This window comes from Lissotriton helveticus, chromosome 12, assembly GCF_964261635.1.
Source record: "Lissotriton helveticus chromosome 12, aLisHel1.1, whole genome shotgun sequence".
Classification (NCBI taxonomy): Eukaryota; Metazoa; Chordata; class Amphibia; order Caudata; family Salamandridae; genus Lissotriton; species Lissotriton helveticus.
This window is the reverse complement of record NC_136073.1, coordinates 430,644,325-430,716,413: the sequence shown is the minus strand read 5'-3', so window position 1 is coordinate 430,716,413 and position 72,089 is coordinate 430,644,325.

Genomic DNA, 72,089 nt, shown 5'->3' with positions numbered 1-72,089 from the left:
ATGGCATGTGCTGGTAAGCTGGACTAATTCTATCCCCTCCTCGTTGCCAAAATTCTGTAGTGACGAGGTTCACAGCCAGGATGTCGTTTTATGTAGATTTATTGAGTTTAGTCACATGTAGTTGAGTTGTAGAGATGCAGTCTTGCTGCTGCTCAGCCCATACTCCAACTGACACACTCAGGCATCCAGGCACCTAAACATTCCATTCAAGACTCTCACACCAATGTTCCATGCATCTCATTCACATTTGCTGAGCAACTAGGGAGTAGGTAATCAGATACATACAACACAGGTTACTACAGTTATCGTCATAATAATTGTTGTAAAACGCTCTGATCCCTTCGGGTCTGGCCAGCGCTATATAAAACTCTTAAATAAAATAAACACATTATCACTTCTTCTTCCTGCTGTATTGTGGTTCCTGCGAGCAGTTTGACCGCTATACTGGTGTAATCTTTTCACAGTTTAAGTTTTTACATTTTACCACACCAGATAACTAAATCCCAAGGCACACACAGGCATCCAACTTATTTCTCTCATTGTTTCTTTGTTCTACTCGAGTGTCTAAATAGTTTCCCTAACTTAAATCCTGCTCTAAACCTATTTTAAAAAATAACATACGTATTTCATCAGACTTCAAAGACGAATTCTTAGGCACATGGTTTATAATTTAAAAAGATGGTTCTGTTTCCCTTTAATCATTTCTGTAGTTTTCATATTCATACTTGTTAATAGCTGCATTGCCTAAGATTTTTATATAACCTGACAGTGATGACATTAGCATTCAAAGGAACAGAAAGCTCAAACAGCTTTCTAGATGTTTGCAGAGTTATGTATGCAGCAATCCCTTATTGGATGTGAGCTGTGATATGCCTTGATTGCTTTTCACAAGTGTGTGTCATTACACATCTTGAAATCTAACTGAAGGTAAAAACATCGCCTTATAAGCGACTAGCTATTCGCCAAACAATTTTATAATCACTAATTTCGATTTATTTAGCCCTGTTACTGACATGTATATCCAAATTGCATGTTATTCTCCTAAAACGTATAGTTGGTAGGTGTTGTATCGCACCTGATAGCTGTATAATTTAAAGAGAGAGGCCCTTATTATGAGTGGTCTGCTAATTGATGTGATATTTATCGCATAAAATAAAATTATAACATCCAACTCTGCTGTGTCGGAATTTATCGATGCGGTGACACCACCCAACTATGCATTTTTGGCACAGATTTTGGTGCATTATTCTGGGCCTTACTACACCAAAATCTGCAAACTCTATTAAATGCAGGCCATTTTTCCAGCGAAAAATATTTGAACTTTTGGCCTGCCTAGAATTTATCAAAAACGTATAGTTGTGACATAACGTGTGGCAACAGGAGTTACATAACATATGGCATATAGCAATTATCTGGGCCTATAACTAGAGTTGATAAAAGTGAAGGTACATGTCACAACCGTGGACTCGAAAGGAAATGTATTTCTTCTTGAGTGGCTGCTGTAAAAAAAAACACTCTCCTAGCAGGGCAGTTCAGTTCTACAGGTTTAAACAAGTGTATGGGGGAAAGAGGCTTTAGGTCCCTTAAGCTGGGGTGTATCTTAGTAAGAATGAGTGGGAAGGAGGGGCGGTCTGTGATTTTCAGACAGTCACCATGGTATCCATACTAATATAATAAAGAGAGAGACCAAACCTTTGAGGCGGGTAAGCTCCGGAACCACTGCGCCAACCGGAACACCGCATACAGCATTGGAAAGGGGAGGCAAAGCAGATGGACATAGGCTATACTCCAGCGCAAAATGTAGTTTGAAAGGGACAAAATAAGTTGTGGGACAAAGTAGTCCGTTGGAAGTAGCACCAGCTCTGAGGTGGGCATGTGCGTTCAGCATTGTGGTGGGCGTGTGCGAGAATACAGTTCTAGAGTACGCCGCCTGCAGCGCGTGCGTTCAGCATTGTGGTGGGCGTGGGCGTTTATGGCGTGAGAATAGCGTCCTATCACATAAATGACATTCACGCGGTGTTGGCGCCGTCATCCAAGGGACTTGACAGCAGCCACACACGCTGAACGTTGGTGACCTTCATCATCGGATGCAGAGGCAGAAATGTGGGACATGCACAGCATCGCGGTGCCGCTTTTGAATTCGGGACACGCAGGTTTTGAAGGATGCAGAGGTAGGAATTTGGGTCACGCACAGCTTCGCGGTGCCACTTTTGAATTCGGGACACGCAGGATTTGAAGGATGCAGAGGTAGGAATTTGGGTCATGCACAGCATTGCGGTGCTGCTTTTGAATTCGGTACACGCAGGTTGTGAAATAAACTATCCTTACCTATTCAAACCATTGCACACATTCTATTTTATACCCGGACAACGTCGGGACGGGCCGCTAGTATATATATATATATATATATATATATATATATATATATATATATATATATATATATATATATATATATATATATATATATATATATATATACAAAAGAACCCTCCTTCAAAGAAAAAGGCAGAGGCCTCAGTAGGGGAACAGCATGGAGCTCTTTTATTGTAGATTTAAGGCAGGTACGGCGGGCGTATGCATTTCGGCCGTGTGGCCTCTTCAGCGCCCAGTGTGATACGGAGGATGAGTTCAAGTGCTGCCAAAGGATACTGCCACAGTCCAATCCGTTCAAATAGGCTCCACCCCGAAACAGGAGATTGATATCACCTGCTCTGGCTGTCGGCAGGCGGAGCAAACTACAAATCCCAACATGCAATAGTTTGTTATTGTTGGCCACAAAGTTGCGGAAACTGTGGATCCCTCGGGCGGCTCCTGCCCATCAATTCTTGCTGCCCTCCACAACAGCACAGCTCCTCGAGTCCCCAAACTACACCCCCACCGCCATCAGGAGTGATGTCCACGGCGGCAAGTGCAGCAGTGTGCCGAGCCACGGAGTTCAGTGACTCCGACCCAGTTTCCTGATGGAGTGGTGAGCCTGGTCTTTCCGTTACCACGGAACAAACGAATGCTTCTGCCACGGCAGAAACTGCGCCAACAATGACCAGGCCAGCTTCAGTGTAGGGACCTATAGGGGATATATATATGTGTGTGTGTGTGTGCCCGAGACCTTTAAACTGGTCATTTTTATGTTACTTTAGGCAAGTACGTTTTATGTTCCGCAAGAACATCTCAGACTGGAATTGCTGTAAATAGGAGTGTATTGTGTGTGTGTGACCCGGATAAAACCAAATTACAAAAAAAAGAATGTGACAAGGAGGTGGAGTAGTGGGGTATTGCAACATGTTATTGGAATATTACTTGACAGTACACTGAGTGCATATTTACACTTTGAGATGCACATATGTTCAATGATTTGCCCACAATCACAAGAAGTACTGAAGCTGGGATTAGAACCAAGGTCTGAAGCTTCCAAGGGCTAAATGAGTTAATGTTAATGTTAATTCATTTTTATATAGCGCCAAATCACCGGCAGGTCTCTAAGCGCTTTTGAGGAAGATGCCCGAGGCCTGTGGTGGAACATAGCCGTTTTGCAGGGAGGGGTAGTTTAAACAATACCTAAAGCTCCCTGAAAAGGAGAGTTTTTAGATGTTTCCTAAAAGGTAGGAGCGCGGGTTCTCTCCAAAGGTGGTCAGGCAGCTGGTTCCAAAGTTGTGGGAGTAGGACCAAGAATGCTCTGCCCCCTTTAGATACAGTATTGCAGGGTGGAGTGGTCAGGCGACAGGCCTGCGATGACCGTGATGTACGGTTTGGGACATAGATCTCAAGGCGATCTTTAATGTAGGCAGGGGCATTTCCATAAATTGCCTTATGGGTAATGCAGAGCCCCTTAAACTTCACTTGCTGCTTAATAGGGAGCCAATGCAGCGAGTGCAGAAGAGGGGGGCGTGAGAGCTCCTGGGGAGCCTGAATATCAGCCTGGCTGCATCGTTCAATATCAGTTGCAACTTGTGCATTAGTTTCTGTGGGAGGCCGATATAGAGGGCATTCCCATAATCTAGTCTGGAGACAATTGTGGCTGACACGATCGTCTGTAATGGTGTCCTAGAGAGGATAGGGACCAATTTCTGCAGCTTTTGCATGAGACCTATACAGGTACCAACCACTGAGTTAACTTGGTTGGCCATGGAGAGCTCAGAGTCTATTTTAAGTCCAGGCTTTAAGTTACAGCGGATACTGGAGTGGGCATGTTGCCCAGCTCTTGGGGTCAGAAAAGATAATTCCAGGGATTATTTTTTGTAGCAATGACCAGGACATCTGTTTTATCTGGATTAATTTTTAATGAATTAGTTGTCATCTAGTTTACTATGAACCTAAGAATGTTTTGGGCCAGCTCTTGGGTATGTGTGGAAATGTTGATCCGTAGGATAAGGTGGGTGTCATCCACATAGTTAAAGAATTTGCAGTCCATGTGGGCTAGGGCCGCCACCAAGGGCTGTAGATATATATTGAATAGGAGTGGGGAGAGTGCAGAGCCTTGGGGGACACCGCAGGTGAGAAAGCCCTTGTCTGATACCTGCTCCCCCAACTGGCCCCTTTGGGACCATTCTGACAGGAAGGATTCCAGCCACTGTTGTGTCAACCCGTGTATGCCCAAGTTCGTAATATGGGCCAACAGTTGTTTGTTGCTAACCGTATCAAACGCCGCTGATAGATCTAATAGGATCAGGTTGCTGTTTTTTTTTTGTCAACCATAAATCTGAGTTTATCAAGAACGGACAGCATCACCAGCTCAGTGCTATGATGGGCTCTAAACCCTGCATGTCGGGCTTGGAGTGCTGGTGTTCCTCCAGGAAGGTCTAGAATGTTTTGAGAACACGCTGTTCCAAAATCTTCGCTAAGAATGGAAGCTGGGAAATGGGCCTATAGTTCTTCAGATCTGTGGGGTCTGCACCTGGTTTCTTCAACAGGGGGTGACTCTGCCCTCTTTCAGGTTGGACGGTAGGTAGCCAGTTTCTAGGGAAAGATTCAGTAGAGTGAAGATCCGACTTTCCAGCCCGGGTAGGGCCATATGGTAGATACTTGGGGAACAAGGGTCTGCAGGTGAACCAGATTTGGTACGGTTCATCAATAAATGTGGGATTCTTGTAAAGCGCACTGTTACTCTACCCGAGTGTCCTGGCGCTGTAGACCGCTGGGGAACCCGTCCTGGTTTTCCCTGTGAGATGGTCCCTTTCTGGGTATCTCCAGGGTGAAACCAGGCATCCCCGGCGTCTGTGGGGGGCCGTTGTAGAGATGAGGCAAGCTTAATGCCCGGAGTTACCGAGTGTGTTCCCTGGTTAGAGTAGGCACTGAGGCGAGAATTATCGAGTCCGCTGACCCTGGTCCAAGACCCTGCCGCGTCGGGAATTGAACCCTGGTCCCGGGCCGTTCTCTGCTTACAGGTCTGCCGCCTCTAACCAGTGAGCCACACCACTCCACAATGACATTAAAGAGGCAGAATCTAAGTTAGGAAAGTTGGTGAGCTGCTTTGAAGGCCGGGGGGGGACCTGAGGCTGCACCTGGGAACCTTGGATGGTCGGTGTGTGATTGATCTCCACAAGAATATCCCAGATATTTTGGAGAGAATTTTTTTTTGAAATGTATTCCAATTTACGATGCCGGTTGCAGATTTTGATTTCAATTCCAATTTTTGGTGGAGTTCATTCAGTATTCTAAAAGTCTCCTTCTGCTTATTTACCGCGTCTGTAATTCTTGTCTCATAATATTCAGCTTTCCTGGTTGTGATGGCTTTTTTGTAGGAGGTGAGTGAGTTTTTATAGGCTACCAGCTCAGCTGGGTCGTAGGCCTTACGTCACCGCCTCTCAAATTGGCGAAGGCTTTACTTCTTTTCTCCCAGGGTCTCGTTAAACCAGGAGGCCCCCTTGCCCTTATCTCTAATTCTGTTCCTGCGCTCTGGGGCTACTTGATCCAAAGCATTACGCAGAGAATCCACAAGGGCTTCACTCTCCTGATCGAGGTTCCCTTGTTTACATGTAAGAGTAGGGAGTCTAGATAGAATGTCCACTAATTTGTCTGGATCAATTTTGTTCCAGAATCCCTACTTTTTCCATTCTGGGGGGTGGGGGGGGGGGGGGGGGTGGTGCCAGTGGGATGTCCAGCGGAACCAAGCAGCTGACTAGCGAATGGTCAGACCAGGCGCAAGGGCTAATGTCTAGTAGTTTTGCCCACGGTTGCGAGGTCCAAATAAGGTCTAGAGTGTGTACTTTAATATGAGTAGGGCCATCAACCAATTGATGAAACCCCATTGAAATCATTGCTGATTCAAATTGGCTAGCTGGTGATTCTCTTGGTGTTTCATCCCAGTGGTAATTGAAGTCACCCATCACTAGGAGTCGTTTGTACCTTGAGCAGAGGTCAGTAATGGTCTCTAAAAAGAGATTATTGAAATTGGGAGTACATTTAGGTATAGGACTATCAAGAGCAGTTTCTAAAATGAAGAACATTTTAACTTAAGAAATGGCAGCAACAGTCTGGCTCCCCTCAGCCCCCCACCCACCCTCCTAATGACAGGAAAGAGTGTCTACCAACATTGTCTCCCTAGTGTGGGGGGCATTTTGCACTTTTCACTGCCCCTCACCACTAGGGATTTCCCTGCGGTAAAGGACAGTAAAAATCAGCCATTCGATCGCCCACTCTAAATCTGATGGGTGGCCAAATGGCACAATCTCTAACAGCCCTTACTCTGTCAGGCCATCAGAGGAGTATGTCAGCAACAGAGACAGAGTAGCCTATGCCACTGACATAATTAATGCCCACCTGTCTCTAAATCAGGCAGGTAAGCCATCAGTCAGGAGGAGATGGTAATCCATTGCTGTTTCAACAGAGTACCGTCTCCACCAAAGTCTAAATCAGTCCCTAAGTCTTGTTGCACTAAACCAGTAACTTTAAGATGAAGGGAAAATTATATGAGTGAAGAATGACTAAATGGGCTTTGTTGTCGATGATCAAATCCTCCCCCGTCCAGGGACTAGAAACTTATGGTTAGTTAGCCTCTTAGGCCTTTGTTATTAAAAAAAAGAAATAGAACTTCCACCAAAGAAAGTGGGAAGACATACAACAGGCTGTAAAGGAAAAACAGAGTCAAGAATTCTGGAAATTAGTAGAGTGTGGCTACAGAGCGTTAGATCCCGATGTAAATTTGAAATTGCAGGGGTGACACAGGTGTCATATTTCCAGGCATTATATACATCAGGCTCCATGGTCGACCCCATAATTATTCTGGACCTGTTGTGCCGTTTTCTATTCAAACCATGCAGTTACACAAAGATTGAGGACACTTTAGTTTACATGGAGCAGGGGGAAAGTGCCAGGCCCCGATAACATTCTGGGGAATAGAACAGGTAACCCATGTTCTGGTTGTGTTTTAAATGAAAAACTGTCAATGCAATACTTACATGTGGCAATACACCAGCGTCATGGAAGACAGCAGAAATGAATAAATGAGACCATGGGAATAATTGCCCTATATCACTTCTCAATTGCCTTAGGAACATTTTGTGGGAGACTGGTACTACAGAGGCTACAAGAGTGGGCAGGTGGACACAGGATTTCAACTAAAGCAAAAGCAGGGTTATGTAAAGAGAGGGGGACTCTAGATCAAGCAGCCATTGTATAGTCCATTATTATGAAAGATGTCCACCTCAAAAATGAGACCATTTATTTATTATGATCTAAAAAGTTCTTTTGATGTTGTAGACAGACTGTGATTGGTAAACATCATGAAACAATAAGACTCCAGTCTGAGTGAGCTTGTCTGACTATTGCATTTAAATATTGTGGCTTGTGTCTGTTATGGCCAGGACAGGAATTTGACAAAGGATTTTGGCACTTTAACGGAAGTCTGCCAAGATTGCACTTTAGCCCCTGTTCTTTTGAATGTTTTTAGAAATAGCCTGGATGCTGTTTTAAAAGGGATTGAGTGTCATGTTCCCTGCTTGAGATTCAACCATGCTCCCCTTTTATTATATGGTGATGACACAATTGTATACGCCTGCACGAAAATGGATTGGTGCTACTCCTAGCCGGGTTTAACATTTGTTTTACCTTGAATCTGAACTTGTTATCTGAAGTCTAAGGTATTGGCAGTAGATTCTAAACAAAAAAAAATGAAAAAGAGGTTATGTCCTAATGGATGTGTTCGTGATCAAATTAGGGATTTTGATTATCTGGGGGTACAGTTTGATGCATCTGTCAAATTGATCAAACAGATAAAGAAACGGAAATATTTGTAACTCAAATGTGGCTGTCTGTAGCCTTTTAATCAGAAATTTGAGAGCTGTACTTTTTCAGCTGCCTTGAATGTTTAAAAAGCTTGCTGCCTCAGTAGGTCTCTATCAGGGGTTGAACTGTGGGACACAGTGTCAAGTTAAAAGTTAGTAGATATTTGAGAAATCTTGTTTCAACAATAAACAGTCTCTCTCCCAATCCACTCCTACTCTGCTATTAGACGAGGAGCTAGGTAACCTAAGTGTCTCCCACTCAGCCCACTAAAAACTACTATTGTTCTGGATACATCCCTGGACTGAACCTAATTGGACCTCATATAATTTTTGATATTATCTGCACATAAGTATTTTTGTATCCCCACTGAAACGAAGCTTCATCATTTGTTTCCAAATCTAAAAATCATGGGTATGTCAGGAAGAACTGCCTAGGAGGTTATCCTAGATATTTAGGGCCTGATTTAGATTTTGGCAGACAAGGTACCCTGCTAATCAAACTCTCGATCAGTCCACCTCATTTTGAGATAGACGGACCTTTAGTATTCTGTCTATGGAGCACCCCTTGACCCGTGGTGTAATACTTTATCAGATGGCCTGACAGAGCGGGGCTGTTGAATAAAGCACATTGCACTGTCCATCCTATTTAGGGTAGGTAGTATAATGACCTTTTTTCCTTTCTGTCATCTTCAGGAATAACCTACCATGGCGTACAGGAAAAATCCAATAATGACCCCTATCCATGGAAGAAAACTCCTAAGGAAAACGAGGGTCATTAGTTATTTGGGACTTTGTTTATGAAATCCAAAAACATATCAAAATGTATGTGTGCAAGCACAGCACATCAAAATGTTAGTACATTGAAAGGTACTGCTGTGACAGCAGTTCATTTCAGCGTACAGAGATGACAGCAAGGCTACTGGACAGCTCTAAATATGGCAGGCCGAGTGGCCTCAGGATGGTGAAAGTAATGTCCTCCACCATCCAGATAGACAGTGCTCCATCTACCAAACTCAAAATCAGAAACTTACATTGGTGTAATCATATCACGAAAAAAGCCACTGTACTTGCTATTAGAGTAATATCTCAAGCGAATCCCAAGATTTCAATTTCTTTTTGTTGATCATTTTGTATCAAAATTCTAAATGCAACTTATTGTTTTTCACCATTGAGGACATGTGGATGAGTTTACGGAGCTCCTCTTCTTACATATTTCAAATCTTGCGAGTAGCATCAGGTAAAATAATAACCACATCATCAGAATGGTAAAACCTGTTCTCGTGTTCTGTTATTCCAAACAGAATAAGAATGGCGCTTACCTTGACTGTATGATGAACACTTGATGAGATACTCTTACCTACATTGCTCCAGAAGGGATCAGGTTTTTCAATACATAAACACTTGGACATCATTTACTTGGAGCTGCTCATACTTTATACATCTCCCTTCTGACTGATATGATGGCTAGATTTGCAAGGTCTAGTAGATTCTGTGGAGAGTAAAAAAGTGATTTTGCCTCAACAACTCAGATTTGACTGTAGAATAAAGAGTACTTAAAGATACTTGAAGCACGTTGTTGAGTTCCAGCAGTGGTAATTCTCTTTTCAATACATTATGAGTTGCACTTCAATTTGCATCCACCGCTTGACACAGCACTTGGTACCAGCTTGGTATTTCTTTCTTTTTAGCCGTCATATTTTTCAGCTCTGTTTCCTTCTCCAAAAAAACGGTAATAGTCAATCCATGATAAAACTTGCACATATTTAAATCTGATTTGTGCCCTTCAGTATTATCTGCTAGGTAGTTTCAAGGTTGCAATATATCCTCCTCTATTAGTTGGCTCCTGTATACAATTCTTGCCTCTCTCAGTGGAGCACTTAGTTGAACTACCAAAATCCCAGGTGTGCCTACTGAATACCAAATCAGGGATACTTTGTATGATATTGTTTATTTAGTAGTTTCAAAACATCAAACAATACCTTTGCAGTTATTTGTAATATATTCAATCTAACTTTTTTTCCAGTAAATTTGGGTAGAACATTTGTATAGAAAATGCCCTTTCTATACATCCTCCAACATTTGCTGCAATAATAACCCTTTTTTGGTTGGGCTGAAAAAGAAAACAAGAGTCTGCCTTTTTTTTATTTGGAATGCCTAGCAATATATCTTGACGTCTGGCAGTGCACACCCCTCTGTATTTAAGTTTCCTATTTTTTTCAGGAATGCCTAACACCTTTTGAGGCCCACATGAAACTATTGATCTTACTTTGTCATTTGGCTATTTCTTTTTTAACGGACAGTTCGTTTCAGTAGAATTGCCATTTTTATAAGATTCACTTGTCAAAATATTAGGTGGGTCCTATATATCTCTTTTACGACATTTTGTAACTTTCTCTCTGGAATTGTGACAATATTTTGGGAGATGTTTATTTCTAGGTCTCTGATCTCTTTCCAAATGTGAATATCTTTGGCTTTCATGTTCCATGCCCTTATCCCCGACTTTGCCTCCTTTACTAAATAGCTTGACACTGTTCCAAAATTGTGTGTTAATTCTTCAACTTTTAGGAGGGTCTTGCATAAATCTGATGTGCGTATTGTTAGATCATCTGCTCACAGCATCACATTGTTCTTAAAATTCCAACACCTAAACGACATGATGTCTCTAACCCATATAACAACATGGCTAAAGGTTTAATATATACGTCGCACAATAATAAGGAAATAGGACATCCCTCTAGTGATGTTAAGACGTTCTGTCAAGTTGCCATTAGCTAACATTCTGTCCATAGGTGACTGATATATTTCCTGTAGTGTCTCGGGGTAGCAATCCCTAGTTCCTAACTGGGCCAATACTTTCCATAACTGAGCCAAATAATCATGTTGAAGGCTTTGGCCACAATGAGACACAAAAGTCTTCCAAAAGACTTTTCTTGGTTACTGCAAGGCCAACTGTTCTATGTCAGAAATGCGTTTATTAACTTGGGAGTGAGGTACCCCAACCAATTTAATCAATCCATTCTGGTTGAATCAAAGCAGTTCTAACAAAATCTCTTCTTAAACCTATGGTAGCTATGGGCCAGGCATCAGGCACTCCCCAGACAAGTGTGTGCTAAAGTCTAGGAGTTCCAACAATTTTAAAGTAAAGTTAACTTTTCCCAAACCAGTTTAGACAAATAGAGAAAAAAGTAATTTAAAAATGACCTAAGCTCATCAAAATAGGCTAAGCTAAAAAGGGGCGCTGAATTATTACAATTTAAAAGGCAAAAAGCACCAAGAAAAATTAAATCAACAACCACAAGGTACGGTTCATAGTTGATCAAGAGTTAGGCTTGATTTGATCCTAACTGCAATGCAGAGCAGTGGTTGTATGCACCAAGCAGTTCACTCCAGGCAAGGTTTATACCGTTTGAGTTAGGGCCTGATTTAAGTGCTTTAGTGTGCAGGACGGCATGTTGAAACCTGACAAACCAGGTCGTTTTCTTCACAGAAAATGCTGATGTTTCCACTTTGCATTTTGGACATTTTGTGCCATGGGCAAGAGACTAAGCCACACAAGTGGGATGGCATTATTATAGGAAAAGTGTGGAAATGTTGGGTGACAGGAATGTAGTGAATACTCACAGATTCTGGAAGTTTCTGTCAGAGAAATGTGAGAAAAATGCATGATTTTAGGCAAAGTGTGAGCTTTGCACAGGCTTGTGGATAAAAAAACCTCATGAGTTCCACACAAGGCACACAACCCTGGAGTCACATGGTTGTCTTGTTTTTAAAAAAATGTGTGGGTTTGGTAGGTTTCTTTGTTCGGGGACATAGCCTGGATCCAAATACCGTGGCTACTTTCATCGCCAAACAGATCATTTTTTGACAGGAAATGTTGCTGTCTCCATGTTGTGCTTTGGCGCTCCTTGTGTCACAGGTGCTAGGCCAGCTGTGCAAGTGGGGTAGAGTTTTTTTCAGGAGAATTGTGGATACACTGGGTGGTTGGATTTTGTGGATCCCTGCAGAATCCCAAAAAATGTATCACAGAAATATAAGGAAAATGTTTGATTTTATACAAAGTTTAAGATTTGCAAGGTATAATGGGTACAAAAACCTCATGGGATTCGCACAAGACACACTACATAGAATGACCCGGGGTGTCTAGTTAAAAAAATTTATGAGTGTGGTAAATTTCCTATGGTAATGGCTGAGCACATGCCCAAATACAGCAGCTTCTTCCATGACAAAACAGGTGATTTTTACAGGAAATGTCTCAATCTTTTGTTCTGGGGCCTTTCATGTCATGGGTCCTAGGCTGAACTAACAAGTGGGATAGCATTTTTTATCACGAGAAGAATGAGAATGTGTGATGGGTAGAAATGTTGTGGATCCCTACCGATTCCTTAAACTTCATTAAAGAAGTGTGAGGAAAATATGTGCTTTTTGGCAAAACTTGAGGTTTGAATGGCATTTGTGGTAATAAGATATTGTGGGATCAATGTAAAGCCCACCTCTCTAGACTCCTCAGGGTGTGAAGTTTAAAAAAAATGTCAGGGTTTGGTAGGTTTCCCAGGGTGGTTGCCGAGCAAGGCTCTAAATACCCCAGTTGTCTGCATCCTCAAAACCGGTCATTTTTGGATAGGAAAGGTTGATATTTCCATGTTGCACTTTTGGTGCCCTTTGTATCAGAGGCGCCAAGCCACACAAGCAGAGTACAGTTTTTATTCCTACTGAATAGGATAGCATTTTTTATTATGAATTGAATTTCTCACCGTTATTGCTTTCCAAATGTGAGTGTGCAAAAAATACTTTTTGCAAATTGTCCTCTGAATTCCAATATTATGCGGAAAACCAAATTTAGAGGTGAACAAATACCCACTATTCCTAAAGTCAGTATCTTGCATACATTTAAAAAAAATCACAGGTTTCCTCTCATTTTTCTTTAGATTTTGCCATATAAATTGCTGAATGGTCAACGCACTGCAAAAAATCATAACAATCTGCAGCTCAGTTGTTGGCTCTGGGTACAAAGTGTGTTTGGGCAACCTCCAAACACGAAATATCCCCATGACCAGAAGAGTCAGATGCATTGTAACAGTAAGTTACTTTGGTAATTTGCCCATCGGGGCAAAAAATTACAGCTGAAAACGATGTCATCAGTTGCTATTCTTTCCAACTTTTTTCACAATTTTTTATTACAGCAATTAGTTTCTTTTGGAAAAGAAAGAGCAACTTACACAAATAACCCCTTGCAAAATTTTGAATTTTGCCTGGTTTTCAGAAATGTATAGCTGTAGAGGTTCACCATGCGTGCCTTACCTGTTTCCCGCATAGACTGCAAGCAGGTTGAAACTGGAAAAAAAAGAACAGATAGACTACCAGTTAAAAAATAAAAGTGAAAAATAGTGGTGAATAAAGTGGTTTTAATTTACCACCTCACCTGTTCATGAAAGCTTGGACGATGAAGATCCTACGCCAACAAACCTTTGGTTGATGCCATTTTTAGGGAGGAAAACATATGCTTTCTTGCACCGCACATTTTAACCATTTTGTCAATATAAACACATTTTTTCCATAGTTTAGGTATTTTCTTGGTTTCCTTTAGGGAAATACACAAAGCTTGGGTTCCTTTAGAATCCCCAAAATGTGGAAGACATGAGGAACATTTGGCCTTCATACCTTTTGTGGGGGAAAAATTATGAAGGGCGAAGGCCCAAAGTACCCCAAATATCAAATAAATGGTTTGGCACTGAAGGTTGAAACGCCTTAGAAGTAAATGGGTTAAGTTGGACCAGCTGCCATCCATAAGGCTGAGGGAGGTTATCGCCCTGGCCAAACTCCTGTCTGCCAAATGAATAGATCACTTCAGGCTCTGTGGCAATCTCTGTACCTTTACAGGAGCTGTGGTCATGTTAGCTCCTTTGAGTGCACAAAACATCTGGTGGACGTTTACCATGCTCCTGATGTCCATGAACCAAATATGTTTGTTTTTCAGAGACAAACTCCCAAAGCAGGAGTTTGTTTCTGAAAAAAACAAAAACATATGGACCCCATACTTTGGGCTTTTTTCTACCCTGGTATTGTAGGCCATCATTTTTTTTTGTTCATGACAATCAGAAAATAGCATATAAGACCATCCGCTACATATAGAGTGGGCAGTTGTATGCCCTTTCTGTAATAGTCCCTACTGTGTCAGGCCATTGGAGTACGTTTTCTGACAGCTGATCCAGCGGAGCAAAGCCATTGGAAAACTGACAGTCTACCTGAGTCATAAACTCTAAATCAGGTCCTTAGCCTTTTTATGGAAATGAAAAATTTCCAATTGGCAAGGTCCAAAGCTGTGACTGACAAGGATCCCTCTAAGTCACATATGCCATTGTAAAGCTCCAGCAGATAGTTTTGGACCCAAAAAGGCTAAGCCTGAATGTCATGGAGACCGACAGTTCTTCAATGGTTTTATAGATTTGCCGCCATCCCTGAGTCCAAGTTTTTACATTCAGATTTAGTCACTTTTTTGAAATTCAAACTTCTTCAGTGGGCCTAGGCTGGACGCCATAGCCTGGCAGGGCTCCATGAGGCCAAATATCTGCACTGCGAGGTCCTACTGAACCACTTTTCATCAAAGCAAATTTTTTTAAATTGAACGGCGTTGGATTTCTTGCCCACCTTGGGTGTGACCTTCATGAGCAAGCCCCAGTCCCTTCCTTGTCTCAGTCCACCAACTTTTGTAAATTCTGGGAAAGTTCCTAATGATCAGTCCTGAAGCCCGTAGCTCCTCAGACCAGGCTTCTAGGCACCAGGGGCCAGATGTAGGTAATTCTATTTTACCGACTCATAAATACCGAATTTTACCGATTCGGTATTTATGAATCGGTAAAATAGAAGGTGGGAGATGTAGGTAAAATCGGTATTTGAAATACCGATTCTGTAAAAATCGGTATTTACCAATTCTGTAATTACAGAATCGGTATTTCCCATTGATTCCTATGGGCTTTGAAGCCCATAGGAATCAATGGGAAATACGATTCTGTAATTACAGAATCTGTAAATACCGAATCCTGCAAGGGTGCAGGGGGTGTCACTTTCACACCCTCTAGCACCCCAAATACAGGCATGTGTGCCATGTGGCACACAGACATGCCCTAAGGGCACGTCTGTCTGTCACATGGCATAGGTGTGCATGCACACATGTGCATTCACACCTGTATTCGGTATTTTACCACCCAATTGGATTGGGTGGTAAAATACCGAATCTGTAAGGCCTTTGGGACTCAGAAGAGTCCCACCTACATCTGGCTGTTACAGAATCGGTAAAAATACCGATTCTGTATTTTACCGTTTCGGTAAATTTACCGAATCGGTAAATTTACCGAATCGGTAAAATTGGCCGCCTACATCACAAATACCCACTTACCGGTCGGTAACGGCCGAAATCGGCCGTTACCGGTCGGTAAATGGCCTCCTACATCTGGCCCATAGTCTTTCTCCAGCCAGATCTACTGTAGGGTCCAGGCTTCAATGATTAGCTGGACCCTCTTAGGATCAGGACTTCTCCTGCTTTTTGCATCCTTGGAGCAAGAAAACAGTAAGGAATTCTTGAATCCTTGTGTGAGTTCTCTTTCACTAGCAGAAGTCAGGAGTCTTTTTCCAGCATCGCTTTATTCATCAGATGGAGTCTTCACAGGTCGAGCTAAGGGGTCGATTATGATTGCGGTGAATCCGCATTCTCCGGGCCGGTGGAAGCCACCGCCGGCCCGGAGGATCCGGATTCACCGCCGCGTTCCGAGAAAACACCCACCGCCAGATTAGGATGGCAGTGGGAACAGCGGCGGACGGCAGGTCCGTCTGCCGCTGATACGCAGGGTGTTGACCGCAATTTGGTAGCAAGACACCGTCAGCCAAATTAGGCTGTGTGTGTAAGCATGCTTTTCCGCGGAGGCTTTTCCGCTGTGGAAAAGCATGTGGACCTTTGCTTCTGGGGACCCTTGCTGGCCCCCAGGGTGAAGGGGGGCTGGGGGTGCACATGGAGGGTACCTATGGTACCCCCCTGCATTTGCATGCACAAAGCGGCAGGCACCGCGTGGTGCCTGCCGCTTTGTGCATGCAAATGCAAAACATGCACTTTTTAACCTTGCGGCGGGTGCTGCTTGAAGCAGCACCCGCCGCAATGTTAAAGATACTGGATGTGACCGCCAGGGTGGCAGTCACATCCTAATTGGTATGGAGGAAACGCCGCTGCCCCTGCGGACAGTCCCTCCACCTCTGGGGTGGCGGACGGACGCAGGTCCGTCCGCCATCATAATCGACGTCTATGTTTGGAGGAGGTGGTGGTGGAGGTGCCCAATTTTTCCTGTGGACTAGTCAGCGTTTCTTGAAATCCTACCACCCAAATCCAACTATTCCCCTACAGTCTCTCACCTACTTTTGCAATGCATCCTCTTTGCTGTACTGTAAAACTACCCAGGAGCCCCTGTTTCAAAATGCAAAAACCAGTGTCCAAAAGCTCCTAAATCACTTTGCTATTTATATATGCTCTCCTTTCACCAAAAGAATTAAGGCCCCGATTAGTGTCGGGTGGACCACCACCGACAGGCCATCAGTGGCGGTCTGTCTGACATCCAGAGTATCAGTTGGACCGCCGGATTACAATGCCTGTGGTCGAAGCTATTTGGGCAGGGGGAAAGACTGCCTCCTCCGACAGGCTCAACAAGCCCATCTGGGTGTCGGCAGATGTTAATCCCTACAAAAGGGGAAGTGCCTAGCAAGGCACATCCATAGGGATTATGATGTCCATGTCCCTCTACCTTTATAGACAGGGCCCCCGCCCCATGTGGGCCTCCGCCACAGGGTCCGGGAGGCCCATGTGGTGCCTCCAAACATCCATACACCATGTGCCAGGCACCACATGGTGCCTGGCACACAGTGTATGGATGTTAAAAAACATCCCTTTTTCTATCGCTGCTTGTGTTGCAGCGCTTTTCTGGGCTGCAGCACAAGCTGCAATGGAAAAAGGGATGTTCACAACCGCCTGCATGGCAGTTGTATCCCAATCTGGCTGTAGGGACCGCAGAATCTTTGTCAGACGGTCTCGAGACCGAAACAATGGCAATCAGATGCTCGTCCAACCTTCATCATAATGAGGCCCTATAACTGGTTTTCACTGGTATTTTGACAAGAGTCTGGCCATCTGGATAGGTCCTAGGAATGAATAGGAGAAGCCCCCCATCGCACCTTCCAGCCAAAAGAGGTAGTGCTAAAGTTGCACCACCTGTGAAAGGTTCCGCCCGCAAAGCATATAAACATTAGGATCTAGCAAGCCCAGTACTCTGTGTCTCCTGGTCCACATAATTGGGACTGGAATGCAGAGGAAAAAGTTCTGTCACAAATTACGTTTTTCCAGCCAATTTGTCCCGCTCTTTCCCAGCTATACCTTTGATCTTGGGTAATATGTCTAACCAATACTTTTCAAGTTTTGGGCATTTCCAAAATATTTGTAAAAGTGTCCTAGGTTCCCACATCGCCTCTTACACTGACCATGTTTCCTGTTGTCTATAACATTTACATGATCTGGTGTGTGGTACCATCTGTTTCAAATTTTGAAAGTCGCCTCACTACTTTATGCATGTCTGGTTAAATTATTCACCAGATGAAAAAGTGCTCTCTTTAACGTTTGCCTAACATGAAGACTAACTCTTTTAACAAACTGATTCTGAGTTTAGTAGAAAGTAGATCTTAGAAATTGCTCAAATCCAGTGTGGCTTCTGGTAGCTCCTCTCTTAACTATTGGGTGAAGCACTCAATAGTCTGAGTCACATGTAATGAAGGCATTCCTTCTCAGGAAGCTTATATTCATGCTTAATCTCTTCAAATATTTTGATAGAATCACATAAAAAGAGATCTCGCAATCTATACCATCCTCCTCTCTTCCACGTTAGGAACAGGGAACGATCTATATCCAGGGTAAACTCTGTGTTGTCAAATAGTGAGATTTTAGATGATGGTCATGTGGCCACCTGTAGCACACTTGTTACCTGGTCCCGTGTTTTCAGGGTGAGATTTATAGATTTGGCACCTTGTTGGTTGTGGAGAACACAAAGAAATTGCCCTTCCATTTCTTAGATTCTGTGGAAATGTGTTTCTCATTGTGCTTGAAAAAAAGTTCAAAACAACTGTTTCCAGTTCGCTAATGTTGTATGTGAATCATTACAAAATATTCCCTCTATATTATTTAAACTTATGTTGAATTTGGCTTTTCCAGCTTTTTTTCATATTCAGAATTTTGTATGTTATTTCATTTTCATAAAGTCCATCTGTTTCCTCCTACCATTAACTTAAATGCCATTTGTGACTCTTTTATTTATTTTGTTAGTGTGTTTCATGAATTTTCAGGGAGGTTATATTGCTGTAGCAGGTTCCCAATAGCTTTAATTTTACTCTCCAATTTTAGATCTTTCACCTGCTTCTTTTCCAAGTTTACTTTTGAAATTTTAGTTATTATCCATTTTAACAAGCTTTGGATGCATCCTATACTATTTCTAGTGGGGTGGAGCCTTTCCTCAACTCCAAAACTCCCATTGATTAATATTTAATCTCCTCTTTTTTCTCTTGAACTAATAATAATTTATAGTCCATTGTCCATTTTGGAAATTTCAGTACAGCAGGAAACTTTAGCTTTAGGCCCACTGTTGCACGGTCTGAAATGTGGTTTGGTAAATGTTCAACATCTACCACATAAGGCACTTGTGAGCTAGAAAGAAGTCTAAACTTGAGTAATGTTCGTATTTGTTGAGTGGTATTTATATCCTCTTTGAGTACCTTCCCTCTGTCTACATACATTAAAAAACCCTACATTTGAATACTATTCAGCAGGCATTGTCATACTTTTGGTTTCTTAACGGTGAGGCGGATGATGATTTATCTAATTCATTGTACAATAGGGTATTATAATCTACACCTATTACTACTGGCACTGGAAAATCTAGATGGTTCGTTATTAAGCCAATTTGCGATGTGAAATAATCAGTGTTGTCCCTTTAGTTTCCTGAATGCAAATACTATTTCATTACATTTTAATTTAGCAAATCCTCACAGACCAATGTGATCTCTCTTAGATTGTGAAATTTCTGTTCCACAGTTCTGTCTAATCACAATTTCTACTCCCTTTAAGTGACACGATTGACATGTGCATATGACCTGTTGTAGCCACCTTTTGTTTTCAAATATGGCCTCATATTCAATGCAGGTTAGATGGGTGTCTTGCAGAATCAATATCTGAGAATTTCAGGCTTGAAGCTACTCTAACGCCATTTTTGTTTCCATTCTATTCTGAGGATTTTTACATTTCATATTATGAATGGTGATCCTATGGTCTGTCGGTTACCTGTCTGAGTCATTCTTTTTTTTTAATTATGCATTATTCTGCATAATACCATACCCAGTGAAATTAGAACAATCATTTTACTTTTGTTTTCCTCAAGTGCTCCCCATTCAGTTCATTCCCTCTCAGTGGAACCGTGCCTCAACATCTTTGGCAATAACTAACTGAAAGTCATTGGAGTATACTCTGACAAACAAGATTCTGCTACTCTAATCTGAGCCCTTGCTTGCTGGTTTCATCACTTAATGACAGATGTCTAACTACATACCAAGTTCCTTCATCGCCACATGGTTAAAGGTATGTTTTTTATTTAAGATTACTGGAACAAATAAAAAGGTAAATCAAGATAGAGGCCATTGCATCAGGAACTGGAATATATTGTTATTACTAAACAAGATTTTCAATGGGATAAGTATGAACATTTGTTAACTCTCCAATTTACTTTTAAAATGATCATTGAGATGTGTAGGAATGCTTGATGATCACTTACTCAGTTTAATAAACCCATTTTCTGAGAGCACATGTGCTGAAAGATTTCAGATATGTATAGTCTGCATTTTATTTACCCCTCATAGTATTGGTCTCTGGTCTGTATTTGTCTTGGTGTGAACGTATCACTGAATCAGTTGCCTTTTCTGCTTCATTTCCCTGGTTACTTGTCTCCCTGGACTTGTTATAAAGAAATATTGATTTGACTTTGATGCTTATTTATTATAGCTAGTTCCAGGTGCCTTATCAGCCTTCTGCCACAGGTTATACTAGTCATTAAATGCCTTTTACCAAGTTAAAGGAGAAGTGCTGTCCAGTCCTTCAGGAAGAGGGCATTTAATAACCAGGATGAAATGGTATTGTATCATTATTATGATCATCAACATTATTATTATTATCATCATTATTACTATTATTCTCAATATTAGAAGCCCAGAGCAGAGCTGACCTGGATCATAGAAGATCTTACATAGATTATTCCTACTTTGGTGCTCCTTCAGCTCTTCAACTTGGAGAGTAAGTAATACATTTTGGCAAGATGGATGCATTTATATTATTTATTAATTATTGCTTTTACACACCTTGAACAAGCGAGCAGAGAAGGGACATATCGCTGCAAAATAGGCAAACTTGCCAAACCCCAGGTTCTAACATCTCGTCTGGGTGAGATTGGGGTCCGGGGGGCAGCCCTGGGTCTGCTCTCCTCTTTTTTGGACCATAGGGAGCAGAGGGTAATGCTGGGAAAATTTCTATCTCCATCCCTGTCTGTGCAATGTGGGGTCCCTCAAGGGTCGGCGCTTAGTCCTACCCTTTTCAACATCTATGTGACCCCCCTTGCCAGACTTATTAGATCTTTTGGGATGGAGGTAGTCTCCTACGCGGACGACACACAGATCCTCGTGTCTCTCTCCCAGTCAATTGAGCTGACCGCCTCCAGATTTAGATCCTGTATGGAGGCCGTCAGCCAGTGGATGATTTACAACTCGCTCAAATTGAATGGGGAGAAGACCGAGGTGATGGTGTTCGGTGGAAGGGAAGATATCTGGTCCATGGAGTGGTGGCCTAACTCGCTGGGTCTCTGCCCCAAACCTACTTCTTCGGCGAAAAATCTTGGGGTAATGATCGACCCTACCCTGGACATGAGCCAACAAGTCAACAGAACAGTGTCGACTTGTTGGGGCATAATTCATGTTCTTAGAAAAATAAGGAACTACCTCTCCCAACCTGCAAGAAAGCAACTAGCTGTCGCCCTTTTAGGATCGCGTCTGGACTACTGCAATGCGCTGTATGCTGGACTGAATAAGAGTCAGATGCAGCGCTTGCAGGTAGTCCAGAATGCGGCAGCTAGATTCGTTCTCGATCTTCCCCGTCGCTCTTCGGCCACGTTGGCCAGGAAGCAGCTTCATTGGCTTCCGATTAAGGAGCGGATTGTTTTTAAATCTATGTGTATGATCTACAAGGCCTTGGCCAAATGCTACCCCACAGGGATTAGAGCCATCCTGAACCACTACAACCCGGGCAGAAGCCTTCGCTCATCCAATCATTCTTTCCTTCACATCCCCCGCATCCGGAAGGCTAGATGGGGTGGTAAGGCTTTCTCCCTCTTGGCCCCTAAATGGTGGAACGATCTTCCATTAGAACTTAGGTCCCTCCCTTCCCTTCAAACTTTTAGGGCTGCTCTTAAAACACGTCTTTTTGTCCAAGCATACATGTAAGTGCATGACTGCCCGCATTTTTGATTTTTCTGTTAGGCGCCTTGACACCTTCGGGTATTTGTTTGCGCGGTACAAGATGCAAAATAAATAAATAAATAAATTTTACAATATAAGTAAAATGGATATAAAAAGAGTTGTAGAGAATAAAGACATCCAATAGTACATACAGCTAGAAGCAATCCTGGAGAAGATAAAACAATCTTAAACAAAGTCCAGTCAAATAAACGTGCACAATGAGTTTGGGATCTCTGGAACTATTCCATACAACTATGGTGTAAAATCACCATACACTCCAGAGGAAACCTTGGATGACTTTGGTATTTGTATGGAACATTAAATACAACCACAATGATCACAGGGAGCCCTTCACAGCCAGCCAGTCCCAAGGCTCCCCATGCACACAGATGATCACATTTTATACACTTCCAATAGAATTCATGTGATCATGCACACCCAATTAAGGGCATACCAAAGATTGTGAAATAAACATTAGTGCAACAGGGTCTAATTGCATGCTAACCACACTATAACTCAATCATCATTGGTGGATCAGAAATAAGACGGTCTGCAATCAGCATAGCAAGGATGCTTTTCTGTGTATAGTCATTATAATGCATTTTTGGGTGTGTCATAATTTTGATCAAATCAAGTAAAGGCTATCTGACTGTTATCATAAATCACAGGCTTGCTTATCGGAAAAGCCTGTTCTGCTAAACGCATGGGACTGTTATTCTAACCCTAGTCTCATCTTGTCCCTATTCGTACACAACTATATGATCCAAACAATCATCAACATGTTTTTTCCTCGGTCCACACCATCAATAATAATCAGTACTAATCAATTTATTGATCTCTTTCTGCTCCTTCCTTTCTTGCACCCTCAAACTTACTAACATCTGTCTTGCTGCTTTAATTCTCATTCACTTAAATTCTTGCTTCTATAGCTCCAACTGCAGCTACAAGCACTATCTCTAAAAAGAAAGGACCACAATTTCCTATTTAACTACTTATCCGTTTCCACAGTCCTGTGTTTGACAGCTCTTGTAATTCTCCATCCGTCTTCTTGTCAGGATTGTAAGTATAACATTCGGGTCGAATAATCTAACTGATGCCATGCTTACTGGCCAATATAACATCCAGCGCTATCATATTTTGTATTACCCTTTTTCTTATTGCAATACTTTCTACAGTCATATTATCTGTGGGGAATTGAGTGATGTGCTCCATATTGGAAGCTAGTTTTCAAATCTCCTCTGTTTTCCTCTATACTTCTTGGGGAACCACCATTACCTTCACAGGATCCAGAAACCAGTGTGTTCTTCTTTTGCATCTTCTTTTCCCAGGATCCTTTTTAACATGCTGTACAGCAGGGAAACCATTAGCTATATAACAAGGCTCTCCCCTGTTTTGGGTAACAATGAGTATGCTCTTACACCACATGCAAACCATTAAGGGACGTATTTACAAGTGCATTGTGCCACAGGCACGTCACTTTTAAAATAATTCCTGTAGCGCAATTCCTTGCCCCATATTTAGAAAGTGCTGTTAAGCCACTTTTTGTGGCTTAACACCGCTTTGTAAATATGGTACCCTTTCACGCAGGTATTTGCTTGAAAGGGGAGTGAAATGGGTGTTGCTGTGGGCGTTCCACCACAACACCCATTGCTTTATGACGCTGCTCCAGATTTACAAGGATGTGTAAATCTGAGGCAGTGCCAAAAAAGCAATGCAAGAGCAGGTGTTAGAATGGCAATACGAGGAGAAATACTTTTATTACTCCTTGTTTTTGCTTTTTCTATGTATGCTGCCTTCTGCAGCATACATAGTAAGAACAAAACGCCATGAAGGATTATTTATGTGCAGGAAGGTGTCCCTTCCTGCCTATAAACAATAAGACACATTTGTAAAGCGCAAACAATCATCCATAAGGGTCTCTAGGCGTTGGGGGCCGTCGGGAAGATTAATCAAGCTATTGCCCAGAGTCACATGCTGCTGGGATAATCTGCCACCAGCGCCGGGGTTCCAGAGTCAGTCACACTGGCCGCTGCACCACACCTCTTCCCCACAACAATCATTAAATAGTGACAATGTGCTACTTCTATGTATTCTGCAGCACACATAGAAGTAACAAATTGCCATTATGGCTAAACCATAACAACGCTCGGAGCAATGGATTACCCAAGGACAACTGCTCTATTGGATATCAATTATATTTTGCATATTTGTAGCCTTGAAAATTTGAAGCAGAATACTCTGTATTAAAATCGAATGAAATTGCATACTGCTGTCATTATTTATTTTTTATTTATTTTTTTAAACATCTTTTTATTAAACAAAAAGGACATTACATACCTCAAAACTGACCAGAGCGCATTGAGCAACTGCAAATATACACATAGAGAACATAGACCTCCGTATTAGACAAATAAAGCGAAAAATAAGGAATGGGCTTAAGCGTCCTCTGAATCCGCACTGGCAGGATCCACTTCGGGTGGTGTACAATGTCCCCACGGTAGGCGTTTCAGGTTCCCCATATCTTACCCCACTTGCGGGGCCGCCCCCTAGACACATGCACAGATCTCTCCAGGAACATACACCAGTCGAGGTCCTCCATCCACTTCCCAACCCGGGGCGCCCGAACAGCACCCCAGAGCTGAGCAATATTACGCTTGGCTATCGCACAAGCAAGAGTGACCCAGAGTTTGCCATGGCTCAAAAAGTCGGATGGCTCCCATACAATCAGCAAACATCGATGCGCCTTCAACTCGATCCGCACACCCCACACTTCACTCATTTTTATGTGTATCCTCGTCCAAAAATCATGGACCTTCTCACACTCCCACAGAATATGGAGGAACATTCCAGGCCTTCCACACTCTCTTCGACAATCCGCAGACACAGCCAACCCCATCCTCAACAATCCAGGACCCGTGGTGTAGGAGCGGTGCAGAATCCTGAGTTGAACCAATCGAAGTCTCATTGGGACCGCCACTATTCTAGGGACACCGCCTCCCTCCAGTCTTCTTCATCCAGGACAAATCCATCTGCAACCCACTGTTCCCTAAGCTTCACCCGGGGATCCTCAGTATGATTAATCAGTTTACTGTATGTCAACGATATTGCTCTGGTAGGCATGTGACCATCCAGCAGTCGGTCCTCTAGCGGGGAGGCCACCGGAGGCTTCTCACCATGGGGGATCACTGCACGTAAAGCATAACTAATCTGAAGGTACCGAAACTGTTTAGTATCATGCAGCTGGTACTTGGCCTGCAACTCCTCAAATGTCAACACCCTATCCTTACCCCACACATCTCGCACCTGCACAATTCCAACCAAATCCCAACGGTCGAACCCTTTAGTTTTCCACAGAGTCCCCAACTTCTCCGAGCTCTACAAAGGTGTAGCCAGTGTCATACGCCCCGCCCATTTAAGGGCCCTGTTAGCCTCGTGCCATACCCTCGTCGCCGTCAATGGAGGACCTACCAAAGAGAAACGACCACATTTAGCATATAACGCTCTAGTGTAATCTCCCCTGGGCACTTGGCCATGGTCCATCGCAAAGCCCGGATCCATCGGTGAGCCATAGATTGCTTGGTTAATAGGCACCAACTGGGACGCCCAATAGTATTTCCTAATGTTGGGCAGACCTATACCCCCGTCGTACCAAGGTAACATCAATTTTGACAATGCAATACGCGGCCTCCCCTCCAACCTCAGGGTTATCGAAAAACCAAGTCTTTCCGTCATGTTCAATCCGAAGACGAGCCGGAAACATCATCGAGTACTTCATATCCCGGTCCCTCAATCGCCGTTTGATGGACATAAAGCTCTGTCGTTGTTTCTGTACCATCTGGGTGAAGTCCGGGAAGAACAACAGCGAAGAGTTCTCATATGCCAGCGGGCCTGAGGATCTTGCTGTTTGCAGGATGGCATCCCGGTCCAGATAATTCAGGACCCGGGCAATTAGAGGACGAGGAGGCGCCCCTGTCTTCGGACGACCTCAGGGAACTCTATGGGCCCTTCCACCTTCGGCTTGAGATGTTGCAGAATGAGTTCCTCGACAAAGAGATCCGGAGTCAACCCTTCCGATCTTTCCGGTACTCCCAGTATGCGGACGTTATTGCGGCGAGCCCGTCCCTCATATTTGTCAAGCTTTCGGTCAAATTGAGTCCGGGCCGCCTTGAGATCTCGCACCTCCTTCTGCAGCTCCGACACATCTTCGATGAGACTCGTCGTCTTGACTTCCAAGTTTTTAACTTTCTCCGTCGTCTTAGTAAGGTCAACCCTTATAAGACCCACTTCAATCGACACCGAGTCCAGTTTAGTATCCATCTTACCAAGGAAGATTGGATCATCAAGTCTTTCAAAGTGGGATCTTCCCCGACAGAATCGCCATCTCTGGTCCCCGTCGGGGTACGTTTAGTATCAATTGGGGACCCCTTGGAGATGGCGTAATTGTCCATTTTATTAGACTGGACCTGTCGAGTGTTCTTCACAGATTTCACCTGAGGCTTCTCAGGGTCTCCTCTCGACGCCATTGTCACCGCCAGATCATGGGAAACCCGCCACTAAGCAAGCGGGTCTAGGCAGTTTCTCAGCAATATGACCTCAGACCAGGATAGGTAGACCCAGGGCACTCCAGTCGTGGTCCTTCCGCGATAGACCAAGTTCCGACCGTCCACTTCCGGTCCCGGAGGCCGATGTTGTCGCACTCCACTGCGGTCAGCGCCACACTCGGGGTCCCAGCGTCCTCACACGTAGGCCCCAAAGTTTCAAACGACGATAGTCTTTCGCCAAAGCACCCAATCGAACCAGAATTTCACCTAGTGACTAAGGTGATGGTCCCCCACCTGATGGTAGGGACGGGGTTCAGGATAATGTGCCGAATGGCTGGTCAGGATGTGGTGGCCGGCGGAGCCGATGCTCAAGCGGCCATCTTGGTAGCTGGCGCGGCTCCTCCCCACTGCTGTCATTATTAATCAATAAGTCTTGAGAAATCCCTGGTCCAATAGACCAAGTGGGGTGAAACACGTGTCAGCTGTGTTTGCACACTCAAAAAACTTAGAAATAATACAAAAATAAGAATACAACCAATAAAAGACTTTTTGGAAAAAAGATTATAATAGAAAAAATCTTGCCTTTCTTTCAAAACTATACATCAAAACTAAAAAGGATTTTCCTTGGGAGAACTAACCTTTAAAGAAATGAGGAGACAATGCTCAATCTTTCGTTGCACAATGAATTATTTATGTGCAGGAAGGGATACCTTCCTGCACATAAACAATCATTCCCTGCAACGCATGCACCGTTGCACTATGGTGCAAGAGTACCTGCCTTGGTTCTAGACAGCTAATTTTAGCACCAGCGCTAGTGAAAACACAAAGGTGCACAGTATTGTTGTAAATATGGTTGATCCCTGCGTTTTGGAAATGTCTGAGGGAGGCGCTGCTAAATTTGGCACAGCTCCACGCTCTGACATTTCCTTCTGCATATGCCCCTTATTCAATGGTGGCTGACTTGCACCAAGGGTGGTGTGGTGGGGCAGGAGGCTCACAAAAAAAATAGACTTACCTTGGTGAGTTTCAGCTCAACGTCCTCCTCCCTCAGGCGTCTTCACAGGAATCTCTGATGCTGAAAACTGCACTACTCAATCCTGGCGCTGCTTTCACAACATGAAAGCAGCACCAGGATTGGATACAGCGGGCTCTCCTAGCGTTTCCAAGAGCAGTAGAGTCCTGCATGTTCTCTAACCCAGCTGTCTAAAACAGCAAGGTTAGAGAACTTTAATATGCGCATGTCTCGCTGGCCAGCCCAAGACAGCCGGCCAAAGAGATATGCGCATTTTATAGCGCATAGCTCTGCTGCTGCCACCCAGCCGCGTTGGCCCCTCCCCTTCCTGAGGCTTAGTTCAGGATGGGTGGCTGAAAAATAAAATGATAATAAATTAACTTTATCACCGCTTTATTTTTCAGCTATGGGGCTTATGAGGCGATGCTCCTCTGCTCATTTGGAGGAGCCGCCCCTGGAACATTGCTCTTTCCCTTCTTTTACGCTAAGCTAAAAATGAAACTAGATTATTATTCTATTTCTACTTTTCTCTGTGGATAGAGGCCCCTTTCAATAATAAGTCAACATTAAGAATAGAATGAATGGCTGTGTAATATTCCTAACATGTTGGGATACATAACTTTGATGGATGTTAAGCTCTTTATCTTGATATGATGTGTTAATATAATTAGAATTAGTGAAACTGGGATAATAATGTTGAAACTGTTCAACATGTTAATCATTATAATTTGATGTTTGACTTGAATGTCCATAGTGATATAAAATGATACTTTCAATCAAATATTTCACCAATCAAAATGGGAGTAGTGAATGCAATTTAGGTATCCTGCACCAGTACTCCCAGGAATTCACTAGGTTTCCCACATTCTACAATATTAGGCTAGCAGTCCAGCCCAGTGTGCTGATGCATTCTTATGCAGCAGAGGAGCAAACTGAAGGGATAATCGAAAGAAACCCACTTTTAATGTGGATGAGTTTATGATGGTGACAAATCATACACATATGAATGCTCCAGAGAATCTGGGAAGGAACAAAATGTTATTCTTAGAGGAAATTCTCAAACAACAACCATGCATTCCTTTGGTTTATAAGCACAGGGTTTCTGTTTCCTCCAATCTTACTTTAGGGATAAAAGCACAAGGAATAGAAATGATGGAGGTAATGTGGGGGAAATAAATGTATACTTCAGTTCTATAATGTCATGTTCTCCTGCATGAAAAGCTCAATTTTGCCGTAGTTTGTGGCCTGGAGTATATATTTAATGCAGCTTTGCTACTAAGGTTTCTGCCAAGGGTTTAGTTGTCACATTTGATGTTACAGTATAAACCTGTCTTGTGCAGTACATGCTGGAGATGAAACAAAAGATTGTAATAAAGGCAAATATCCTTCCGTGACTCTGGAGAGCTGCATAACCTTTGCAATGCTTCTTAAATATCCACAAGGAGCTCATTCTGGACTGGTTACAAAATAGTTGGAATTCAACTGGCTGAATGAGAAACGTACAGCCTTTAAAATGCTTACTTTGGTCCAGATCTTGTAGCAAATACATGATCAAAAAGACTGTCAGAAAAATAAGGCTCGTAGGACTTTCCAGGTTCCCGCTCTTCTAGCCAGCTTATGACCTAATGTCAGACTCAGCTGCGAAAATGTTTATCCAATGCTGGCTGAGGTCGAATGATTGAGTTCTGAAGGAATAGGCGGATTCAAGTGTAATGAAACCAAAATAACAGTGTTGTCTTAGGGATTTTTGGGTCCCAGAACAAGTCATATTTTGGGGGCCCCTGTTCGTAATACCCTTGAGTTGTTTAGCCCACTTTTTGGCAAATTGTAGCCCCATGTTGCCCAAAAATGATTAAGATGAGTCTGGGCAAAGGGAGACAGAAGAGATGTTCAGATAAAAAATAGATAGAGGTGAGCTCGATAGAGATAAAGTTTACTTTCCAACAGAGGACACTTGAAATGTGAGGGCCCTGGTCAATTGCCCGCTTTGGGTATGCCTTAAACGTCTCTGCAAAAAAGTACTAGCTTGACTCAATCCTGGATCACCTGACATTTATCAAGTATAACTCTATGCTCCAGGCAAATTTGAGAGTGATCTAATAATTGATCTAATAGCGTTTCTAAACTCTCTTTTCCAAACAGCAACAAAGCATACTGAGCCTACCTAGAGGGCTTCAAATGAAACCTTCAGATGTTGGTCAACTTTTATTGCTGTGTAAGGTCCCTTAATGAACCATTCACACACCCCATACAAAGTGGATAATACATGCAATGAAGTTGTATCATCTTCCACAGGAAGACTTTGATAGCCTAATATCATCCACTATGATGGACCCAGCAAACCACAGAAAAAACAGTCTAATGGGTAATGGATGAAGGGATGAATTAATTAAGAAATTATTAAATGCAAACTTAGCATTAATTTATTGTTAGTGCTTTTCTCTAGTAACGTTTGTGCCTGCAGAAGATGAGCTTGGGTACTCTCAGACCTGACATTCAATAGTGCGAAGCACAACAAAAGAAATGTTGCACTGTGCCTGGGCCATACAGGCCCCTCAAGCACAGGTTTAGAAGTATGAGCAAGCAAATAGAAGAATATCATTTTACCACCCAATCCTATTCCTTGTTCCAGCTTAATAGGGCAACTTGTTCTATTACACTGACCTTAGAGAGCCCATCCTCAGGGGGAAAAGTACCTTCAGGTGTTGCACAGAGTTGTTTCTTGGGCAGCGTCCATGTCTGGTTCCCTGTTTTGTGTGAACACATCGTCTGGAAGTAGGTGGTAAATTGCGAGTGTTTTGCAGCTGCAAATGCAGTCGCAAAACAATAGTACTTAGCATGGTGACTTGCTATTAGGAAGGGATGCCCCTTCCTAATAGCGAGAGCCACATGTGCTATTTTGGGAGTTAGTGACTCGCAAAAGAGCATTTGTACATGCCATTACCCTTTTTGCGGTTGCAAATGGGAGGATCTCCCGTGTGGCCACAAAAAAGGGTCGTACATCTGGCCCTAAGAGATCTGGGGTATGTCACGGCTCTGCAGTCTTTAGCAATGAAATCCAATACTGGGGCCAGGTTTTCATAAACCTCTGATCTTCACCATTCAGCGCTGAAGAGATCTTTTTTGATGCCAGAATCTGCCAGAGCCTGTTATACCAATCTCTTGTGGAGGGGACAAGTGGTTTACCCCACATGCCTAGGATACATGGTTCTGCAGCCAGATATAAAGCATTTGCCTAGTGCTTTTGCATTCCTTGTTTACCATGTAAAATGCTGGCCGGTGACCTGGGAATTCTAGCATTAATTATCTTGTCTATATCCTTCCGGATATTTTCACAAAACATTGTCACCTTTGGGCAGCCCCACAGTAACAATTGCATCCAACAAATCTGGTTGCAACTCCTTCAGCCAAGATTTGAAGTTTTTGTATTTATCCAACGGAGCCTACGTCAGGTAATGTGACAACAGAGCGGGATCTTACTAACTGTTTGCCTGCATTGTACATGTGTGATTCCTCTGTAGGTACTGTTGAAGATGGTGTCCATTGTTCCAGTTTAAATTCCATCCTCAGTTTCTTCTCCCAACTGATCTTGACCACAATTTGTACGTTAGTTAGTCCTTTAGTAGTAGTTTATGTATCAGTGAAATCACGTTTTCTATTACTCTCCATAGTGGCTCTTCAGAGTCTGTATGTGGATGGGTAGCTGCCTCTTACTACATAGAAAGATGAAAATGCCCCTGGGGTTTGTTTTTGTGCAGGAAGATGTCCCCTCATGCACAAACTCAATCCTGCCTGTAATACGGGCACGCTTACATCATGGCGCAAGGATACCTGTGTTGGAGCTAGACAGCACTCAGTGTGGCAGTGCACAGAGAGAGGAGGAGCACGTCCTATCTCAGTAAATATAGTGCATTCCTGCTCCCTTCATTTGGCACAGCGCAGCACATCAAGTCTAATGAGTGTATCTGCAGCATTTGTTTTCCACCAAGACAAAGACTCTCTTTATGTGTTCAAAGGATTTTATTCAATTACAATAAAGCATATAACCTATTTTAATGCACCTTTCTTCTGCTGCCTAAATGCCTCTCTATCTAGACCGGGGCAAAGTTTGGTTTCCAAAATGGGGTACAAAAGAGTTGTTTTGCGAGCCCTAGCTGTTCCCCAATTGAGTCCCATTTTTGTAGTGTTGTCCTAATTATGGGGAAGTGAGTTACGTTGTTGGACCCAAATTTTGATGTTTGCCACAGGTTTTCTCAGAGGTAGCTGCCCACGATATGGTGGTCAATAAAGCACCATTGGTGCTCTAACTCTGACCCTGAAAATCATAGACCATTCCAATAGGAAGATCAGATGTGTTGCTTGATAGTAGGTCTGAAAGTTCAGGATCCCCAGCCCTCCCTTTGTCAGTGCCATTCTAGATTTTTTACCATGTTTCTAAAATAAAGGCAAGCCTATTGCAGCGGCCTCACAACATCCGGGGAAATCTAGAGGGTTTTAGATAGAAAACAAACTTTAGCATTCCTGGCAACACATCTTAATAGATACTAAATGCCACTAACACAAGAGCGAGACTCCTTGTTTTTTTAAAATCTGTACTTATTTACTTCCCTTCCCAATGGTGGGAAGGTGGCATCTGAATTGCTCTCAAGGTGGGCCCAAGGTTTATCACCAGGGGGTTGATTTACTAAAATCTCACGCATTGCAGCAGGCAAAAAAGCTGTGTTGCTGAAGAAGAAAAGAGCAGGAGAGCACCATATTTATAGAAATATGGCACTCTCCTCCCCAATACCTAACTCCAGTGTGGAAATTAGATGTTGTGCGCCACACACTCCTTTGCACCATAGTGCGAGGGTGTCTGTATGAGTCTAGCATAGATTTTGTGCTGGAAGCATAGCCTTCCAGTATAAAACAACTATGCTCAGACTAACTTTAAACCGATTCTGACTTTGTATGTGTGCTGTACAGTGCAGCACACATACAAAGTCAGAAAAGGAAGGAGAAATGAAAGCATTTCTCCTTCATAGTGCCTACTTGAAATGGGTGCTATTTTCTGATGCTAAACCCTGTCTACTTTTTAATTAAATAGGGCTTAGTGTCAGAAAGCGTGTGTAGTTGCATGGGAATGCCCATGCACCACAAATGGTATGCCCCCTTGGTGCTAAGTAATGCACTATGCGCAGCTTTGCGTTACTTTTTCAAGTGATTTCCAGTGCTAAACAAGTTTAGTGCTGGAAAGTAAATAGGTAAAAAATATTTTGTGCCAATTTGCTTCTTATTAAATAGACCCCATGTATCTAATGGTGTTGCTAGTCATTTGAAAGGGGAAATATTCTTGCAGCCAGGGCATTTCATTGGTATCCATATTGAGTCCAGCTGCCTCCAAAGTTGACATATTCAGCTAAAATCCTTACACCTCGCATAAGAGTTATAGCTCCACCAATAATGGAACAAGGGAAACCCTTGGATTCACCAATGGGATCACAACATCATAGGCAAAGAGAGAGAGCTTGAATGTATCTTTGCCCTGTATGACCCTTCAAATATGTAGGTTGGAGCTAATCCTGTGTGCCAGCTGTTACAAGGAGAGGGCAAATAGCAGGGGTGACAACTGGTCACACTGTATTCTACCAAGCTCTATCCTCAAGCCATTGAGTCTTGTCCATTGACACAGATGTTTGCAAAGGGGTTAGTGTACTCTGCTAACACCATTTTAATGCAGCATTTTTCCAGCGCCTCTGTCCGTCAGCACCTACTTCAGAAAAGAGAACTCCACTTTATCAGCTTTCTCAGCGAGCGTCGAGTTACAGTTGGTGTACATCACATTTACTTTTGGTAGCTATGTTGATAAGGATTAGGATTTTATTGTGTTGTCTCCTACCTTTCTGTTGGGGATAAATCATGGCTGGTCAGGGTGAATCAGATCCTGTAGAAGGCATTGCAGTCTGATTGCAGTTTGATGGCTATTATTTTTATATATATTTTAAAGTTGACCGTTCCAGTTCGGAATTTGACCTGTAAGTGTTCTGGTCGTTCACCTTTTTAAGATGAAACAATACCCATACCTCAGTAATGGATGGTGCAACCACACCTCTTGAAACTGCATAATTAATGTCTTAAGTAGTTAGTGGTAGCAGGCTAGTCCAGAGGCTCCTGTAGAATGGCTAGGTAAACCTGTTAGGGCCTGCGTCATTAAAGTGTTTAAGGTCCCTGTTGGCTGCCATGGTTTCCTTAGTTGTTATGGGGGCTACTAACGAGTCTACCTGATCCGGTGCTAACTTGCTCCGTTGAGATCCTTGTAGATACTGTCCAATAGATATGACAACTGTTGATTCAGCTGCATAAACAGCCCAATAGGACAAACACTTCTCGCTCGTTGCATTTATCCATTTTGAGGCTGCCACGAGGGGATCTAATGTGGAGATACATGTGGCATTGAATCTGATTTCTCTACAGTTGGGCTGCTAGCAGTTTCACTGCATTGTTACCTGCTTATTAATACTTTTGTTGGATTGGCATGAGAATGTATTCAGCTTTCTCAGCTGATCACCAGAAGTCAGATTTGGCCCTAGACATGGATTGTCTGGGGCCATGTTCTTTGAGAGAGATTTTGTAAGACCAGCTTGTGAATCTTAACAAGGCTAGCACTCACTGCTATGTGTGTCCCAGTTAAAACATTATTTTCATAAAACCTCTAAGCATTGCTACACTGCACTTAAATGTGTCTTTATGAAGTAGAAAATCTTTGATCTGGGTCTGCAATGCTTCACTCGCTATGTTATCTCTGAGTAGATATTCTTTAAACCACCGTCTCCATGTAGCACTTCTTCAGTTCCTCCCCATGATATTTCAAGTGTGAGTGGGGAGTTATCTGATAAAATCATTGCCCTAATGTTGGCAAAACAATTTTTTAATATAAATGGTCATATAGCATGAAGTCTATTGTAACATACGATGTATTAGATGCCAAGCGCTTCGAGGCCCCCGGGTAGTTACGCGCTATATAAGTGCAATTTTTCATTTCATTTCAAATAATGGAAATAATCCAGCTCTTTCCAGTCTAATCGCAATTAATTGTCTTAAAATAATTAAGACATGCAGATTGCTCAGACGGGAGTACACTTCTGCCAAACGTGCAACAGCACCTCCCTCTTTCTTACCAGAGTGACCCTTCATTCCATCTAGGACCATGATTCAGTCACCTCCCACCAATAAGGGGCCAGAGGCGAACTTTATTAGTAGATGGATTAGGGTGCAAATAACGTTTTTGTCATGAAAGCGATGTTGCATCCCCTCAAAAAGCCGTTTAATAATAGCCATCTCCCCTCTTGTCTTTGTGGACATCACCAGCTGAAAAACTCACATACCGGGTGATTTCCTTGAGAGCTACCAGTTGCTGTTCTATGTGTTGGGTCCAATTTTAACAGTTTTGATCAGAGCTTTGCTGTCTTCCAGAAGGGAGTGCAGGAGTCTTCGTGTGACACTTTACATGTCTGGACCTTTGGTGCCACTCAGGATGCCCTACTTTCTGAGGTTATTCTTTCTTGATCTGTTCTTGATCTGTTATTGACATCTTCAAGCTTTAATTGCAGGAGGATATTTTGTTCTCAGAGTTTTATTTCTTCTTCTTGACCATCACTAGACTCTTCCAAACCGAAAACTCTTTGTCCAAGTCTATGATATCTCACAATGTTTCCTGCAGCTCTTGTTTAAAGTCTTCATGTAGGGCAACAACGTCATCTCTCAATCCCTTAAAGATACCCTCCAGAATTTGCCTTGTGACCAGGTGGTTACCAGAGCCTCTAGGAGGATCTATGTCAGCATCGACAGTATTGATTTGACCTTGCTTTTTATGTTTTTTTTGGCCATCGCTCTGTATGGCAGGAATCTCCATATGAGATCCAGATTGTTCTTGTTTATTTTTTTTATAGGCCATGGATGCAAATTGCTAGTCCAAACGGGGGCAAGTCTCTTGATGGACAGTCTTAGACAGTCTCTTGTCAGATAAGGTTCTTGCTAATTGATGATAAAGCTCCACAGGGACCTATTTCACCTGCAGATATTTCTGATTGCCACTTCTGACAACGTATCCATCATTGAGCAATCAGGTCAATGCACCCTTTCAGGATGACCAGCAGGCTCCTGTCAGTGCCAAGTATTATGTGTAAAGGCTGGCTATGGGGCTGTGCTATGGAGTATCCAATGATGTTCAGCCTCTCTGTGGGGTTGTGGGCTGGTACATCCCCGACATTCCCAACTTGGCAAGTTGACAAGGGTTGCATCATATTATATTGTTTTCTTAAAAGGCCTCCGATTCCTGTATCCAGGCATTACAGAGCCTCGCCTGATGGCCCTCCAGCCTATTGCACAGCCAGAGATCTGTTATGTATCTGAAAGAGTCATGTATCTGGATGAGTTAGGGTCACCCCCAAGGCTCTGCCTCTGAGAGAACCTCTCTCACCACTGCTGGGTGGCACCAGCCGCAGCGGTCGGCCCCACCTTCCTCTGATTGGCCACCTCCTCTGACGAGGCTACTTGATCATCTGACCTGATCTCGGAAGAGAAATCCTCACTCCGCTCTGGAGTTCAAATTCCACTCCTGCCATAATGTTTCTCTCACTCATTCTGGAGTGTTTTAAACTCACCTTTCTGCTGTTGTGTTTTTCACTATATTATTTTCCCTGTAACACCCCTTGTGTGGGAGGTGCCTGGCTCCTGTTTTTAGACTGGGTTTGGTTCTGTTATCTCCAGTTTATTTCATTGTCGCACCCACGGTGCTTGGGAGGTACGTGGATCCCCTCTTTTGCCCCCTTCCTGCTCTTGATGAGCTCTGTCTCCGAGAGATCCTCTCTCACCCGTGCTTGGTAGCTCCCTCCACAGCAGTCGGCCCGCCCCACCTACCTCTGATTGGTTGCCTCCTCTGGCGAGGTTACTTGATCATGCCTGATGTGCGGACGCGCCGCTGGCACTCCAAAGGCAAGCCTGTCCGCACCAGTCTGTGGCCGTGTGGGGCCAGTGACCAGTCCCCCTCCCTGTTTGAATAGCCACCAACTGCACTTCTCCCCGGACACTCTCAGGAACCTGGCACCCCAACCCTAGCGAGCTCTAAAGGCTTCATCCAGGTAACTCATGGCAGAGAACACTGCAGCCAGTGCTCCTTCTCCTTCGAGTTGACCGAGGTCAATAACCTTAACCTGACTGCTAACCTTAACTCCAAAAATGGCTCTTTTAAAGGTCTACTGCGGAACTGCCTCTCCCTCACGAAACACAAAGCAGATATCCTTAATATACTAAATGAACAAACTCCAGATGCACTCTTTCTAATAGAGACTTGGCTGGGTGACTGTTCAGAGATGGATTTTTAGATGCGCTACCTGTAGGCTATAGAATTGTAAGATGTGACAGAGTAGGGCAAGAAGGTGGCGGTATTGCTGTTATTTGTAAACAAATTTGGAACTATTCACTCCATAAAATAGACTCCTTGGATAATGAGGTGGCACAATTCACTATTCATATGTCCAGTAATCAATCTCCGACTGGCCTACTAATGTACCACCCCCCACGTCCGGCAACTAACTTCATCACTAAGTTAATGGAATCTGCCACTGTGCTAGCCTTAAGGCACAAAAATGGTCATACTAGGGGATCTCAATCTTCACTTCAAATCGCAGGACTGCCTGACAGTCCTATCTCAATCATGGACCTACAAATGCTTCAGCTAGGTCAACTAGTCGAAGATCTCACCCACGAAAAAGGTCATACATGAGAACCTATCTTTTCTAATAACGCCTCCTTAGTGGTGGAAGATGAAGTAAAATTATCATGGACGAACCACTTTCTAATTCCTTTCTGGTTCCTAATTAAGACTAGGTGGGCCAAGGCCACTCCCCCACCAGTCCAGAGCAGGCACTGGACCAAAAGTATGCCTGCGAAATTTATAAAAAGACAAACCTAATATTGAAAGGGAAGATCAGATGGCAGTGGCCAATTTAAGATACGAGGCATGACTAACTGAAACTATCGACTCCCTGGATCCACTAGCCATGAGAAAGAACGTGAGAAAATCTCCCTCTTCACCATGGTACAATGAACATGTAGCCGTACTAAAAAAACAATGTAAACGCCTCGAGCATGAATGGCGGAAGGAATACAGCTCCACTACCTGCACTCGCCTCAAAGCAGCCCTGAAAACCTATTATAAACATATCAGACTTGAACGGAAAGAGTACTATGACCAGATTATTGACTCAGCACGTAATACAACCAAAGAACTATTTTCCCTGATCAAATCCCTGACTGATGCCGACTTTGTGATTCATCCAGCCACGCGACTAGCCTTCTCTTAAGTCTCCTGATAGGAGCCATCGTTTCCTGCTTTTCCATACTCGCAACTCTGCTCGCCACTGTGATCATCTTGGGACCGCTACTTGTCCCTGATAATATAAAAGTGGTACGCCTATGGTTTCCATCAACCATGCGCCAATCCACTCTGGACTTCTGACGGTGTGCCCTCAGACCAGCGGCATATCAATTATCGTAACCTGGTCCTGAAAGTGACCTAAACACCTCTATAGGCCGAAACGCCGTCAACTTTGACAGCGGAATTTTGGCGCTCCCCTCAGGGATACCCTTCTTGAATACCGTATTCATTATCATTTATTGCTTGGCTATCCTTACTCTGTATAATTCTAAATCTCACTTGTTCTTCATTGTGCCCTTCAGTGCAACTCTTTGTTTGTTTGATCATATGAAACTGAATATGTCAAATGTGTAAATGCACCAATACTATTTGTTTTACAAAGAACCTCGTCTCCCTGGTTTTCTCCCCTTCTTGATTTATCTCTTAAGCAATTAATTGTGCTAATTGTAATTGCCCTCCTATTGACACCCATTTGAGACATTGTTGTATGTTACAAATCTCTAACGAAGGCGGAAAGTACCTCAGCTAATCTCGTCCCATCACGTAAAATGTGCAACAGCATTGCAACCTTTTTTTTCTAATAAGGTGTCTAAAATATATGAAAATGTTACCAACTCTTTTAGTGAGCAGTGCACAGATAGGTGCAGAAAACAATCGGTAATGGAAGTTAATAATTTCTTCACATCCATCAAATTTGGCTCCTCACTGGACTCCTACCCATTCAGAATCCTGCAATTAGGGGCTTCAGTGATAGCCCCTTCACTACAGGAGCTTATGAAGTTATCAATAAGCTCGGGTACAGTACCTAAATGCTGGAAATATGCCATGGTAATGCCTTTCAGAATAAAACTTTCAATAGACCCGTTCATATTAGATAATATGAAACCCATTTCGCTCCTTCCATTTGGAGCTAAAATACTTGTGAAACATGTCAATAATTGCCTGACTAGCTTTATTGAATCCAATGAGCTGCTAGACCCACCGAGTTTGCCCTTCTCCTATTGGAAGAAATATTGAGACAGAATGCCGACAAGGGCCAGAAGTCTGTTCTGATATTACACGACCTGAGTGCAGCCTTTGATACAGTGCCACATGATATATTAATCTACAGGCTTCAGGAGGCCAGAATTAGAGGCAATGTCCTAAAATGGTTTAGCTCCCTCCTACAGGACAGATCCTTTCAAGTCACCCTTAAACCTTGTGTGTCAGACCAGTTCCACTCCACGAAAGAGGTCCCACAGGGCTCTATTCTGAGCCCTACTCTATTTAATATACATATGAAACCCCTGGCTGACATCATCAAAAGGCATAGGGTTCAAGTTTTGTCATATGCCGACGCCACTCAACTAATAGTAAATTTGCCGAACCCTTCTGCCATCATGGCTGATAGGTTTAGGGCCTGCCTATCTGAGTTGTGGTGTGGATGACTGACAATTGCCTTAAGTTGAACGCCAACAAAATGGAGATCCTACAGGTTGGTAGATCTCCCTATATCTGGACATCAGCGTGGTGGCCAGTGTCTTTGGGGAACCCCCAGCTCCTAAGTCTAGGGCCAAGAACTTGGGAGTAATCTTTGATTCAAAACAAACCTTTAAAGACCAAATTAGGATAACAGTAGGGAAATTATTTGGCACCCTGAAGGTCTTAGGAAAAATCCTCAATCTAATTTCCACCAGATCAAAAAAAAACATAGTTCTGCACTTATCACCTCACAGCTGGACTATGGGAATGTTCTTTATCTTGGTGCCCCCAATGGCAGTCTCAAACTGTTGCAACGAGTTCAGAATGCCGCAGCTCGACTGGTCTTAAATCTCCCAAAAAGACTGTCAGCTTCTAATGCTCTTAATCTGCTTAACTGGCTCCCAGTTAAAAAAAGAATGCACTTGAAAGCTTTATGGATTTGACGAACCTTAACCCCAATCTTAGATCTTCTGATGCTAATTTAGCCAGGGTGCCTAAGCTTAGTAGGGTCAGAATAAGAGCAAAATCCGTGGCCTATTTAGCGTCTAAACTGTGCAACTCATTCCAAGGGCTCTCGGAGACTCTCCTTTGGAAACTGATTTGAGGAAAATATTGAAGACATGGATCTTTAATAACTACCTTCTAATCTAATCAGCTTCATCTAGGACATTCCCTGAATTATTTTTCTATTCCTATGATTATGCAGAGTCCAGTGCAGAGACACACCTTCCGGTGTATTCATGCGCTTTATAAATGGTTTTTATTATTATTATTATTAATAAGGTGGCAGGCTTAAGCACCCCAGGCATGACTGATAGGCCCACTTTGGTGGAGAGGGGGTCATTTGCATTAGTGCTACAACAGACTCTTCTGTAAGTCAAGTCTGTCTCCAGAGAGTGCCCTGTTCTTCAAAAGCCCTGGTGGGGCCTAGAGACTAGGGGCCAGATGTAGGTAATTTCATTTTACCGATTCTTAAATACCGAATTTTACCGATTCGGTATTTAAAAATCGGTAAATGATATGTAGATAAAAAATCTGTATTTTTTACCGATTCGGTAAAAGTCGGTATCGGACGATCGGAAAATACCGATTGAGTGTAATACTGAAAGAATGGCAAGCAGCACAGAGAGCCAGAAGGCTGACAGGAAGAGAAAAATAAAGTTTAGCAACATGGAGCTGCAGGTACTAGTGGAGGAGGTGGTTAGAGTCCACACACAACTATTTGGAAAGCAGTCCCTCACTCTAGCTGAGTCTGCAAAACGCAATCTCTGGCTACACATTGTTGAAAGGGTGAATGCTGTGGGAGTCACCAGCAGGAGCTTGGAAGATTTAAAGAAAAGGTTCTACGACATCAGGAGCCTCACAAAGAAAAAGATGGCAGAGCTGCACAAACAGGCTGGTCTCACCGGTGGAGGCAGGAACCCAGCACCCCCCCTGACTGACCTGGAGGAGTTGGTGGCGTCAACCATCGAGCCAGGCAGTGTCGTGGGACTGGGCGAAGTGGACAGCTCAGCCAGAGCCAAAGCAAAAGGTAAGACGCATGCGCAGCATAACACCCCATACCAAGCAGCATCCCTTAACCCTTTGTGCACAGGCCAACCCCAGTCCAGTACTGCTAGCACTATACAGGAGCAATGCATTATGGGAAATGTAGTCAGCTAATATTAGACCATGTATAACTGAACAGACATCAGCAAGGCAGTGAAAGTAATGGCGATTAATGAAAGTAAAATGTGTAAAGATTTTATTTTAGTCACTGTGACACAGTAGCACTCAGTTGACATACGTTTATTTACACCTAGGGGCACCATCAGCCAGTCAAGTCACACCGACAACAGGGACTGCAGCAGCGAGGGAGGAGAGTGACGAGGCAGGGCCAAGCCATGTCCATGCATCGCAGGATGAGGAGGACACAACTGCCATCACACAGGAAGAGGAGACAGTCCAGACCCCCGAGTTTGCACACTCCCCACACCTTTCCCAATCCCCTGCATTGCAATTCTCTCCTGAGACATCCCCATCAATGTTACAGGCTGCACCTGCAACCCCACCAGCCAGGAGGCGACTCGTGGCCCCACTGCCAATGATGGAGGCAGCAGAAGCTGAGGCTCAAGACACTGCACCTATGCCTCATGCTGCACTGCAGCCCAACACAGAATCTGACACCATGCGCAGACTTCACCGCATGCCCAGCAGTGCAGGTGGCTCTGGAGATGGCACTGTCTTCCGTGGGCTGGAGGGAAGCATGGTGCGCATCCAGCGCATGCAGGGCAAATGAATACAGGTCTGCCACCGCCAATTCCGTGCCCTAAACCAAACAATAGGAGAAATGGGGAAGGGCATCAGTGACATTGCACAAAGCAACAGGGACATGGTAAAATCAAATGCAGACCTAGCTGCAGGAATTACTTCTGCAATTACGCAGCTGTGCACAAAACTGGACAACATAGAGCACACAAGGCGCAGGGACGCCCGAGCAACCAATAGGGCCATGAATCGCCTCGCCACTGCCACAGCACAGCTATGCCGTAGAGGCAATAACATGCAGGAAAGCCTCACCCAGAACACGGCCGAGGTCACCAGGGGCATGGCCAGAATCACCAGTGCCCTAGAGGCAATGATGAGCACACAATCCTGCCCTGGATGTGCCTGAGGGAGAGGACAGCAGTAGCCGCAGTAGCTTGGGAAGCGCTGTGGTGCAGCCCCGTAGGAGCAGCAGACGCCCAGCTGAGCCTGCAGGCCAGGAGGAAGGCAGTGGGGAACATCCCAGTGGCTCTGGGAAGCGCGCGCGAAAATGACTTTGCCAGTGGGTGATGTAACCCAGGACATGCTTTCTTAAATTTAATTTGTTGCACTTAAGTGCTTTAACTTTGTGGCTACATATAAATACTTTTGTCCCATACACAACCTGTCTGTGTCTCATTACTTACTCAGAAATAGTTGCTTGTTATTTCCTCACGTCTGTATCTGCCATCACTTGGTGTTGTGACTCCAGCAGGTTGCCTGTCAGGCACAGCATTGTCGTCGTCATGATCCTCGTAGTCAGACAACTCGACCTCTGTACCCTTCCTCACAGCCAAGTTGTGCAACATGGCACAGGCAGCTATGATCTTGCAGCAGGTGGTGGGGGTATACTGCCTTGCGCCTCCACTCTTGTGAAGGCATCTAAATCTGCTCTTCCAGATGCCAAAGGTCCGTTCTACCACATTGCGTGTACTTTTGTGGGCCCGGTTATACCTCCTTTGGCTGGGTGTGGAGGGGTTGAGGTAGGGAGTCAGGATAAATGAACATAGGGCATATGCACTGTCTCCTAAAAGGGAAATGGGAATACATTACTCACATGCATACTTGTCATTCTCACTGCAATAGGTGTGGAATGGGTCGCTGACTCTGTCTTACCTAGGAGGTATCCTTCGCCAAATTCCCCTGCTGACAGCCGTGCATAGATGCCGCTGTTCTGAAATATATAGGAGTCGTGGGTACTTCCTGGGAATTTTGCGACAAGGTCTGTGATGACGTACTTTGCATTGCAAATCACCTGGACGTTGATGGTGTGGCTTGACTTCCTATTGCGGTAAATGTATTCTGTGGCAGCAGGGGGACAAATGGGGATGTGCGTGCCATCAATGCATCCGATGATATGGGGAAATCTTGCCATCTGGTAGAACTCAGATTTTGTTTGAACAAGTTCAGCATGGGTGGATGGAAAAGAAATGTAATGCTCCATCCTATGCAACATGGCGTCAAGGAATTTGTGAAAAAACCTTGAGAGGCTGCTCTGGGTCATCCCTCCCGCCACAGCAACCACGCTCTGGTAGCTCCCTGACGCCAGCAGGTGGAGGCTGCACAGCACCTGTACATGTGTTGGAATTGCATGTGCCCTTGGGGTGGGGTGCTCCAACAGTGGTTTGAGGTTCCTGATGAGCTCCAAGATGGTGTCTGGAGCCAACCTGTACCTTTGAAGTATCTCTTCCTCTGTGAGCATGAACAGGGTCACCCTCTGCCTGTAGACCTGCTCCTGTCTCAGCCATTCCCTCTCTCCTTCCTCCCGTAGCCGTAGCCGTCTTGCTATTACATAAAATGCCGCCATTGTGCAAACTGAATTGCATTTTGGGTCCTTTTTTATAGGCTGCACCTGGTTACCACCTGAATTGAATCCATGGTAAATACCGACTCTTAAATACCGATTTTGAGGCAAAATCGGTATTTCAGAGCCTCCCTACATCTCAATGTTCAATTTTACCTATTCTTATTTACCAAATCGGTAAATTTACCGATCGGTAACTATACCGATCGGTAAGTTTACCGATCGGAAAGTTTACTGATCGGTAACTATATCGATCGGTAAGTTTACCGATCGGAAGCATTACCGATCGGTAAATTTTCATAATCGGTATTTTACCGATCGGTAATTTTACCGAATCGGTATATTTACCGATTCGGCCTATTTCCTATCACCTACATACCGAACGCTCAATACCGGTCGGAAGCGGCCGAAAATCGGTATTTTCGGCCGTTACCGACCGGTATTTGGCCACCTACATCTGGCCCTAGGGGCCATATTATCAAGAAAGGGCGATACATTATCGCCGCTTTTATCGGCAGGAAACTGCGTCTAAAGCGGCGACAATGGGCTTGATAATATGCCCTTGTGAATTCCCATAGAAGCCCAGGTTAACAACAGAACCTGGACTTCTATGGGAATTCACAAGGGCATATTATCAAGCCCATTATCGCCGCCTTAGTGGCAGTTTCCTGCCCATAAAAGCGGCGATAATGTATCGCCCTTTCTTGATAATATGACCCTATGATCTGTAGGCTGCACGTCTCTATTCTGTTCCTTCCAGCCTGCATCCAAGGCCACAGCCGTATCCCCGGATGTCTTACTCTGCCCAACAGCTTCTCCCGGGCCCAGCGCTTTGAACTCTGTTGCCTCCAGCCAGGGGCCACACCCCCTGTGAGGAGACCTGAGAGATCAATCAGTTCCGAATCCCCCTGCACTACTTTCCCTTTATCGAGTGGCTGCTCACCTCGTTATTCCACTGAGCACCCACGGAGGGCGGAGTAATCCTCATCCAGTGGGACCCAGACAGGCTTTTTTCTGGGTGCAGCCACCGCTTTAGGATGCCATCTTGGTTGGCATCCCTCCAAACTGCACTTTCTCTTCTTAGGGACCACTATCAGTTTCCCTGAGTTGTCCTCGTTGTGGGCCCCACACAAGACAATGACTCACGGGACACAGGTTGGTGCAATCACGTATCTTTATTCGTTTCTTGGTTGTCGCTGGTCATACCCACGTCCGTCCTCTTGGTCGCCCTAGTCAGATCTGCCCTCTTCCTGTCCCCTGACCGGATGTGGTGTCTGGTGACCTGGTCACCGCCCTCATGACCCACAGGGTCCTAGTGTCCTGTCCTCGGTCCCTACTTGTCAGGACGCCACATCTCCCCCTTTGTTGTAAACAAAATATTCATGATGTTGCTCCTCTGACCATTTCCGCCCCTTCAGTCTTTGACTGCATTCACTTGTTGTTGTGATGACGAGAGAGAGAGAGAGAGAGAGAGAGAGAGAGAGAGAGAGAGAGAGAGAGAGAGAGAGAGAGAGAGAGAGAGAGAGAGAGAGAGAGATATTGTCCGTCCCGTCTACCCTTCTCCCCAGTCTCTGCTTCCTACTTCTTTCTACGTAGTTTCTTTATTTCCTTGTTCTCTTTCTTTGATTGTCCTTTTCTGCCATCAACTTTCTTTCTGCTTTTCTGTTGTCCTCCGTCTGCTCTCAGTATGCCCAACGCTCTTTCTCGTCGTCGTTGCTCTCCCCTTTTTGCCTTGTTTCTGTTCTTCCGTGGTCCTCCTTCTGCTCCCTTTTTGTCAGTCTCTCGTCGTCTTGATCGTTGCTCTCGGCCCTCTGTTTTGCTTCGCGTTCTCTTCTTTCTACCGCCGCCCTTTGCTGTATTTGTTCCTTCAATTACTCTTCTTTGATCTCTTCCTCTTTCTTTGCTCCCTGAATTTTCTCTTTGCTTGCTCTCAGTAGCTCTATGATTTCTGTTATATCTCATCGTCATAAGGCCCATCGTTTTCGCTGTTCCGTTGCTCATCAGGCATGGCCCTGGGACATCGCCTTGTAGAACATGAATGTCTTCTCTTTTTATTGTGTCCTTGTATCTCAGTTCCTCTGTGAATTTTCCCCAGTTTGTTATTTCTTTACTTGCCCCCCAGGTAAAAACCTTTGCCTGGGACGCTCTCAGGGCCGGCTTTACTTCCATTCTCTCATATTCCGATATACACATGACATTGCATGTTGCACCACTGTCCAGTATAAAGTCTGTTTCATGCGCTCCTACTCTTATCTTTGCTTGGTCCATCTTTCTTCTGGTGCTTCTGTCTGTTGGCTGTGTTGTCTCTCCTGCTTCTTCTTCCTCACTCCGCTCGATGCGCACTTCCGACATGTGATATAATCTTTCCACTTTCACTTCTTCCTCTTCTTCGCCTGACCCTCGTGATGAGCTTCTCCTTTCATTGTCGATGTACCTGATATGTCTTGTTGGCGATTCCTGTTGTCTTCCTGTTCTCCCTTTGTCGTCTCTTCTAAATTGTGCGCCTTGGCACATGCTGGCGTAGTGATTTCTTCCACCACATCTTCTGCATGTCTGGCCAAATGCTGGGCATGGACCTCTGTGTGGAAATTCCATTCCACACTTGTAGCATGTTCCTTCAGGTCGTCTCCTCTCTTTTTGTTCCCTCCTGTCATTTCTCCATCGGTCTGTGCGATATCTGTTTGTCGTAAAGTGTGCATGCTCGACTTCAGCGCTTTTCCCTCTTTCCATTTCCTTGGCATGTTCCGTTGCTCTCGCCTCTGCTCTTGCTAGGGACAGGATCTTTTCCAATGACGTTGGTTCCTTTAGTATTCTTGCTCTAAATCCGGTATCGCGACATCCTTCTATTATCCGTAGTCTTATTGCTTGCTCGTTATCAAATTTGTCAAACTCACAATGTGTTACCAACTTTCTCAGCCTTGTTGCGAAGTCGTCTAGTGTTTCGCCCACTTGTTGACAGGCAATGGTAAAAGTATATCGTTCGAAATCAATGTTGCGCTGTGGGTCAAATTTGGCTGTTAGACACTTCTTTAGTTGGTCATATGTTTTTGTTTCCTCAGTAGGCAGTGTTACCAGGAGTTCTTCAACGTCATCCCCTGCTAAGTTCAACAGTAGTCCTCGTTTCTTTCCATCTGCTACATCTGTATCATCTACATATCTTTCAAACCGTCTGATCCATTTCTCCCACCTTATTCCTGTTTGTGGCTCCGACAAGTTGAAAGGTAGTGGTGTCCTGTATTGCGCGCTGGGCTTTGGATCTGTCATTCTTTCCTTCTTCCTTTTATCTGTACTCTTTCTTTTTCTTTCCTTTTTCTTCTTCTTCTTCTGTTCTTTATTTTATTTTCTTGGCTTCCCTTCTCTTGTCTGCCTTTTCTTTATTTGGCCTCTTCTGGGCTTTCTTGGTCCTTTTTCCTTGCGTTATTTCTTCTACCTTTTCTTTATTTGGCCTCTTCTGGGCTTTCTTGGTCCTTTTTCCTTGCGTTATTTCTCTGTCTCTTTGTTTTATTTCTTTGTCTTCTCCTTGTCTTACTTCCTTTTTCTTCTTACATATGTGTATAGTGTTCTGGCACTTATTTCTGCCTTTTCTTTTACTTTCAGTGCCCTTTAGTCTTGTGTGCACTTTCTTTCGTCTCTTTTCCACTTTGTTTCTTTTATTTCACTTATATTCTGTTGTTCGCGCTGTGCCTGACCTCGTAAAATGGCCGCCGCCGTTTCCTTCGTTGTGATTGGCTCCTGCGCCTGCTCTTAAGATGGCCGCCGGTGTTCTCGCGAGACTTTGTGTCCAAATAACGCGATGCCTGACTTCAAAATGGCCGCCGTCTTTTCCTTCGCGGTCATTGGTTCTCGCGCCTGATTTGAAAATGGCCGCCGAGACTCTCGCGAGAGCTCGCGCCAGTTCCCTTTCGCTTCGCGCTTTCTACACAGCGCTTACCGGAGTCTGCAGTCTTCTTCTTCACATTAGTCGGGGTGGGCTCCCGCGTTGAAGGCACTTCTTCTTCCTACTTCTTTCCTCACGGCGCTATCCAGGGTGGGCTCCTGACTCGATGATGATGTGCACACGTCGGGTTCACCTTCGTCGCCAGTTGTCGTGTCCTCGTTGTGGGCCCCACACAAGACAATGACTCACGGGACACAGGTTGGTGCAATCACGTATCTTTATTCGTTTCTTGGTTGTCGCTGGTCATACCCACGTCCGTCCTCTTGGTCGCCCTAGTCAGATCTGCCCTCTTCCTGTCCCCTGACCGGATGTGGTGTCTGGTGACCTGGTCACCGCCCTCATGACCCACAGGGTCCTAGTGTCCTGTCCTCGGTCCCTACTTGTCAGGACGCCACACTTTTCTCCTGCTGTTCTTTGTCTATTCTTTGCCACCATCTCAGTTGAGCATTCGACTGTCATACATTGGTACCAAGGCTTATGCTAATGTACTTACTGTCTTTAGTTGCTAGCAGGTCAGCAGTATCATTTATCATTTTTTTCTAGCTCCTAACATGAACCTTTCCTACACCACTCAACGTACCAATCTAATAGCCTGCCCATCAGCATAGATGGAAAACTTACTGAATTTCTAGTAATTAATTATTTTCCACTAAGTGAGTTACTAAGGCTTTTGACTTAACCCCATGATTAGGAGCAGTCATCTGAAAATGTATCTTTCCTGAAATGGGATAGGTTGATTTAATTTGAGGTCATCATTTACTCCACCATCCATCATCCTTTTATCTTTCAAGGATAACCAATATTCAACCAATATTCAGAAAAGAGATGTGCGCTTGGTTTAACACTGCTGCTTGAGTTGTATGTGAAAAATACATTTGAGGACACCTGTTCTGGAGAAACTTTCCCCACTGTTTCCTCAATGTTTTTCAACCGAATGACATTTTAATCCATCCTGATGAATACCCTTCATGTTGAAAAAATCCCTGCACATTGTTTTGTTCCAGGATTCCATTGACCCCTTATTTCTCATTTATTTCTCACTGTTAACCCTCCTTGTCCCCTTCTCTCAATCTTCCCTCTCTTAATAGCCCTTCCTATACCATAGCTTGTTCTTTGCCCTCTCCCTCAACTTTGTTTTTATTCTTCACTCCTGTCTTTTACTCCTCCCTGTACCATTTGGATCCGTTAGATTCGACACTACATGCACCCTACCATCAACCCCCCTGCCTTTATCCTTCTTCCTAAACTGATACCTATACCCTTCTACTCATGCCCTTTCTTTTCTACCTCACCTACACCCCTATACCTCTGCAACTGCTTATTTGCTAGTCCCATTTCCCTACCTTTATGGTATTTTTTCTACCCCTGTCTATTCCCTTGTTTCTCTACCCAATCCGAGGACTCTACTTCTAAAAGTTAACTTTTCTTCTGCTCCAAAGTTTCTCAACCATTGCCTGTGCCATCATATTATGATATTATCACCATATACAATATTACACTTATTACCCATCCCTATGACTTTTATTACTACCCCTACCAATACCCAAGCACCTGTATCACTGCCAATAATATATTGAATATAACGTGCTTTTAGATAACACTGTGTTTATTAAATAAACGTAAAAGTATTAAAACTGTTTTCTATTTATTTTAAACCAATCCACTCACAGTTAGGGTGAAATGTAATAAGAAAAAGCTTTCCAGGCCTGGAAGAAAATGCTTCTAAACAAAAACCGGTGGAGAAGTATTAAATTAATCCTTACGGAGGCCATTCATATACAACATTTCTCTTGTCACGTCCAGCTGTTTCTCCTAAATATTTTCAGCCAACTCACACATGTAGCCTACAAAGCACACACCAAGAGGGAATATTGTGTGTTTTGTTTTAGAACAAAGTTATTTTATTCTGCTCATGTTTTACGTCTCTCTGCGCTGAAATCTGTCAGCCGTGGACAGGTGTTATTGCGGCCAATGCTAAATAGGACACCCTGTGCCTCTTCTTGGACTGAACCATTTTCAACCCTCTTGCTTTTCCACAGCCAAAGGCACATGCAAAACAGATTAAGGAGCTATAAAACACACTCGAGCACATATGTGGGTCTTCTGGGTTTCTTCACAAGACGTGAAGAAGCGAATTAAACACCACAAGAGGCTGAAGTCAAATTACTTGGAACTTAATTGACAGATTCAAGAGATGAAAACTTGTGTATGTTTGGACGTCTGTAGCAGGATGGTTGAACCCGTCCATCGGCACATTGCACCACATGTTCAATTAAAGGCTTTGCACGTGAGGCCATGTGCTTTCTGCTCCTCATCGACACAGTCAAATGCGCATTCGAATATTTCTATTCTGAAACATAGCCATGGTCTTTTTTGGCAAATGTAATACGTGTCTTTGTAAATAGTGATTGTTAGTGTGATAGAAGTTGAGAGCTATGACCAAGCCCTCTGGTCAGGGGCGTAACGCAGACCCATGCAACTCCTGTGGCTCAGGGGACAATCTATAAGGGTACCCCAAATCCTTTCAGAGAGTCCCCATTCTGCACATGGCCAATGAACATCCATAGGATATGGAAGACTCAGAGGCCTTTCTTCACATTCAGCTGGGGGCTCCATCATTTTACGTTACGCCACTGCCTCTGGTTAGGTCAAAGCCTACCAGACAGCACAGCTGTCTGGTTGCTAACAACATTTTTAGGACATTCGAAAAGCTTCCCTGGGAATGCATTCTGCCCATTGCTTACCATTAGCTTTGTGGTTTGTAACTCACGTTTGCTTGTTTTCCGTTTGCTGGCTTCATTTGTTTTGGTCTGTCCTGCTTGACTTAGTCATTTCTCTTGCTCAACCCCTATTTACTGTATTCTTCCACCAGTACTCAATTTCTGTATCAAGCCTTTAAATGTTGTTCTTATTTTGTCACATTTGCTGTGCATTCAAATACAGGGGTCAGATGTCAGGCTCTGTCTCCTGTGGTAAATAAATAAATAATACCCTATTTTTGACTAGACATATATCATAACAGATAGCTCAATAAATAAGAGTCAAGATTCGAGGTAGTAGGAGTTTTGCAGGTTTAATACAGCATAAGGACAGGAACAGGACAACCTGCATAGGAATAGGATGACAGGGCCCAGCAGCTGCTGGGGCTGGGTCTGGGATGAGCGCGCTAACTTTTGATAACAATACACGAGCATATATACATAGCGCGAACACATAGCATTACATTGCAGTAGGCGTAGCAGTGGGTGGAACAGAAGGCGTGACGCGTAGCAGTCGCGAAAGATAACAGTAAAAAGAGGTGTAACTGGGCGTATACATAGACATGTGGTGCAGACGTAACAGAATATGTCATGAATGGGGCGGAAACATAGGAGGGGGCTACCTAAGGAGCCGGGACCTCTAACCTGATGGTGCGCGCAAACTGGCAATGACGTATTACTAGGAGAAGCTGGGGGCTATGAACTCTGTGCTAGGAGCAGAGACTAAAGTCTGGAGGGCCGGAGCGACATGTACCTAAACCCTATCTGGTATCTAATGTTTAGGGAACATGTTGATATAAACTAAAAGTCATGAGGGGAAAAGCTAACTGACTCTAAGACTGGAGCATGCATTTATTCTACATATAGTGCGTGATGAAGAATATTAAATGACCATTAAATGCAGTATTTCTCTAACGTGGAGCCGTGAAGGCTAGACAATGACGGAAACTATTGATGCAGTTCAGTAGCTTAGGAATGCAGAGAAGGAAGACTAAACTGATAGCTGGAATCATAACATAGTCTTGGCAGACTCAGAGGCAGAGCCAAGCTGCACCGGGCACTGCGAGGCAGGAAGTAAGTGAAAGGTCGAGGATACAGGTGGGGGCTGGATCACTCCTTAGCGAGGCTTCAGGAGACAGGAGCTGAATCTGATGTCCGGGCCCTGTTGAGGCCTGGAAACGGGGACTTTATAATGAAATAACGTGCACACTGAGAAACGTGGCAACATAACTTTACATAGGCCTGATATTCGTAGTATTCACGAGGACTGGAAACTAGCATACTAGAGGTGGACACAACTGTAATTGCGTCATTAATCGGACATGGGGAATAACATATGCATATTGGTCATGCACACATAACATATGATGGATGACACGTAGGGACACAGAACATGGCAAAATTTACTTTTCCACATTCCCTCCTTGTCACTACGTTTCCATCAGGAAACATTAATATTCATGATACCATCTATCATTTCATACAGTACCATTTGTTCGTCTCGAATTATCCTGGAACGGGTTTTAGAACGGGGCTTGGGACTAGGAATACAAGAGGTAGCACACATGCCGCAAATCGCAGGGCCACATTGTATACAGAGGCAGCAGCTGAATATGATCGCTACTGCGATACCTAGAAAGGACAATATTTTCCATCCCCATGCGGAAATTATATTCCAGAACCAACCGGACCATGTCCAGGTGCCTGGATTCTGGTGTAACAGATGGGCAATTTTATGAAGTCTGGTTATAGCTGAATAAACAGACGGCGTGTTATTTGGAATGAAAATGCAGCAACTAGATCCGATGAGTCTACAGGCCCCGCCCCTATCGGCCAGTATGACGTCAAGGACGAGACGATTCTGGAGCACAACAATTCTCATAAAGGATTGCTCTTCGGTTAAGTTACCTAGAGCGGAGGCAGTCTCATCTACTACTGCTTCAAGGGTTCTTGTTAACCTACGGATTAGCTTACTGTTTACAACTGTACCTAAATAAGGGAACACACCTTTATCAATATCAATGAATTGTTCTGCAGCAGTTTCAGTATAATCGACAATCGGGAGGTTTCTCTTGTGTCTAGTATGTACTAGGAAGGAATTCCTATGGTAGTCAGGTGGGGCTAGGAAAACAGGTGGCAGTAGGAAAGCAATGTAACAAGTTCCCTCCCAATTGAGGGGCAGACGAACATATGCAGTTTGACCACAAACAAAATAAGAATGACGTGAAGCTTTAAAAATAGATTTCCCACTGTCACTATACTTGACAATAGTAGTACAATCACTATGTCCTACGTGTACGGAACCCTTATTTCGGACACATAATTCGCCTTTGACTGGTAGTACTGAAATAGCAGGTGAGTCTGGAGTAGTATCAGACTGAACATTCAGGACCATAAAATTCGACGAATAATTACCTAAATTATATACTTCATTTTCTAGATCTAAACCTGTTCGGTGGGGGAGACCTTGCTTGTCTGGGAAACATGTACTGTTAAGAAAAGACATATCTGTTGAGGATGACGTTAACGTGGACCATGCTCCACACGAACCATTATGTGAGAACGGATAAGGAAAAAGTGGCAGAACTCCCTTCGGTGTCTGGAAAGGGGGGAGTCGACCACACACCCAACAATTAGTGGCATTGCTGGTCTGGTGTGAGTAATGTAACATGCGGATAAATGAGTTATTACGCATAGCGAGGCGGTAGGACAGTTCATGAGGGGGCAGATCACTAAACGTGTGCTCTACTGTAGCATTAGCAGACTTATTTACATGAAGAACTGGGAAATATAGGAAAAAGGCATAACTGGTGCAGGAAATCATAATGCTGATGAATAATATGAAACTTAGAAAAACGATACATTGAATTGAGTTTTTACTAACTCTCTCACTATGGGGGTCTATTTTATACATGTCAGAAACAGTCTAACCGTTTCACCTAGGGGAGGACTTATACAATCAAACTGACTGACTTATTTTACTAGACCGGAGTTTTTGCTTATACTCCTGCTGCGGAGTTTTCTCTACCAAGGGAGGGGTTGTATCAATGTCATTTGCGGGACAGTCCTTAGGAACAATGTTTTGACAAGTCTTGATATCCTGGAAAATGTTTTTAGAGACCGGTTTCAATCCGTAGAATTTTTTGACGTGCGAAAGGTGTACCCAGCCGCGGCGTCCTTCCAATTTCACGGCTGTACGGGTGGTGAGGAGGACCTGACGGGGCTCCTTCCAACGTGGCTCCAGCGGACTTGATCTGTCAAAGTTCCGGACCATCACCATGGAACCTGGAACGATTTCATGCGGTGCCACCTCGGTATTGTCTGGAAATGCGGCAGCAACCTGTGAACGACATGAGTTGAGGGCAGACATCAAGGAAGCTAGGTAATCTGTCAGCATATTACATGAAACATCAGTAATACTTCGGGGTCTAGGAGTACCCCACATGTTAGGGGGGCGGCCGAATACGACCTCATACGGGGACAGACCTGATCTGGAATGTGCGACCATGCGCATATAAAACAAAGCGACTGGCAGAGCTACTAGCCAGTCCACACCCTTATCTTTACATATTTTTGCAATTCGAATTTTCAGAGTCTGATTATGTCTCTCGACTAGACCGGCTGCTTCGGGATGGCGTACACAATGGAACTTCCACTGGTACCCTAACAACAGGGAAACGTGCTTCATCAACTCAGATGAGAATGGCTGACCGTTATCAGAATATACGACTCTAGGGAGTCCATATCGAGGGAAGAATTCACGAACCAACTGTTTGGCAGTGGTCGCGGCTGTGTAATCTGGGACTGGATATGCTTCTGTCCATCTGGACAAAGCGCATACAACTACAAGGACATACTTGAAACCTCGACATCGCTCCATCTGAATATAATCCATCTGGAGGACTTCAAAGGGGTGGTCAGGAGGCTGGAAACCACCTTGTTCCACCGGGACACTTTTACCTGGATTAAACTGACAACATATCATACAGGTACGGACTTTCTGCTTGGCTGCAGCTCGTAAATGTTTGTTGAACCAAATGTTCTGGATACTGTCTAACATAGCTTTTTCTCCTAAATGTGCTGGACTATGTGCGGTATTAATGATGACTTGAACCATAGAGTCGGGGAGAAACCATGTGGCTCTACCCTTCGTTAACCATCCTTGATCTGTCTGGACCCCTCCTTGTTCGGACCATTTCTTGATTTCTTCAGGAGTAGCATGTAACTGGATATCTATGACATCTTCAGTAGGGTCCTTAACTGTCATACATGTAATCGGATCTGGAGTGTGTGTCAGGTTAACTGGAATGTCTAGAGTCTGTGCTGTAAGCTTGGCTGTGCGATCTGCTAGATCATTACCTTGAGAAATAATGTCAGTGACTTTCGTATGTGCTTTGCATTTCATGATAGCAATGGATGTCGGTAAATGTATGGCATCTAACAGAGCTTGAATAAGGAGACCATGCTGAATCTTGGTTCCATGAGAAGTCATGAAACCTCTCTCCTGCCAGAGCACTCCGAAGTCGTGTACAACTCCAAATGCGTAACGTGAATCTGTGTAAACATTAACTTTCAGGTTCTTGGCGTGTATGCAGGCTTGTGTCAGAGCAACTAGCTCTGCTGCTTGAGCGGACAGAGTGTCAATACGGTGTGTTTCAATAACTTCGGTGTCAGTAGTCACTGCATACGCGGCGACTAGTTCTCCTGTACTAGTTCTCATACATGAACCATCCACATAAAGTGTCAGGTCAGGATCTGGTAACGGAATGTCTGTCAGGTCTTGTCTTGGCTTTGTCGTAATGTTGACTACTTCCACACAGTCGTGTGTGGCAGAATTTGAACTAACTGATGGTAACAGTGTAGCAGGATTCAGGATGTTGCAGCGTCTAATTACTATGTGTGGCTGGAACAGTGTCAATTCATAACCTGTTAAACGTGCAATTGTCAAGTGCTGAGTTTGTGTTCGGTTTAAAAGAACTTCCACGGAGTGTGGGACTTGTACTGTCAAAGTATGTCCTAAAACTATGGAATCACTTTGTCTGATAGCTAGTGCTGTGGCTGCAACTGACTTGAGGCACGCAGGCAACGCCTGGGCGACTGGATCTAGTGTGCTCGAAAAATAAGCACAGGGCTTGTATTGTCCTGCTTGATCTTGTGTGAGAACAGATAATGCTGTACCTTCACGTTCAGTAACGAAAAGTGTAAAAGGCTTACTGTAGTTCGGTGTAGCTAGAACTGGAGCTTGGCATAGGGCTTTCTTTAACTCGTTGAAACTAAGTGTATGTTCAGATGTCCAAGGGAGAACAGTCGATACGGCTGCCTCCTGTGTCGTTAACTGTATCAGTGGCTTGGCTAGAAATGCATACTGAGGAATCCATTGTCTGCAGTAAGAAGTGAGGCCGATAAAGGCACGTACCTCCTTCTGGGTCCTGGGCTGGGGAAGACTCGCTATCAACTGGATACGGTCTGGTGTCAACTGCCTACCCCTCTTGGACAGTAAGTGTCCTAAGTATACCACTTGCTGGACACAGAATTGAAGCTTCGAAGGTGACACCTTGTGCCCCATCTCGGCTAGGAAATACAAAACCGTGAGTGACGCTCGCTCGCAGTCACGTTCAGAACGGGCTGTGATCAGTAGATCATCGACATACTGGAGCAGGGCAGTGTCAGTTGGCATGTGAATGTTGTCTAGTTGTCTCTTGAGTGCTTGACTGTAAATACTAGGGCTTTCTGTGAAACCTTGAGGAGCTCGTGTGAACATATAGCTCCTTCCATTTAAACAAAATCCGAAAAGAAACTGGCTGTCTGGATGAATAGGAACACTAAAAAATGCATTCTTGAGGTCTATTACTGTGAAGAACGTGGCTTCGGAATCAATGGCTGTCAATAGGGAAGAGATGTCTGGGACAACTGGGTACTGCGGAATAATACATTTGTTAAGTTCTCGTAGGTCAATCACTAATCGATATACTGGGGGTGCATTTGGATCAGTACGTTTCATGACTGGAATGATCGGAGAGTTACATACATTGGAGTCAGTTTCTACAACTACTCCTTGAGCGATGAGCTCGTCTATAATTTTGGATAAGGCTGCTACAGCCTCGGGTGGCAATCTGTACTGTCTGATTCGTGGTAACACTACACCTGGTTTGAGAGTCACACGATAGGGTGTGATTTGCATGTAACCTACATCAGTTGGACCTTGCGCCCATAAATGCTGCGGGACATTAGACAGTCTGGAATCAAAATCTCGTAATACATAGTGACCCTTAAAGTCACGTAGGAACAGACGTATTCCCTCTGGGGAACAACATATAACTGCACCTAACTCTTTCAGTGTTTTAATGCCTAATAGGTTTTCTGGACATGACTTAGTAAGTAACAGATCAGTAGTGCGGGACAATGGACCTACTTCTAGAGTGACTGGCTTTGAAATCTCATTAACGATAGGCTTTCCTGAAAATCCAAGGGAAACATTTCTTGAGCCTGAGAGCGGAGCCCCTGGAACTTCGGCGTGACTAATTGTGGTCCTACTTGCCCCTGTATCAATCAAAAACTTTCTGTCTTTCCCTAATACTTGACTGTGAACATAGGGACCTTCTTGATCTACAGGTATCTCGATGAGAGGCAAGCCTACCTCCCTCTCTAGGCTGTTTCATGAATATGGCTGGTACTCTGGAAACTCAGACTGTGCATACTGGTACATCTGCGATGTAACGTGCTGTGTTGCAGCGATAGGCTGCGGTGCTGTAACTGTCTGTGGTGCATTCTGTGGCTGAGGAATCTGTGAAACTTGTTCTTGTCTAGGCGGACGTGGTCTTTCTTTAGTCTTACCAGTAGCTATGTTGTGTTTCAGAACTGCACACTCATTTATAAAATGACCTGGCTTTTTACAATAATTGCAGTTCCCTTTAACGGGAGCTGCAGGATGACTGGCTTGATTCGGACCCCTCTTCTGACTGTCTTGAGGAACAGATTGTGCAACTAGCACTTTCATTTTCGTGTCTTTCATACGTTTTCTTTCGTGTTCTTGCTCTTCCCTGATTCTATTCTGGTGATACTGGAGCATCTGGAGCATCTGGGACGGAGTATTAGCTTGCCAGGTGCTTTCGACTTTCAGAACTCGGTTTTTAATTGGTGGACTTGAATTCTCGACTAATTTAGTAACAAAAAGGTGAGGGTATGACTCACTACTTGTCTTGAGACCACTGTTGATACTGAAACATTTTTCAAATCTAGAATAAAAATCACTAATATCTTCATCTTGTTTCTGTTTACAGGCTGAGATTGCATCCCAGTCTTCTTTTCTCGTTGTTAATAATCTGGGTAAAACTTGAATTAATAATTCTGGTAATTCTTTACATTTCTCTCCTAGACCAGTACCTGGTACACGTATCTTATCTTCTGCTTCTAGGACTGCCCAATCTATCTTTTTCTCTCCCACCTCCCATTCTTTTTCTTTTAGCTTTTCATACACCCCTGCGGGTAGCAGAACTTTTAACATTTTAATGATATCTGGGTATGTGTATTCTCCCATACGGAGCATGTCTTTTAATTCTCGATGGAACCCTGCTGGATCTTTGTCATGACAGGGAATTAATTTCTTCATTTCAAGGAGTTCCATCTTTGTGATTGGAGTGTATACAAACACTCGCTGCATTTCGCCACCCGTTCCTTTAACTGGGTGGACTTCTCGTAACGGATTCTGTCTGTCTATGTAGAATGATTTACTTTCTGGGGGTGAGACATGAACAAAATGCGGGTTCAAGAATGTTCTATATTTGTGACGCTGTTCTAGAATGACACTAATTAAATCGGTACCTAGACCTCTCCATTTATACTGGAGTAACTCGTTCAGGATATCATGTAACGGACCTGGATCAGAGTGCTGACCCTCATACAGAGTAATGAGGTACTGAATCATATACATACCCACCAGTCGCTGCTCGGCTGGGGGCAATTTCAGAAACATTTGTGCCACTATTTCGTCTGGAAAAGTGGTAGAATCAGTAATCCATCGGACTGCTGATCGCACTAATTCCTGTTCATGCATAGTACTTAACTCACTATAACCGATTCGTGATTTCAGAATGTGATCGGTAGCTTGAAATACTTGTTCTAGGGAACCTTGTTCTGGTGCTGGATGATGGAAAGTAGACTTGGGTTCTAGACGTAAATGGCGATCTGGAAATCTAGGTTTCCCTACATACGCTATTCTGGCAGTATTCTCGTCGTCTTCCTCTTCAGGATCGGAGGTACTTTCTTTCTCGCTTACTTGTGCTGCTTTACGCTGTTCGTGTATCTTTATTATTTCTCTACGGATTTTCTTGTACATACTTTCCATGGCACTAATGGTATTGTGCTTTCCTTCGGCTATATTATCACTCCACTTTGTCAGGATTTTCATTTCGGCTGGATCTTTAGACGGGTAATCTTGTTCTCTTATTAGACAGTTAATTAAGAACTTTAATATCATGCGCTGAATCTCGGCTTTCCTTTGAGACATGGCATTACTAATACTTTCTGGATCATCCCCTGTACGGATGAAACGATATATTCTGTCTAGATCTTCTTTCATATTCGGCAAGGTGACTAGATACTCGGTCACCCTCCTTATGCGTACGGAATATAAAACCATATTAAATTCGCCTGGAACTGGGTCATAGACACATTCGCCAAGGGTTTGCCTGATTTCTGCAACAGACTTATTACTTTTAGGAGTACGCTGTGATGCTTGAGCATGTAATTCGAGTGCTGATAAACGCTTGTATGGCGGCGGGGTTTGAGGAAGACCTCCCCCTGCGGCCCCTAAACTAGAATCATCAACTGATGCTTTTCGTCCTGGCAGGGTCGGTAATTGTAACGTGGGCTGGACTTGTATGGCGGGCTGACCCGGGGGGGCTGTTAAGGGCACCCCGGTGTCTGGAGGAGCAGGAATTACCTGATTTACAGGGACTGGCGGAGCGTGAACAGGATTTGCATATTCGGGGACTGTGTCGTCCAGATAGGACGAAATAAAAATATCAGCTGCGGTCGGTTTGTGACGTAGCTTGGTCGGAACTAATGGTGGCGGGAAATTACTGGATGCCTCTGGGGTCGCTTTTGGCAAGCCCTCAGCAAGAAGAGGATACATACCCTTATTAAGGGCATGCCTCTGTCTGTCTGATTGCTCAGTTCTAACTCGTTCACCTATCTCGATTAATTCTCTTTCTTGGGCTCGTTCTTGGGATTCTCTACTTAGTTCTGACTTTCTGATTTCTTTTTCGGTTCTTTTATGAGCTTCTTTGCGCCATAACTCGATGGCATCTTTCTGTGACTGTCTGGCTTTCTTTTTCCATAATGCTTCTTCTACTCGCATGATGCATTCGGCATCCCATGTACCCGATACGGGCCATCTATACTTTTCTTCTAACTGTTTGGTATAATCTACCCATAAATCTAGATACAATATGGCGCTTATGCCATGTTTCTGATACATAAAGTGACCTGGACTGTCCCTAGGCGGAACAGGAACTGCTTCTTCTAACAAACCCTTTCTAGTTTTTAACTGACGTAATCTCGAAAAGAGAGACATTGTAAACTTGAATCGGAACACAATACAATAGACGAGGAACAATAACAATTGGGAAAACAATTCAGGCATACCACGACATTGGAAATACATTGAACAACATCATAACATTACAGTTCGGACAGAAATATTACCTGGAATACTGAGAACAGAAACACAAGAATTTCTCGAGAACGGAACAGACTAGAGTTACTGGATGCACTGCTGAAACAGTACGGAACATACCGGTCCCATAAAGGGACGCATCAAGACCCGTATCCACCTAGGTGAACACTTCGTTTGTGGGCCTGGGTACCACCAACCCACGGACCAGAGTCAATTTAGATTGACCCTGTCTAGATACTACCCCAGTAATGGTACTCACCGGGCAGCAAGAACGGAAAGCTTCGGACTGGACTGGACTGCTACGACGACGGACGACGAACTTCGGACTTCGGTTACGGGTGGGCCTCCGGATACCTCGGACCTTGGACTCTTGGCTTGGGCTCTGGTCGGGACTCGCCGCGTTCCTCCACCGTCTCGTTTGGATGCTGGACCGCCTCCTCCGTCTCCTCCGTGGGCCTGAGGGATACTTGAAGCAGAAATATCTGCACGTGGCCGGTATGGTTCCGTCACGGCTGCAGAGGGTCAGGGGGTCGGCGTGGCTTCACCGACGCGTGGGGAAAGGGCAAGTCCCTGTTCGGGCGCCATTATGTGGTAAATAAATAAATAATACCCTATTTTTGACTAGACATATATCATAACAGATAGCTCAATAAATAAGAGTCAAGATTCGAGGTAGTAGGAGTTTTGCAGGTTTAATACAGCATAAGGACAGGAACAGGACAACCTGCATAGGAATAGGATGACAGGGCCCAGCAGCTGCTGGGGCTGGGTCTGGGATGAGCGCGCTAACTTTTGATAACAATACACGAGCATATATACATAGCGCGAACACATAGCATTACATTGCAGTAGGCGTAGCAGTGGGTGGAACAGAAGGCGTGACGCGTAGCAGTCGCGAAAGATAACAGTAAAAAGAGGTGTAACTGGGCGTATACATAGACATGTGGTGCAGACGTAACAGAATATGTCATGAATGGGGCGGAAACATAGGAGGGGGCTACCTAAGGAGCCGGGACCTCTAACCTGATGGTGCGCGCAAACTGGCAATGACGTATTACTAGGAGAAGCTGGGGGCTATGAACTCTGTGCTAGGAGCAGAGACTAAAGTCTGGAGGGTCGGAGCGACATGTACCTAAACCCTATCTGGTATCTAATGTTTAGGGAACATGTTGATATAAACTAAAAGTCATGAGGGGAAAAGCTAACTGACTCTAAGACTGGAGCATGCATTTATTCTACATATAGTGCGTGATGAAGAATATTAAATGACCATTAAATGCAGTATTTCTCTAACGTGGAGCCGTGAAGGCTAGACAATGACGGAAACTATTGATGCAGTTCAGTAGCTTAGGAATGCAGAGAAGGAAGACTAAACTGATAGCTGGAATCATAACATAGTCTTGGCAGACTCAGAGGCAGAGCCAAGCTGCACCGGGCACTGCGAGGCAGGAAGTAAGTGAAAGGTCGAGGATACAGGTGGGGGCTGGATCACTCCTTAGCGAGGCTTCAGGAGACAGGAGCTGAATCTGATGTCCGGGCCCTGTTGAGGCCTGGAAACGGGGACTTTATAATGAAATAACGTGCACACTGAGAAACGTGGCAACATAACTTTACATAGGCCTGATATTCGTAGTATTCACGAGGACTGGAAACTAGCATACTAGAGGTGGACACAACTGTAATTGCGTCATTAATCGGACATGGGGAATAACATATGCATATTGGTCATGCACACATAACATATGATGGATGACACGTAGGGACACAGAACATGGCAAAATTTACTTTTCCACACTCCCAGGGAGTTTGGTGTTTACTTTTCTTTCTCCGACATCAAAGTGAGAGGATTTATGTGTGAATACTTCTGGGTACCCATGTGCTTGGAGCCCAATGTTGTTTACCATCTATGTTAAACCTCTAGCAGAAATCATCTACGCCAATGGTTTTACACTGGTAGCCTCTGCTGATGACACTCAAATTATTCTCTCCATGTCACCAGACACCAAACCCACTTCCAACACACTATATACATGTTTAGAAGAGGTGGCTACTTGGATGACGGAAAGTTCAAGCCTCAAGTTGGATTGGCGACAAATCGGGGAACAACTTATATGGCTTTCTTGTCTGGGAGAATCCCCTATGCCTAAATATGAGGCGAAGAACTTGGGGTTCATCATGGACAAGGATCTGAAAATGATCTCACAAGCCAATAAGGTGACAGGCATCTGTTAAGATCACGTAAGAAGACAATTAGGTGGCTCCTAATGGATTGTCGAAGGACGGTGGTGCAGGACCTGATCCTGTCAAGACTCAACTACGGCAACTCCATTAATCTGAGCAGCCCAGGATATGTTATTGATATACTGCAGGTTATACAAAGTGCAGCAGCACGAACGCTGCTGGTTCTGCCCAGGATGAATTCAGCTTGGCCTGCCCTCCATCATTTACAATGGCTACCAATTAAGAAACGCATAAAATGCAAGGCCTTATGCATTTCTCACAAGCTAAAATACTCAGCCAGACTCATGCTTTGCACCATCTTATCACATCATACAAAGCCTCAAGAGCACTAAGATCGAACAATCTCTCCCTGCTGGCAGTGCCCAAAATCAAGAGGACAGGCGGAGGAGGTTTATCATTTGGATACCTCCTTGCCAAACTTTGGAATTACATTTCTGAACAATTTAAGTACAACAGCAATCTACTAAGTTTCAGGAAACAACTAAAAACCCATCTTTTCAGATAATGTTTCAGCTTTTCCTACATATTGTGTTACCACATGATCTTGGTTGCTGCACTTTGCAAAATCAATTAACATAACGTGTGACAATCCTGCTGGGTACTCATGTGAGACAGAAAGGTTGTATGATGTTATTTGTTCTACCTGGCAAATATGGGTGTGCTGTAAGATGTAATTTTTTTTCTAGCTTAAAATATTTATATGTCTGTAAATTAAAAGTGCAGATATTTAAGAATATGGAAATCACAAATTAAGTAAATTTTTTTGCAATTCTGAAGTAAGGTGGAAACAAATAGTGAAATACAATCAAAACAAATCAATACACTAGGTGATGACATCTCTACACATTATCGTTTGTGCGCTGTATAGTTTCATCAGTAAAACTGTAGGTCTGTTCAAATGTAATGGACATTTCAATTGAAGTTGTGTTGTCTGTAATGGCAGTGCACTTCTACACCATACGTACTCCACTCTACTCTGCACCACTCCTTGACACTGCACTCTACTATGCACCAATCCGCACTATGCCCCTCTACTCCACACTGCAAAACTGCACTCTACTCTGCACCACTCCATGCCACTTAACTTGACCCTTCTGTACTCTACCCCACACTACTCTACTATGTATCGCTGTACTCGACCCTACACTACTCTACTATGCACAGCTGCACTCTTCACAACTGCACTCTACACCAATGTACTCTAAGCCACTCTGCACCACTGCACTCTACGACACTTTACTATATGCAACTGCACTCCAGCCACCTCACTCTATTCTGACACAATCTACTGTGTCCCTCTATTCCACTCTGCGCCATTCCACTCTATGCCGTTGCACTCTATGCCACAACACTCTACGCCACCGCACTCAACTCCACTTTTCTCAAAATCAGTATACTCTATGCCAATCTACTCTGCACCACTTCACTGTACAGCACTACACCTTACCCTGCAACACTCTCCTATGCACCAATGTACAGTACTCCAGTCTACTCTACACCATTGCACACTACGACACTCTACTCAGCAACATTGAACTCTCTGCCAATAAACTATGCCACTCTACCCTGTGCTACTGCACTCTACTCTGCACCACTGTACTCTATGCCACTCTAGTCTACAGTGCACTACTGCACTCAATGACACTGCACTCTATGCCAATTCACTCTATGCAACTCTACTTTTCTCTGTACCATTCTACTCTGTACCACTCTGCTCTATAGCAGTGCACTCTACTCCACTCTACTATGCAGCACGGCACTCTTTGTGTCTGCACCACTGTACTCTATGCCACTGCCCACTACAGTACTGCACTCTACGCCACTACACTCTGCACCACTGCACTCTAACACTTTACTCTGCAAGACTGCACTCTAGCGCCAGGATGCCCGTAGGGTTACAGAGCGCTCTACAAATGCTATAAATAAATAAATAAATAAATTCGCCACTGAACTCAATGCCACTCTACTCTATACCACTGTACTCTATGCCACTTCACTCTATGCCTCTGCACCACCCAACTCTACACCACTCAACTCTATGCAACTCTACAGCACTCCACGCCAATGCATTCTATGCCATCACACTCTACGCCACTCTACTCTATTCTGTACCACTGCACTCCAAGCCACTGCACTCTACACCACTCTATTCTATGCCACTCCACCCAATGCCACTCTGCTCTACGCCTCTGCACTCTACCCTTTTATGCCACTTCACTCTACTCTGAAACAATAACCTCAATGTCACTCCACTCTATGCCATTGCACTCTATGCCACTGCAGTCTACTCTGTACCACTCTACTTTATGCTACTCTATGTGACTCAACCCCACAATACTCCACTCTATGATGCTCCACTCCATTAAACTCTAATCCACTCTGACACTCTACTCCACTCTGACACTTCTCCACTCTATGAGGCTCTATGCAACTCCCTCTACACCACTCCATCCCACTGTATTCCACTACACTGTTTCACTCTATGCCACTTCACTCCACTCTATGCAACTCCATTCTGACACTCTATGCCACTGCACTGTACTCTACACCACTCTATCATTCCACTCTCTTCTACTCCTCCATTCTATGCCACTCCACTCAATAATAATCTACTCCGCTCCATGTCACTCTACTCTGCAACACTCTACTTCACTCTACGCAACACCCTCTATGCCACTCCACTCTGCTCTATACCACTCCATGACACTCTAAGCCACTCCACTGAACAACACTCTACTCCAAACTGACACTAATCCACTCTACACCACTCAACTCTATTGCTTTCTACACCCTTCCACTCAGTGACGCTCCAGTCCCTCCATGACACTTCACAACACACTAAACCACTCTACTCTATGCCACTCCATGCCATTCCACTCCACCCTACTCTACGACTCTCCAAGCCACTCCATATTAGTCCACTCTACTCCACTTTACAACACTCCACTTTTCTTCACCCCACTAGCTTTTAGCCATGCTGAACAGCAGCCTCTCTGGTGTACACCATGGCTAAAATATATTGGCAAGGCCGATAACTCTTGCCTAGGAGAGACCTGTTGGCTTTGCCGGTCCTTGTTAAGGAAAGCAGTTCTGCCTGATTACATCAGACATTCAGGACACAGCTCATGGTATCATAACTTTTGATTAGTTGGTATAGTGAGATGGTTTTCTCACGAGTTAACTTTAAAACCATATTCCCTGCAACTTTAAACAGCCCGGACATTCACAATCATGTTTTTCTTAAAGCAACCTCAAGGGTGCGAAAGTTCTAAGTTTCATATGAACCTTGCAACTATGGATAGTAGTTGCAGAGGTGAGTGAACCTCTAAAGGCTCGAGTCAGATGCCTGGCTCCGGCTCATCTCAAGGTCCTCTTGTGCTCTCAAGACCAAAACGAGGCAATGCTTCAAGTGGCTTCCACCTACAACCCATCCTATAACCTCCTGTGTCAGTAGTGAAATACAATGCATTAAAAATTAATGGGAATGGGAGAGAAAAGGAAATACGCCTCTAGTGGCTGAATTGCATAAAATGAAGCCAGAAAACGTGGGCTCAATCCTGGCTTTCCTGCTTGACCACACTTTGTGATCCTAAGCAAGTATTTTATTTCTACCATGCCTTCTTTTTCTTCATTATACCAAATGAGAGCAACTTGTAATAAACACGTTCAGAAGTGTACTGTACTAAAATGTCTATTGTGTTTGATTTAATAGACTATAATGTTGCTTTGATGGCGCAGTAACAGCCTAGGCCACCTTTAGGGAATACATGACAACTGATTTGCTTATTGGTTCACTAATGCATTGTCTTCTGGGGGGAAGGCATAACTGTTTTGCGCTTATGTTTAAAACCTATCTTTAAAAAAAAATGCCACTCAGAGTAATATAATCTGGTGTACTAAAGTAAATGCTTCCACATGTTAAAAAAATATATACTGTTTTGAATTTTGAAGAGACCTAATCAGATTTGTATATGATGTCTGTTGCATGATTTGCATGCCAACTATTGTCAAGCCTTGGCTAGTCCCCAAGCTCTTAGAGCCAAGTCTGACCCTCAGACACTGTCTTCCCTATTACTTTGTTGGCTCCCCATCTCTAAATTTTTGTAGTATTCAGTAAAATTATGGGAAGCTCATGAGAGAAAATTCTACACTTTACACAGCTCTAATCTACTAGTATGCCCTAATGATGACTCTAGGGGGCACTGCAGAGTGCAGAGATGCACTGAAATGCTGTGTGTCAGCAATTTTGAATTAAGCAGTTTTGTAGTGTAGCGTTCACTGAACCCTGGAGATGAGAGTAAGGTAACTCCCAGAGAACTACAGTAAACCCACAGTGAAATGGAGTGGTATGAGAAAATGTAGAGGCATCTGAGGTTGGTTGCGTGGTGCAGGCAACTTGGAAAAAGCAGAGAGAGAAATCCTTTAGTTACTCTGCACTCCCCTCAATGTAAGTACCTAAAGCTTCTGAAAATCACTTGAATGCTTTTTTACAGCTTCTTTTCAATTTACTTCGCTCAGACAACACACACCAGTATTTATATTTTGATTTCTGGTACTAGACATTTGTATAGCACAGCATTTCCCAGTCACTTGGTGTCACCTTGCTGCTTTTTGTAGACCTTAGTCTGCATTATTTGTTCTTCTCAGAGAAGGTTCTTCAGGAGGGAATTCCTTCCCAGTCCTTATTTTGTATGAATGAGCAATTTAGAAAGTGTTAGTTATCACTAATGTAAAAAAGTGTATTATTAATTGGGGTGGAGGTGGTAGTCCTGCCCGCATAATAAAGTCACTAATGTGTTAGGTCCAGCCAAATGGTTCAAATATTTAAACCTGAGCTCTAACTCCAGTTTGCAAACTTTCTCCTGGTGACCACATGAGTACATCTTTAAGGCCCTCATAACCTCAGGAGAGGCACTTAAATGCTCTCAGGGAATAAGCAGAGGCCAACAGCAGGGTTATGTCTAGGCCCACGTATTACTGGTCAGCTTAGCACTTCAGGGAAAAGGCCTCTTACAAATTGTTGTATCCATGTAGCCACACAGGAGGTCAGCCAACTGACCCTTGAAACCGACTTCTTTGTCCTGGGGACAAGTGGGAGCAGGTTCAGCCCTTTAGGTTTCCTAGCAGGTCTCAAACAGCAAGTGCATCCTTCCTCTGTTCTTCCACAGTTCCAGAAATTATTCTGAGGATGGTACATTGGTGTGCCACATTTATGTCTGACATCAGCAAATTGTTGGGGTGACTCCTGGCTCTTTCCTAACCAATGGGGCAAACATTCTTAGGGACAGTACCACCCACTCCGTTTACCCTATTGCAAACAATCCCACAGTGCACATTAAACACGAAAACCAAGATGGGGAAAACCTTGAGCCTTGTGTCCACCTACAGGTGCGGCCAGGGTAATAAGCTGCCACTCCCCCCCACATGTGTGGTAACTGTTCTTGAATCAGTTTTCACACATCTTTAAGGTCAAGCACTTGATTTACAACTACCGGAGAGCTAATGTAAATTAGCTGCCAGGGGCTTCAGACAGGGCAATGGTAATTTTCTAAAAGTTAATTTTCTTACAAGGTTATTTAAAATGTAACTACACCATTACATTGGACTATAAATAGATACTAAAAAGAGTGGTTGAATATTTTTCTTGCTGGTCCTGTATCTGTACTCTAGCCTTCCACAGTGAATATAGCTCTTGGGGGTCACTGCAGGCACATGGAAACATTACATTTCTAAATGTCCCATTTTTAATGCACCCTGCCTTGTCGGCTACAAAGCCTACATGTGGATGATTTATTAATACTTAAAAGGTAGGTTTTTCCTTTGTCAATAAGGATAGGTCAGCTGCAGGTTTAAACTGCAGCAGTTAGGCTGCACTGGTAGGCCTGCGGGCATGTTTGCCTTGTCATATTAGTGAATGGCACAATAAGTTTTGCAGTCCAGAGGTGACATTTACATTTCCATGACATGGATGTGCGAGCATGGAAATCGTATAGAAATTTCCACAAGTAACGTCACCTTAAAATGTACTTAGAGATCCTTGAATTTCCACCCCTTCCTAAGTTGATGAATCTTTATCACTGTATTAGAATGGAGCATCACACAAACTAGTCATAATTATTTGTATTTAACGATCAGCCAATAAAGAGAGGTTTGGAGAAGTTTCAAAAAGTTTATTTTCTCTTTAAGAGATTAGTCTGGGTTTTTGTTCTTTTTATTCAGATTAGTCAAATAGAACCGGTTATAGAAATTGTCAAAAATAAGTTTGGTTAGAACAAGCATAGAAATCAACAACATGTTCCATTCAGATTTTTGTCCCTATTCTAACAAAAAGGACCTATCTTATCCTATCGAGAACCCATAAAGAGTTCCTTCTAGAATGGAGCAAGTAAATTCTGGAGCAAAGTCAGATAACTAAGAAAGGTAGAACTCCCCATAAAGGGTAGTTCTTCCTCCAAAAAGCTGCAGTAGCAAACTTTAAGACAGATATAAGGAACGAATCACAGCAGTACCCATGATTGTCATAGGGATAGAAAGTCTCCTTACTTAGAGCATGGATAATCAAAGAAAATCACTGTTAGCAATAGTTTATAGTAATTCGAGCAAGAACCATTAAGTGCTAAGGGGAATGGCAGGATAGGAATGCATAGAATGCCTTGACTCTCTAGCTAGGAAAATGTACTATATAGAAAAGCCATTAAACGTTGCAAAAACAGCCGAATTTGTCATCAACATCCAATGAAGAAAAAATCTTCCAGCGGCCCATCATCTTCGTCCTCGATTCCCACAGTAAATGTCCATGTTTTATGAAGTCACTCAGATGTGGCTACAACTTATTACAATAAGATACATTATGAAGGTTTTCATGAGAACGTTCGTACAAGCCTACTCTATTAGCTGCTTAGTGTCTCATGGTGTAACAATGCGCTATTCTATGAAATAAATGTTTTTAATCTGGTATGTTCTAGTTAGATTACAAAATTTAAACTGCAGCAAGCATCTTCTTTTATTACTACGCTTGTTCATTATGACTATGTGGCAGAGGGGACAATCTAAATACAATTAAGTCATATGGTATGAAGAAAGAGAAATACACTTTTAAGGAAACAGCACACTGTATAAAGAGGTCAAGTTCTACATTTTAGGTATAACATGAATTCCTCTTTTGTAAAAGCATTAATATTCTTAAAGGGATAGAGAAGAATAAAGGAGTGGTGAGGCCTAGCAGTGTGATATTGATAGAAATTTGTTTTCTGCAGATGTAAACAGCATTTTCACTTGTTCAAATTTAATAAAGGCACATTTTCCTAATGTCTACTTTCTTACACCTTTTTATGTTAATGCTAAAGTGCATTTCTATATTAACAGGTGGTAAATGTTTCATAAAATATTTCAACTTCTTCAACGTATGTCTGCACTTCATACTAATGCCTTATTGGAAAGTTAAGTATGTCAGACAGGGAATAGCCAATATTTGCATGTGTCAAGGGCCAGGGCACATACTCTAGGCACTCAGCAGCAGTGCCCTAGGGTGCAAAGTCTAAAATCCAGCAATACATTTCTGCAGAAAAATGTGGGTGACCACATAAAAGGGGCATTTTCTCATAACCAAAGAAGAGTACCATAGAATGGGTTTGGAACTCCCAACCTTCATATCTATCCAACATGAATGTCAATGTGTTGTAGGTTGTCTCAATGTGATAGTTCACAGAGAGGCTTTAAGTTTTCCGGCCCTTCGCTTAATTTACCTATTGCATGCCTAATGCTAATTGCATTGTTATTAGGGTTACCACTTCAATCAAGGTCATTACAGACATTTCACTCCAGTCTTCAAGTTTTCATCTACAAATCACTGATTTTAGGGTTGTTAATCTAATTAATTCAACAGAATTCAAACAGGACTACATCACCAAGAATGCATCAGCTTCTCACACAAAAGCCTAGGTCTGGATATTTTGCCCTTAATAGCCTAGATGGAGGTGGTCTCACACTAGGCCTTATGAACTTCTTGCAGGTAGTATGAGTATTGTCATCCTTTAGTGACTGTGCATGGGCATTTGAGAGCTCATGTTCTCAGTGTTCTAGTCCACATTATAAGCTTCCTGATGGTTGGTTTAGGGTCTATAAAAAAAAAGTTGATATAGAGTCCTAGGACCGTATTACAGTAAAGGCTCATTTTGATTGTTAAAAGGTGCGACCATCGCAAACAAAGAAAATGTGCCCTATCACCATGAATATGCGGCAGTGCATTTAGATGAAAAACAGAGTGACTGCTTTAAAGCGGCTCCGTGTTTTCACAGTGTAGGCAGCAACCCATCTGCACTTTGAAGGGGGATTAGAGATCCCCTTGCAGGTGAGTGCAGTCAGTGACTGCACCCGCCGGCAAGGGGATGTCTGGGGGGCCACAGGACCCCCTTTACCCCCTGCAGAGGGTTTCCGTCAGGGGGCACACTGACAGCTTCTTTGCCTCTGCAACCGCGTCTGTAATACAGCGCGAGCGCAGAGGCAAAGAGATTTCCTTATTTGAATGGCAGCGCTATTGGTATTAAAGAAGGGGCCACACAAGCATCTGTGGCCCTTTCTGTAATACCAAAGTGTCCTGGGGGCACGCAAAGTGGGTGCAAATGCCTGTTGAGTCCCTGGGGCTCTCTCTGTAATATGACCCCTAGTGTCTCAATGCTATATCTTTCCAAGATGTTGTTGACCACACCTTCACCTTAATCTTTTTTTGGAGTTGTGAAGACAGCCAAACAGGCAATTACAAGGCTGAAAGAGCATAACAAAGAAACAACATCCTCTTTTTGTACTGAAATGCAGGAGTAAATAGAGATTCAACTGCAGAAATGCTGTATACAGGATGGTTGACAAACATAACATGTTTCTTTTAGAAATCAGAGAGAAAATTCATTTTTTGAGCTACGTGCAATACACAAGGACTTAAAAGTCACTTTCCACTTAATTGGATATCAGTGCAGGCTCCGAATATGATGGGAAACAAGCTTATGCTAGTGGCTAATGACCTCCATCATGGCTGCTGCAGTTTGAACTTTTTGGAGGTGTTGCAGTAAATATGCTGAAAGGTGAGAAGGAATAACCCGCCCTGGGGATAGGAAGAGCATATTTACACCGCCACTGGAAAAAACATGACTCTGTGGCCGCCGTATTTTGCATGTAATTGTGAATTTAACTCAATTGCCACGTATTTAACCGTCTGCTATCTAGCACGTATATTGCATCAAAAATACTGTTTCTGGTTCAGAGTAAAGGTTACTAAGAAAGTGTTCTCTCGTGGTATTGGTCACTGGCAGGTTTGTTGACCGTTTACCTTGCAGGTGTAAATTCATGAAAAACCACTGAAACTGTTTTCAAACAAGAGTTCTTTCAAGACAGCACTCAAAGTGCAGAAAAATCCCAGATATTTTATTTCTCTTAAGGTCTAATGTTTTAGATCTAAACGTGTCTTCTGGTGACACACTTTGGGGAATTGGTGCTAATGAAGCACCACAGCGTGACCAGAGAGTGAAACCAAACCTGAAGACAAGTTCTAAATCATAAATTCGATATGCAGAATGAAAGAGGTGCACCTTTCATTATATGTAATGTGCACAAATAGACTTGTTTTCTGCTTTGTGCAACATTGTATGCTTTAAACAAACCATGTCACTCTGGGAGACCCGCGGGCAGTTTAGATACAATTGTGTTCTTCTGCTTTCATGGTAGAAAACAAATCATTATTTGGTGATGAATATATTCAGTAGATCTAATAAATGTGCACATGCTTCTATATTAAGCAGATATCCATTTCCTTCCTTGCGCTGCTTTCATATTAATGTTTGTCAAAAAAGCATTGTGAGCTAACACTACCACATAATCGGCCACATGCATCAAGTGATTTAGGAATCGCAAACGGCGCGAATCGCAAAATTCGGCTGTTTGCGATTCCTAAATCACTATTTGGGATGCATTAACAAAAAATACAAGAAATCGGTATTTTTTTGCGATTTCTAAAAATGCGATTGCATTTAAGGAATCGCAATTCGCGATTCCTTAAATGCAATGCATGACATTTAAAAAAATTGCGAATTCGCAATTAGGAGGAAAAAATTACCATGAGGTTGGACCTCATGGTAATTTGTGAAAAATTCGAAAAATGCAATTTTGTGC